This window comes from Centruroides sculpturatus, unplaced genomic scaffold (genome assembly GCF_000671375.1).
Source record: "Centruroides sculpturatus isolate CEXI.00-Female unplaced genomic scaffold, Cexi_2.0 scaffold53, whole genome shotgun sequence".
Classification (NCBI taxonomy): Eukaryota; Metazoa; Arthropoda; class Arachnida; order Scorpiones; family Buthidae; genus Centruroides; species Centruroides sculpturatus.
The window spans coordinates 715,261-787,349 of NW_019384350.1; the positions used below are offsets into that span (position 1 = coordinate 715,261).

Genomic DNA, 72,089 nt, shown 5'->3' on the forward strand with positions numbered 1-72,089 from the left:
TGTAGTTCATTCCTCGGATCTCTCTTCCTTTTTTTCTGGATAGAAACGAAGCTAAATTGTCACTAGAAGATCCAGAAAAAGCAAGGAGAGGGGGAGGAACTGTCCTAGTTCATCGTATATCGCTTAAGTTATCCGCATTGATTTAGTCAACTCGTGTTTAAAATAAATCCTTTTTGACACGTATGACTCAATTAAGGATAATGACTAAACAGGATTTATTTTAAGACCCACGCAAACATTCTAAAAATGTAAACGTGGTCCTGTAATTTGTCTTCATTTGATACGGATCGCTTTATATATTATAAATAATCCTGAATCACTTAAAAGAGATGATAGGGATGATAATTTGCGTGGATATTTTATCTCCCACCTCGAAAAAAATATATTAATGAATAAACAACACCCGAAATTGGCCGTATTTATATTTTATCTTACGATAATAAACGTAATTAACTTGTCCATCTTCGAAATTATTCAAATTCCTGATTTATGTTATCGATTCTGCCAATCATATATCGTTAATTAACTATGAATAATTCGATTTAAATGTTAATTATTATAATTTTATTGTGATTTTTAGGACTTTAAATGATATAACAAAGCTGGAATTATCACTTGAGACTTTTCTGTATGAGTGAAAAATAGGGCATTAATTAATACCATTTATCAATGTAGAAGATAAACTATTTTCAGCATTATATTAAATATCATCAGAAGGCTAATTACCTTTATAAATGTAATTATAAATGCATTTTAACTCCTTAAAAATGCATTAAAGTACCCGATGAAAATGATCGAGTGTGCAAAATCGAAAACTCAATTAGTATATTAAATATAATTCTTCATCATTTTATGGATAATTATATTTAAGATGGTAATTAAGTAAAATATAATATAAATTAATTAATAAAAAATTAAGTTTTGATTCGATATTGACGTCGAAGGAGCTTAATTCTGATTAATTTTAATTATTTAATTTTTTTAATTATAATTAAAAATTAATTATGAATATTTGACTACACTAGATTTTGATTTATTGAAGCCATAATTCATAACGTATGAGGCCCTTTCCCATCTTCTATGCACTGTACTGTGTTTTATTTGTTGAAAAAAATGGCGAAAGGGCCCCGGGCCCCATACAAACTCTCTATGACCCTGCCGAAGCCACAGTCTCTTAGCTTGAGCCGTTAAGCAGCAACTTACTTAGCTTATGTGTAATTAGACGTGAAGATCATAATTATAAAATATTATGATATAATTAATTTTCGAATATAGCTTTTGCTTAATCCGAAAAGCATATTATTGCACTTAAAGATTAACGAATTTAAAAGATTAAATACAAAATTAAAATATTAAGTAATTAATTGCATAAAGTAGATCGAAAATTAATTTTAATTAAGCAAATTTTAAATATAACAGGAACTGAAATTATTTATTTCGAAATCAAAACTTTTAATAAATTACATTTATTTGATAGTAAATTAATTTAAAACTTATTCCGTACGATAATTGCATTTCTAAATATAATTGAAAGTCTATTTTAACTCTTAAGAATTGTAAATTGAAGCTAATGAAATTGATACATGCGAAATCGAAAACTCAATTAGCGAGCTTAAATGCAATCAACGGTGAAATAAAATATTAGTAACTTAATTTAATCATAATCAGATATGTAACTGATACAAATTTTAATTGCAATTAACAGTTAAACGTAATTAACACTGTAAACGATGCATTAGAATAGTGAAATCGCGATTTATTGTAATACCTGAAATTAAATATTAATCGATTTAATCATAATCAAATGTATAGTTGATGTAAATTTTAATTGTAATTAACAGTTGAATCTAATTAATGCTCAAATCGATTGATTTTAGTAAATACAAATGAAGATGTACTACAATAAATGAAATTAAACTACATTAACTAATTTAATTACAATTAATTAAGAAATTGACACAAATTTTAATTGTAATTAATAGTTAAACATAATTAATACTGAAATTGAAGTGTTACAGTAATGAAACCGAGTTTTATTGCAATAAATGAAATAGAACAATGTTAATCCATTTAATTGCAGTTTTTTTGTAATTGAGGAAATTCTTAATTGTAATTAAGAGTTAAATAATAAAATCTGAAATCGACACATTACAGCGAGTGAAAGAGACACGTAAAAAAGAAAATAATAATAATAATTACCATTAAGAGCCGGCGGTAGTGAAAGATTTCTTTCAATTGAAAAAAATAGAAAAAATAAAAATAAAAATAAGAATAAAAAATTACGATAATAACTTTGACATTATGAAGACTTAGATCCACAACGTTCCTTTTATTAACGTGTGACGGAGATAATAGTGTAAGGATCATTTGTAGACGTATTTGGGTCAAAAGCATTGTACCCTAAGTGTCGATCTTTTGTCATTTCTCAACAAGAACGACGCAGATTTGGATTTTTAAGAGTTTTCCAACCCTTACATATCGACTGACTAGCATTTTTTTCTACTTTTTTTACTTTTTTTATTTTTTATTCTTTCATAGAAAGGTCTCGCAAGTTGTGACAAATTGTCATTTCTTTTATTCAATAATACTTTAATACCTCCGGCAGCGGCAATAAAAAAATGGTGGTGAAAAATTTTCCAAGATTTTAGGAATGTCGTCAATCAAAATGTCTAATAAAACTTATTTTTTTAATTTTTTTTTTTAATTTTGTTATGAGCGATATCTTTAAGATAACGAAGACGTGTTAATATTTAAATCTCTGTTGTGGCTTTTTGGTATGCTGGTAGAATTCTTAATAGAAGTTCAACTTTCTTCGATTTCTAGTGGTATATCAGATCATAATTGTGAAGTCCACTCAGAGTGCAACCATTACGATACTTATGTCCTTTTTTTTCTTTTTTGGGGGTAGAAAGTGGAGGGCACTTTCCTTTTCAGACGGTGCCAAGGATACCAAGACGTGGGGAGAGATCAGTGAGAAATGACCCTGGGTTCTTTCATGGGTGATTGATCGGGTAGTTAGGCTTGGTCTGTGGGCTGTAGAGGCGTTGGAGACAGAGCGGTTCTACACACTTGGAATTTTGTTCTAACAATGGTTTCGTCCCGAAAATACTCTGTCAGTTGGGCAAGTGTCCAAACCCCTTCGCATTACTGAATAGAAAAGTCGACAATATCGGGAAAAATGTGATTCGAAGACTAATTGAAGTTGGGAAAATTTATGAAGAATAAATAAATAAATTTTCCCAAAGGCTGACTTATAAATTAACCTCGATATATCAGCTAACGTTAAAGGGGGGGAAATTAATGTTCATATCAAAATTTGGCTGCATAGAAGAACCACAATACTGAAATGGGTATATTTATAAGCACTTGTTCTCTTTATTACAACAATAGTAAATTGCAAATTGCGCGTTATATAAAACTTGGGTGTGACTATTCACGTTAGAAAAGGGTGTCAGAAGAATAATTTTCAACGTGTTTCAGGATTGAGTCGACCCAACTTAAACTAAATATTTGTTAAAATTCGTAAATTACGTTTAAAGAAAGACAAATAAATCATGTAAAATGAGGTTATTCAAGCTATAAATAAGAATAAAATAAAATTTATGGTTGTTTATTCGTATTGTTTTCAATGAGAACATGTGCTCACATTTTTCATCTACATACATTGAATACTGGTTTAATTAATAAATTATAGTGAAAATTCTACAAGATTTTAACATATTTTATGTAACTAGTGCATATGTAATTATGAGTTTGCATGTTACATTCGCATGTTATATGCCGATATGTGTGTGAAAGTGTATCTAAAAGTCCTCTCATCGCTGAAAACTACCTAAAAAAACTGCATCAAATTTTAGGATGTCATTCATCATGACTTTAGACAGGTCTTAGGCATATGAAATCGGACCCCGTTACAGTGAAACCCCGACGTTCATAAAAACTTTTAATCGGGATTGACGTTAAACTTCTCTCGCTTCGAACATTAAACTGCTCAATCTTCGAGTCTCGAAAAGTTCGTATGAATTTTTAATTACATATTTTCCATCTTTATTAGCTTAATGTGACATTGATTCTCGTCAAATGATGAATTTTCTTCTTTTACAACACGTATATATTGTTCTTCTTCAACAAATTTTCAGTTGTTGAGTAGACTTTTTATATCAGAACGTGACTCAAATTTTGCTCAAAAAGGGACTAAATTGGAAAATTTAAGCTCAAAAATTGATTAAGTTAATCAATTTATGCTCAGAAATAAACCAAAATTAATCAATTTACATATTGATCACACGTTTATTATTAAAATAAGATGTGTAACAAGTAAAAAACATTTTAAAAATGCATAAAAAAGGCTTCCAAAATTTCAAATTTAATCAACAAAACTCGGAACTCTTCAATTTGAATTTCTTAATTAAAATCAATAACATAACTCGAATTTGTCAACAATAATTCAAATTTATTTCGTGGCGTAAGAGAAGCTAACACACAGAGAGAGAGACCAAAAACTATTTTACATTGCGATAGACGATATGAGTTTTCCATAAATAAATAAAACAAAGCTGACAAAAGAAATAACTTTTGTTTCCAATACATTATGAGTTCTGCGGATGGTAATCGAACTCGACGTCAACGTTGCAGTGATGGAAAGCACAACTACATTTACCTATTCTATAAATATTTATACAAGGTGATATGTGAGAAGATATAAGGAGAAAGCTTCAATATTTATAAAGCTTTTCAATTGCCAGTAAAGAAACAAGAAGAAGAAAAGCCTTCATACGAAAACAAACTATTTTCATTTTACTGTAACAATAACAAATTTTACGATTGTATTGGATAAAATAAGTAAGATACTCACTTTAGTAAGGTGCTAAAATATATTTAGGAGACTCTAAGATTGTCTTTTCTACTATAAATCACTAAAAAATTATCCTTTATACATATGTAGATGATAGGAAAGCCGGAAGACAGGCGCGCTCATGGAGAAAACTGCCAATACTAATATACTGTAGTAGTGATATACATATTCCTGGTATTACGAATATTTTAAATGTTTTTGGATTCTAAAACACATCTGGAGCACCAAAATGGAACATTTAAAAAATTATATTAAGCTAAAAAATTATCCTTTATACATATGTAGATGATAGGAAAGCCCGAAGACAGGCGCGCTCAAGGAGAAACTGCCAATAGTAATATATTGTACAGTACACTAACAGTAATATACCTATTCCTGGTGTTACGAATATTTTAAGCGTTTTTGGATTCTAAAAACACATCTGGAGCACCAAAATAGAGCATTTTTGTTAATGCTCTTTATTGGTATTCCAAATATGTTCGTAGAATTCAAACATTTTGAGGAAACATCTCTATCATTTTTATTCTTAGGATGAAGTAGCCGTATATATCTATGTTAAAAATTACAAAAATGCTTACTTTAATTATTATAAAAATAGAAATTAAGCTTTTCTGTCCATACTATTACATAAAATCCTTACTGAATTTCTTAATTTAATCTATTTTTACAGCAAGGTATTCTAAATATATTTATATTGAGGAATCCTATCCTTAAAATATTTTCTAATTTTAATTCTAATATAGAATTTTAAATTTTTAATTGAAATTCATGAAATATCCTNATAGAAAGTAATAGCCTAAATTAAATCGAATTTATACTTTTAAAATCGAACTTAATTACAAGAAGAAGAAATAAAGACGTTGAGCAGCATCACTCCTTCGAAGTTTCCTTTAAAATTTATCGCTTTTTATTCCAAGTTAAAGCAATTTTAGCTAGGGTAGTAGAGTGTATTATATCCATCCCAATCAATTCCACCCCAAGTGGAAATGAATGGGCTATTCTTCCAGCATTTTCAAGTTCACACATCAGACAACCAGTCTGTCGAAGTTTCTCTGACTGTATTGTGGTAATCGAAGACGAGGAGCGATTGCTGAAGCCAGGTGGCCTAGGGACAAGTGAGCCGTGACTTCGACTCCTTTTAAAATTGAAGTCATCCATCTTGGACACCCTACCTGTTATGTGCAGGGACAGTGATTTTGTCTGTGTTGAGCTTAGATATCAGTGAACCACTCTGTCTGCTTCCTATATACGGTGGTCGTTTCTGACTTGGATTGTCACATCGTGTAACTCGGTCGTTCGCTTCTTGCACACTCGATATTATATAAAGTACAAGATGTAGTATGGGCTACACGCGCCAAAATTTCCAGAAAGATAAAAAGAATAACCAATGAATAATGCGCTACTTTTCCTCTGCATATTTTTCATTCGGTTATCGTTTGAATATTCGAATAAAAAGTCGAGAAAATAAGAAAATAAATTATGTATTATCTTCTCTCTTTTTCCTTTCTTTCTCTCGTCGTTTCTTATTTATTCCTTAAACCATATCTATGTTAAAAATTACAAAAATGCTTACTTTAATTATTATAAAAATAGAAATTAAGCTTTTCTGTCCATACTATTACATAAAATCCTTACTGAATTTCTTAATTTAATCTATTTTTACAGCAAGGTATTCTAAATATATTTATATTGAGGAATCCTATCCTTAAAATATTTTCTAATTTTAATTCTAATATAGAATTTTAAATTTTTAATTGAAATTCATGAAATATCCTCTCGAACTCCTAGTTTCGGTTCCTAATTTTCTGTAGAAATATATTTATTTTGCCTGGAAATTTAGATCTTGTCTTCTCCTAATTTCTGTCTTACAATCATGCAAATTTAATTAATAACTAAAAATCATTAAGATGGAAATGGCTAATGAACAAGAAAACGACTTTAATCTTTTAAACAAAGTTACAATTCTTGTAAGGAAATAGCATCGAATTTATACCAAAAATTGGATTCTAACGAAACAGTAGAAACCCGACACTTGTCTACATTTTGGTGACATTTCAGACAGTTCCTGTGAAGATCAGATTTCTAACCGGAACATTCGGTTATCCTCTTTCTCTTCATTTCTGCATCCATCTTCGTCTCGGAATTTAAAATAATTATTTAAATAATCTTAATGTATTTTAAAATATTTAAAAATACATAATAAACGCTTGGACTTGCCACGTTTTTTAGAGATTGACGTATACGATGGAGTGGCTCCACCCAATCACTACAGTGTATTCATATGCATGGGTGATTAAATTCTACATTTGGTTACGTTTATCGAGTCATCATCCTCCCACCCTTAAAACACCATTAAAATGAACTATCATTGGATTTAGATAGGGCCTCAAAGTTTCAGACTTATTAGAGTGGATGAGATTTTGAGTTGATAGATACGAAACCAATAAAAAAATCCAGCAAAGAGTTGCTTAACTTTCCGGGCAACATTTAAAACTGCCCGTATGGTGCCATCTGTTATGATATTTTATTTAAAAGCTTTTTTATATTTTTAATTATTATAAAACAGCAAAAAGCTTAATGTTGGGGTAGGGATGGTTTTTATAAAAAATTGTAAATGTTAATGAGTAAAATCGTCATTAAGTTCTGCCCTACTCGAGATATGACATACGATCCCTTCTATCTCTCCACCCCTTCGATCTTTAACCACCAAAATTTAATAGCATCAATCCCCCTAATAAACAAACCTCCCTGCAAAATTTCAGAAATTTTCGACAAAATGCACCGAAGTTATTAAGCTTTAAAGAGAGTGAACAAAATCGTGTCCCCCGCACGCACACGCTGACATCCAGACATTTAGAAAAAAAAACTCGAATATTTTTTTGCATTTTTCGACATTTCAAGGTCCCCTGAGTCCAAAAATGTAAAAATTTTGGAGGTCATCAGTGATGCATTATCCTATGGGCAAAAAAAGGCAATTGCCTGGGGTCCCAAACAAATCTTTTATAACAAAATATTTCTCAAAAAATTCCTCCGAAGTTAACACCGTACTGTACATGGGGTTATCTAATTGAAATTTGTCTGGGTCCCACGAAGCTATAACGCACTATATATATATATATATATAAAACAAATAGAAAGTAATAGCCTAAATTAAATCGAATTTATACTTTTAAAATCGAACTTAATTACAAGAAGAAGAAATAAAGACGTTGAGCAGCATCACTCCTTCGAAGTTTCCTTTAAAATTTATCGCTTTTTATTCCAAGTTAAAGCAATTTTAGCTAGGGTAGTAGAGTGTATTATATCCATCCCAATCAATTCCACCCCAAGTGGAAATGAATGGGCTATTCTTCCAGCATTTTCAAGTTCACACATCAGACAACCAGTCTGTCGAAGTTTCTCTGACTGTATTGTGGTAATCGAAGACGAGGAGCGATTGCTGAAGCCAGGTGGCCTAGGGACAAGTGAGCCGTGACTTCGACTCCTTTTAAAATTGAAGTCATCCATCTTGGACACCCTACCTGTTATGTGCAGGGACAGTGATTTTGTCTGTGTTGAGCTTAGATATCAGTGAACCACTCTGTCTGCTTCCTATATACGGTGGTCGTTTCTGACTTGGATTGTCACATCGTGTAACTCGGTCGTTCGCTTCTTGCACACTCGATATTATATAAAGTACAAGATGTAGTATGGGCTACACGCGCCAAAATTTCCAGAAAGATAAAAAGAATAACCAATGAATAATGCGCTACTTTTCCTCTGCATATTTTTCATTCGGTTATCGTTTGAATATTCGAATAAAAAGTCGAGAAAATAAGAAAATAAATTATGTATTATCTTCTCTCTTTTTCCTTTCTTTCTCTCGTCGTTTCTCATTTATTCCTTAAACCGGTTTAAAGTATATAAGCGCACGACGCGTCGCGTTGCGTCGCGTCGTGCGCGAGTCGCATATAAATTTGCTTTATTTTCTCTATAAATTCATAAGAATTTTATTAAATAAAAATTCGTTATTTAAATGTCGAGGAAATTTAATTCTATGTTTTTATTTAATAAAATTCTTATGCATTTATTTTTAATTTGTAAAAGCATCTTTCAGAGCTTCCACGCGTTAATTTAAGAGATTTATTCAAATTTTGTTCAATAATTTAATTGTTTTTGGATATTAAAATAATTAGAAGCGATTTATTTTAATAAATTAATATTCAACACAATATGACCTGTAATTATTAAAACAATCGCCATCTTGAAACAAAATGGCGGATACGAGTAAAACTAGTTTTTCGTAGTGCCTTCACGTAAAGGACATAATTTTTGAATATTTAAAAATATAGAACTTAATATAACACTTTGTAACTTTGATCAAATTTCCTTGTAGAACTTCCTCGCTACAGGACAGCGTATGCCTGCGAAGGAAGCCAACTTCGAATATCATGTGAAGAAGGTTATTTAATTCGCTTAGTACGTGCAAATTACGGTCGTTTTAGCATCAGTATCTGCAACGAACATGGAAATTTAGATTGGAGCGTTGACTGCACGTCACACAGATCATTTTACGTCATACACGAAAGGTAAGTTTTTGAAACCTTTGCAAATTTAAGTATATGTAAATATAATCCACTCTAATTCAAAATCTAACTATAATTAACTTAAAATAACCCACCTGGCACATTGTATTTCACGCGCCGTTTACCTTTTATTAATTTTGAGATAATTATTTAACATAGACTCGGCTATACGACCAACTTAATTGTCAAAATTCATATAAAAATTTAGCAAACTACGCATTCATCTAGTCTACTCGTAATTCAATTATATTCTGTTGATTCTCTCTACGATGTGTCTGGAATTCGTCGTCAACTTAAAACCTAATTTATCACTGTTTTGTTTACAAATATAATATTCCAAACGAAATTTTATTATTAAATAAATAAAATTTTCATCAAAGATAAAAAAAAGGGATGTAATTCCCATTTTATTTATTTATTTTTTTAAAGAGAAATCGCATCAGTTGATGCTTAATTATTGAAATTTTTGAAACTCCTCCAATGGCTTTAGATGAAGATCGGTGTAAATGTAAAAGAGGAAAATCATTGATATATAAATCAATATGAAAGGCTGTAGGTTGACAGACATTTGGCACTTCTTACAAATAAAGCACAGGTCGATCAAAAGGTATCGAGGTGTAAGATCCCCGGAAGCTGGACGCAAGAGATACCACGGATTTATTGTGCTGGTTGCCAGTTCCCCTTTTCCCGTTTCACTTGCAGTTATATTGTGAAATATCTCCAACTCCACAGGGTATCTTTTGCAGGAATTGAAGCAAAAAAGGGGAATATTACAAAAGCAAAATGCATTATTTTCCAAATAGTTCACAACATCTAACGGAAGATTAAAGTGAAATATGATCTCTTTATGTTTCTTCACCACTAAAATTTTTGCTTGGAAATCTTAAAAACTTTCCTTCTTATGATGGCATTTTAATAACAGAATTCTTCTATTCACCCTTCTCTCTATATAAAATATATGTATAGAAGTAGGCTTATATTTTGCTTCATTTAGTTAATCACAAAGTCTTTCTGTTGTATAGTAGAAAAGCCGACTTTCCCCTTTAAAAAAAATATGATTTATGTCAGGGTAACACTCGTAAAAAATATTTTGTGGTCTCTTAAAAAATGGATTTTTCGAAACTCGAATCCTCTTCTGATAACTCTTATATAGATGTGAAGATATCGATATAAATTTCTTATATATATATATAGAGCCCGAGTTGATGGTACTGTAAATATTTTAGATAATTCACGACTAACCCCAGTTTGTAGCTTTCTAAACATGGATTTTATTGGTCTTCTGCATGTAAATTTGTGTAAAAGTTAAATAATTCTTAGAATTTTCATCAAAACAAACGTCGAATAATAATATGAATATACTCAGGTTCTTACAAATTGAAAATAATATTCAAAACACGAATTTTTTTTATCTTTGATTTAGTTGATTTATCAACGTAATTCGGTTGCTCGATTCAATTAGAATGTTAGAAAATAAAGATGCACACGTTTTGTTTAAACAATTTTTTTCGTTTTAATAAAAAAATATGATAAAAATTTTACATTAAGATGAAACAAGAAATATTAAATTATATTTTTTATTTTATTGTCATTTTTTTTAAATATTATCTTTGATTCTGATGATCTAAAACAGAACTACTCCCAATTCTTTCTTCTATCTAATACATTTTTTAACAAAATATATATATTTTTTATAAATAATAAATATCCTATAAGCTTTATTTTATTAATAAATTTAGAAAATATGCTAAACTTTTGTGTTTTCAAAGCTCTCTTGATCATTTAATCAAAGGCGTACATTATGTAAAATATATATAAAGATCCAGTCATGTTGGAGAATTAATGAATGTTTAAAACTTTTATTTTTAAAGTTAGCTGTACTATAATCTTATTAATTTAATTTAAGGTCAGATCAAAGAGCGAAAACAATCAAAGGAGAATAACTGGGTTCTCCGGAGATTCGTAACGTTTCTTTTTCATAAATATCAATCGATGTAAATGAAGCTAAAATTATTCTCGCTGTTTGATCCTAGTTGCAATATTTATCGATTCAAATTCTCTACGTTTATTTATTAAAGTTGCGGTATGAAGAAAAGCTGCAGTCTACCCGCTTCCAGTTCTGTTTTCGGGGATCCCTGCCCTGGTACCCTCAAGTACTTAGAAGCTCACTATCATTGCGTTACAGGTAACTCATTCTGAAACTAATTACGTTAATTATGGATGTATAGGACATAATTTTACCTTCGGAATTTTAGAATCTACTACGACTATCGATATACCGAGCACCACGACTACAACATCCACCACTACCACAACGCGACCACCCATCATCATCCCCCTAACAAGATTCACCAGACCAGTCACCGCAACCACAACATGGCCGCTTTCTACCTTATCTACCCTTACATCACGGACTGTTACGTCACGGGTAACGTCATTTATGAGTTCTACTACTAACCAGGGGAATGTTACCATCTGGAGCGAGACCTCTGAAGATACTACTTCAGTGACGGGTAAACAAAGTAATAAAATTTCAATTATTTTTACAAGTTTATACATTTAATCAATTGTTTTAACGTTACAGAACCTGCCACTACTCTTAAACCGAAAACCACGTCGATTACTTTATTTTGCCCCCCTTCTGTATATAGAAACATGGTGTGGAATTGGACCAAAGCTGGTGAGATTGCAACACAGAAATGCCCAGGAGGGGCTTCAGGTTTGTTAATTTGGTTAATAAAAACATCATGTTTGATAGTTGAGGTATGCTTATGCGTGTTTATATTTTATAGGGGTGGCAAAATGGCAGTGTAGTCCCACGTCGATCACGTGGTATCCCGCTCATCCCGATTTGAGCCAATGTAATTCTCTTTGGATCGAGAATCTCAAAGCTAGAGTAAGTGAATGGTGTTAGCAACTTTTGAATAGTTTAGTAATATATTCCATTTCATTCATATGCATATTTAATAAACGTTCAAGTAGCTGTTTTACTGTTTTAACGACGAGATTATGCGCTACATTTTGTGTCGCTTCGCTTTCTCTCCGTAATGATGTTAAGTTCGACTTTATCGAGAAAATTGCCTATTAAAAATAGTAGCCTGTTAAATTTATTTTCGTCTTAAGATCGTCGCATATGCATGAAGTAACTGTAACGATTTCACACATGAATGTACTTTTTTATAAATAACTAGCGCCTCTTCCTCTTTTCTTTAAAAGTATGTCGCGTGTGACGTCGCGATGCGGCGCGCATCTTCTAAATTATTAAAGATTTTTTTCCTCTTTTAAGTAGAGAAGAAAGCCAAAAATTATTAATAAAGCATTAAGTATAAAACTTCGCATCTAGATAAACGATCTTTTATAATATTCTGCATTAAATTATTTTTATTATAATTTTTTTTTATGTTTGCGCGTCGCGAGCGCCAGCCACGCCAGGACGCGTCGCGCTGGTTTACGTGTTTAAAACACACGCAAAACATACGCATAGTTAAATATTTGTAATTATATAAATAAATAAAAAGTTCGGAAGTTAAAATTTATTAATAAATAAAAAAGTACACACTAAAATTTTAAAAATTAATATAAATTTTTCTACACAAAAATTAATTTAATTTAAAGAAAAGACACTCTCACGATTATAACAAACGCAATTTTATCACAAAACGAGGATTTTTTTTCTCTTTTACACTTTGTTTTTGAAGCGAAAACGAGCAGACAAACAGACTAACACTTTTAAAATTATATAAATTAACTAAAATAAAAACTTCCTTATGTTATTTACCCATAAATTTCTTTTATAGGATCCGAAATAATACCATTTTATTTAGTTTTAAATGAAAAATGAACTGGAAACTTTTCTATTTAGATAATAATCTAGTGTTTAAAATATTTCTTATTCTGTATATTTCTGTATAAGAAGAAAAAAATGCAAGCAATTTTCTATTGTTCTCAAATTTTAACCTTAGATAACTTAGCGTTATCTGATGTAAAAGTATCCTGACATTTTGACTTGGGGATAACTCAGCAACAAATGAAGCAAACAGAGTGGAATAAATGGATAACTATAGCAGAAACTGGGAGTGCTATTTACGCTTTTCTAAAGTTTATTTTTGCCATTTTTTCCTTTTTTCTACTAAGAAATTTATCCTTTGAAAACTTGATATTTTTTGTCTCTTTCATAAATACCTGAAGGCAATCGTGCTTCCTGAACATGCAGCTGTCAAATTCAGATGCAGATAGGAATAAATCATAGAATAGCAACCGGTAAACTTCTTTCTCTACTGTTTAATATATATATATAGAAGGCACTTCTGTATATCTAGCCATTTGTTTATGCATTTGAGTCTCTCAATATTACATGTGACAGGTACAATCTCGTCTACAAATATCTGAATGGGGAATAAATCCTGACAACAAATGATTCATTGCAACAAAATGTCCTCTTTTTAATAAATCTTTTATTGTTGATCTACGTAATATTTCAATATTTCCTACTACCTTTGTAAGCAGTAAAAATATAATAAAGATAAAGAAATTTATCATATCTGTCAGAAGATTATTGATAATAATCGTCTTAAGCTTTACTTTTTCTTTTTTTAATTTTATTTTACAGATAAATAATGGAGATTCTGTTGCAAGCATTGCTGCTGAATTAGCCCTCATCACACGAACTAAACCGTTATACGGTGGTGACGTGTTACAAACTATGGAGTTGATTCACAAATTAATATCCAAGATGGCTGACAGGATTCACGATATAACTGACAACAAACAGCGCCAACAATTGTTAGAAGAATTCCTAGAAGTGAGTAATTTCGCTTTTAATTCTTATAAGGTACTAATGGAAACGAAGTACGCATTCTCTTTCAATTGTTGTTATGGCAACCAGTGAAAAAATCCCTTTCACTTTCTCTCTCTCTTCTCTCTTCTCTCCAGCTTCATCTCGATCAGGAGAAGAATTAAAGTTGGTTATCTCATTCTTCGTCATTCTAAGTGAAGCGACATACAACTCTAATGAAAATCCAATGGCAGAGAATCATTTCCTTATCCCATTTTTCCAATATATTCTTGTGGAAATCTGTTTTGGTTTCTTATGAAAAATCGCAAAGATAAACGGATAGATACAAAACCGATAAAATTTTAAGTTGATAATCTTTTAAAGCCACTCTTTTTTTCTTTCTCTTACGATTTTTTTTCCTTATATTCTATCTTTCTTATCGATTTTTCTTCAGTTTGGACAGATTGCTTTTTTGCCTAATTAGAAATCTTTACAATGTTCAGAATGGAATGAGAAATTGCTATTACTTAACGACAACGTAACACAAAAGTATTTAGACATTAAAAGCTTCTTCTATGGCTAAATCGTTGGAAGAAATGGCATTTAGAACAGAAAGTTGATCGTGTTTAACGATGAAAAACTCGTTCGAAGTAGTAAAATAACTTAACATTAAAGTTAAAAAAAATAAAATTTTTTATCGATTATCTTGTATAAAACATTTATTACTACATTAATAATAAATTATATATTAAAAATTTCAAGTAAAATTTATTATTTCTTGACTAGTTTCGTATGTTTTTCTTCATTTTCAACACTTCACAGTTAATAATGGAACGTCGCAACTCTTTTAAATCTCCTTTAAATGAGCATAGTTTTCGAATTTTTTTTAAATTTTAAGATAAAAAAAAATGTTCTGGAAATAATATAAATAATTAAAAAAAAATTAAATTCTTGTTACTTTTATATTAAATAATATCGGAAAAGTAGCTTTTGCACGGTCGATATTTTAATGATTCTCTTTTAAAAAAAAACTGTTTTTTTTCTAAAATATAGTTGTAAGATTATAAAAACTCTGTATATTTTTTAATGCACGTCATTATTAAGTTATAAAGATACAAATTTTTTAATAAAAACACAAATTTAATTCATTTAAATAGCTAAATTTGTCTAATTTCGTGAGATTTGCAACATTGTACAGGATTTAAAACTTCACGATTTGACTCCAATTTGTTAAAAACTTGCAAAATATCTCAAAAAATAATTGTATTTGTACGTATATTTTTACATTTGTGATATAGAAAGGAAATTTATCAAATATAATGATTATTTATTATGATTTAGAGTGTTACTGACAGACTGTACAGAGATGGAAAGACATTCAATTACATATATATCTACTTAAATATCGAAAGTAAAGTCGTATATTGCTTTAAAACATGATGCACTTTACATTAATCTAGAGTAAAGAATACTATATAATGTCGACATATAGCGCTTGTGCATCATTCGCCGAGGATTCATAGCATTACAAGGATTTATATATTGATAAGGAGAAGCAATAATTTAAGAAATGTTTCCTTTACCCTGTTATATATCTTTCCTTTGGAAATATTCCAATATCTTCCATCATTATAAATCTGGATTCGGCTATTCTTGATAGGAGCTTAAAGCTCAATTTTTTATTATTATTATATATATATTTTTATATTCCAGTCCATTCTCGATATCAGTAACAATTTATTAGAAGATAGCGAAAACAATTTTTGGAAAGATCTACCTCCGAGCGAACAAAAAAGAGCTGCTTCAGGACTCCTTCAGGGATTGGAAAGAAGTGGATGGCTTGTTGCAGACACTCACAATCGTCGTTATTATTTGAGCAAATCTCAGAGTAATGTGTGTAAGTAGGGAATTAATATGCTTTGCAACACGTATGATCGATTTATATCTTATTTATTCTGTTTACTATCCCTCAGTAATGACAGTTCGTGTAGTAGATGCGTGGTCAACTTCAGATATCAAATTCCCAGTTGCAGAAGATATAGACGGGAATCCATGGATGAGGATGGAAGATTCTTTACTTCTTCCAACGCAAGCCGTGACTGAAAGTATGTCAACAGGTAAAACTCCCCTAAAAATCAATAAAACTATTTACCGATCAAACATTAAATGTTTAACTTTACTCACGAAGCAATTTTCGATTTTTTTCCTCCTTCAACAATTTATAGGGATGGTAAAGTTAGTTTTGATGGCATACAACAAAGTAGACGAGTTACTGGGTGTAGATCTACTACCGTATACGTCTGCCATCCCTGTATCGAAAATAAAAGAGAGTGATCGATCCCAGAACAGGACTCGTATCATCAATAGCCGACTCTTATCCGCATCTGTAGACGGATATCACGTGATTAGACTAGCACATCCTGTGACGATATCCCTCAGGCATATACAGGTCGGTGCATTTAAAATATATAAAGTTGTAAAAGCTGCGCTGCTTTATTATATATATAAAGCAAATGGAACGACAACATTTATTTTTCCTTTCTTCGAAAATATGTTTGAAAGATAGCGTATCGACTGTAATGTTTTCACATGGACGAATTGAAAGGGATACATCAAAGATATTGCCATTCTCCACTTTTCCTTTCAGTTTGGAGTGCTGCAAATGTTTAATGTTGTTGTTGTAACTTGATCAAATTTTCTTCAATACCTCCCGGCTATATATACTGTATATATATATAACAATATTACTCGAGATATTATGTATCTACTTGTGTTTTGCTATTAAAATAATCATTATGGTATAAATGCAGTTTAAATGTTTACTTTTCTTTCCCCTTTTTTTTCGTTTTAGGAAGAGAATGTGACTAATCCCCGTTGCGTTTTTTGGGACTTTAACATCAGGTAAGCTTAATTGTATACAGTTTTACCTCTTAAAAACCATAAAAAATATATAAATTTATTATATTATTTAGGGCATGGTCTACTAATGGATGCTGGATAATTCGCACTAATTTGACTCATACTGTATGCCAGTGCGAGCATCTGACTAATTTCGCAGTCATTATGGATGTCAATGCTACAAAAGTAAGTTAGTAATAATGCTATTAAAAAATTAATAAATTGTAAAATTCTCTAAAGGCGCCATTTTGAAAGCTTGCGATACAAATAATGAAAATTTTGATAATTTATGGGCGATAATCAGTATAATAACCCTGTTAGAAGATGCGGGGTAGACGAATACTCTCATAAATCTTTCCATAAAACTATACATTATTCATGAATGTTGAATTAATTATCTTTAAAGTGCTGAAATTTTCCGAAATTAGAAATTTACTAAATTTGAGTCAAAGTCGAAAGGGTGATCATTAATCATCTTCTTTCTAGAATTTAATTTTTGGATGATGCTCAAGAATCGGGATTTAAAGAGTCGTACTCAATCTGGGATTTTACATATTAATTTAACTAATTAAGAATATTATAGATGAAAATTAAGCAAGGAAAATTGGCAAATATATCAAAAATAATTAAATTTTTTACCGATTTTCTTTTATTTTTATCACAAATCAATAGAAAGGAGCAAGCTATCTTGTATCATCCCAAATGGTTTCGATCGTTGATGAGAAGATCTAATTTGTACAAAATCGATAATTTGATCCTAACTAAGAATCGAAACGAGCATTTTTACACAAAAGGAAACCATTTTTCCCACCTTCTTCTTCTTAAAAAGTTGCTTTAAATCTTAAAATATTTAAAGGCGTAGAAGGATTTCTCTACTGAAAGAGAAGGATCTATAAACCTCATTATTTACACGAAGCTAGATTCTATCTAAGTTATTCTTGTTTGGAATAGAGTTGGCAGGAGGCCAGTAGAATTCTAACAATTTTATCGAGAGGACCATGCTGATGTGTTTTATATTTTATTTTTATATATATATACAGTATTTCTTTTTTGTTTCATTTTCCCATTTAGATGACTCTCCACAACTCCTTCATTCTACGTATCATCACATATATAGGATGCTCTGTCTGCATGTTATTTCTCTTGGTTACTCTACTATTGCTACAATTTTACAGGTAAGTTTTATATTGTTCAATTTTAAAAAGTTGGATTTTTGCAGATTGGAATTTTTTATTTTGTTTTATTTTCTTATATTATTTTTATTTTATTTTATTTTTTCTTTATTCTTCTGTTCTTTCTGCTTCTTCTCCTTTGAAGAGAAGTGTGATTGATGAAGAATCCCTGACCGGGTCACTCCGGTTACGGAGATTACTCCCAAATTAAGAAGGGTGAAGTCTTGCACCTGAAAGGGCTATATCTTCTTATGAGGTATTTTCTTCCGGAAGTAAAGAAGAAAGTGCCTAATCAATAGAAAGTGAAACTTTTCCGTCTTTTATTCCTCAGCTTCAATGGAAAAAAAATAAAAAAATAAAAAATAAGGAGTAAATTGAATACATTTTACTGGAAGAGAATGGAACTAATTCTAGCTTTCATCACCTCCTGTTTTTATAAATTACTTCTGTTTCTTCCCCCGTACTTATTGGCTGTTTTATTGGGAAAATTTGTTTTTACTTAAATAAAAATTCATTTAATTTTAAAATTTATTTCCTCTTCTTTCTTACTAAAAGTCTTATTGCAGAATACAATTTTATTTACACGCAAGTCTAAGGAAAGTTAGGAAAATTTTCTTTATATTTTATTTACCTAAATCTAACTTATGTTACTTGAGGAAGCGAAAATAATTGAATTTATTCTGTTTTTTAATTTAATTTAATAAATACGTGCGAATTTTAGTAAAGAAATCACGTGTTTTATATCCAGGAAAAAGTCAAGAATCTGATTAGAAAATAAATTTATTCTACTATATTTAAGATCAGAGTTATTTTACGTATCAGTGGAAGACGTGGGTTCGGTTCTCTTTCGAATTTAAAACCATATTCTTGAACTGTCAAGCATTGGTTTTTTAGATGAAATTACATTTGGATTTAGTAATTTTCTCTTTAAAAATCAGCTGTTTTAGTAAATTATTTTAATTTATAATGTATGGAGACAAAAAGCGCTTGTTTTAGTTGAAAAATAATTCGAGTAATTTGCATAATTGAAACTTAATTTTTGTTGCAAAAGTAGTCCCTTTCTAATTAAAACGTTCGGCTTTATTTGCCTTTACAGATGTGTGAAAACCGATCGGATAACCATCCACAAAAACCTGTGCTTATGTCTCCTTTTAGGGGAAGCAATCTTCGTTGGTGGAATCGACCAAACGGAATTTCCAATTGTGTGCTCCATACTTTCCGGATTTCTTCATTACATACTTTTATCGGCATTCGCCTGGATGTTTCTGGAATGTTTTCAGCTCTATGTCATGCTGGTTGAAATGTTCGAGTCCGAAAAATCCAGACTGAAGTGGTACTACACAGTTGCTTATGGAGTACCTTTGTTGGTGGTTGGTATTTCTGCAGTAATTGACCCTTACAGCTTTGGTACCGAGCGTTACTGCTGGTTAAGAGTAGAAAATTATTATATATTTAGCTTCGTTGGTCCAGCTATGGTCTGTACGATGGTAAGTTATACTTTATGAATACATCTGATAACGTAAATGACTCGATTTTGATGTAATATCTTAAATTTATAGGACTTACCAAGATCTTTATTAATTTGTTAAGCGATCCTAAACATTCAAATTCAATTATCCTTAGATTAGTTAGAGAAATACCATAATTTCAAACATTTTTGTTTATTTCTAAACGATATTTATGAAAAAAATACATCAAAGAGGCACAAAAAAATAATTTTAAATACAAAAAAATACTTGGAATATCTATCATTATGGATGTTTCAGGTGGCAAGCGACTAAATAAACCTATGACGTACGAGACAATATGTACTGCACTTAGTTATTTGCTAACTAGAAGCACCTTACATGTAGACTTTCTAAGCATCAAGCAAAGTTGTAGTATATACAAAATATATATACAAATAATTGAAGATTAAATTAAATTTGAAACTTGATTCATGTCTCTCAAACTGTGATTTTAAGCTTAAAGAATCTATATATAAAGTTCTTTAAGGATAGAAAATAAGACGGAAAATATACGATGCAAAATTGTATATGCATAAGGCCGGATTTTCACGTAAGCTAAAGCTTAGGGCCTCACATTTTTATCTATATTATTACCTATTACGTGATGAAAAGGCCTGTTATGTTTTTTAGCTTAGGACCACAAAAAGTCCAAATTCAGTGCTGCGTATGTATATGGATTTTATAACAAAATCATTACTTTTTGAAGAGTTGAGCCAACTAAATTTTATTTTTCTATCCTTATACAAATCGGTATCGTGAAGAGTATTTTAATTTAATAAATTACGCTTAATTCTGAGATATAAACTCGTGGAAATGACATTACGTAGCAAAATTTTTACATTAGTCTGTAAAAGAATAGATGGTTTGTAATAATCACTTTCTAAAAAATTCCAGGCCAGCATGTTATTTTTGGGCCTGATCCTGTGTAGGATATGCTGCCAGTCCAACGGAACCATAGCAGCTAAAAATAAGGAGCAAACGAAATTAACGAGTGCCAAGTAAGTTCAATTCGATTTAAACAATTAACGAGATGAGTGAATAAAGAGGTTTTATGGGACACCCTCGTTAGGATGTTAAAGTTTAAGTAACGTTTACTTTGCCAAGCTAACTGGGAGGTTCTCGCGTGTAATCAGTCGCTCACTGAGTCGAGACTAATCGGTTCCTCTTTTGCATGCCTGCTCTTCACTGAAGTGATGAAGATGCGTTATCACATATCAACCGTCGTCTCACGTAAGGATCTTTCTCAATAGTCTGCTTTTCTCCTTTTCCCCTATTTCCATCTTCCCCTTTTTTTACTGGGATTCTTTAAGGTTATTTTTATGTTAAAGTGAGGGAGGAAGTACATCGTAACCATATCCCACGTGATCGAGTTGACAAAATTGTTTTTATCTCTTTCGGCTACCGTGCCTTCCTTCTCACTTTATATATATATTTATATATAAAAAACATATATGTAACAGATTAATTATGACCATTTCTAAATATATCTTATCTTACAGGGTCTGGAGCAGCGAAGCGTTTTTAGTCCTTCTGGTTCTCGGTTCGACTTGGGCTCTCTCTCTTCTATATTTACATAAAGAATCGACCATTATAGCTTACATCTTCACGTCTTTAAATTCACTTTTGGGTCTTCTAATATTTTCCTTTTATTGTGTGAAGAACGAAAAGGTAAGTAAGGATTCGACTAGATTTCGTAGGAACCCATACGAGTTAATCATACAGGAAATGTGTTTTTCAGGTGAGGAAAGCTTTGCAGAAGTCTGTAAGAAAGACAAGATGGATGCCAGAATGTTTCCGCCCAAACCATAGTCGTGACAGCAGGTCCCATCTATACAGCCAGTCCAATGGGACCATCGCAGGATCTGCACAGCACAGTGTGGGTACTTCCTGCCTTCCCACCCCAACCTCTCTGTCTCCAGGTATTGCAACAGCTGTTGCGAATTATTTTCATTTCGTCCCACTTTTTTCTTTAGTTTCGAACCATCCACAAACTTCCCAAAATCCTATTCATCCCTTTAGTTATTATTATTATTATTATTATTATTATTAATTATTTTTTTTCCTCTCCTTAAATTTTAGCGAATTTTTACAAAAATTTTTTCTATATTTATTTCATTAAACGCTTGATATTATGTATTTTAATTTATGTTCAACGTCTTAATGGCTTTCTTAGCAATACCTGGGTATGTTCAATTTTTGGGATGAAAGTATATATCCGGGAAGATCGTTTTGTGTTACAAAATACGTTTAAAATATACAATAAAAACGAAGAAAAATTGAATAAAATTAAGTTTAAATGGTTGTTTTGTAGAAGAATGTCTTGTATAAATGTTAGGAAAGTTCTTACAAAGTAGAAAAGTCGTGGGTTCGGTTCTCACTTGGACTAGACTCAGTCTAGTTTAATTGACAATCGAACTCAAGATCTTAATACATTATTTATTCCTTTAACTATTCATTTAGTTTTTATAATTAAAGATATTTGTTTAAAGAGCATTAGTTAACATCCTGTATATTAATCAGCCACATTCCTGGATAGCATTGATGATTAACACTTCAGTACTTAACTATATACTAACTATCAGGATACGTTTCACTAGATTTCTAGCTAATATTAACTAGATATAGCCCATTATCAGATAGATTCATTATGGTACTTGAGCATGTTAATGGATATATTCTCTAGAAATTCACTACTGAATATGAATGCTGGGTTCAACATTCAACACAGATGCAATATACAAATTAGAAGCTTTCTCATTGAATTTTTCAGAAAATTTCCAGTTGCAGCTTGAACTTTGATGCAAATATTGAAGTTGAGTAGGTGAAAACTTAAAAATCTAAACAACAGCGTTAATCTAATTGAAAATTTAAACTCCAAACAAGCCAAGGGCTAAGAGTTTAAAAGCAGGGACCACAGACGTTGCTGACACATGATAATCGAGAGGTAATTTACCGCATCAGGTATTTTAATTAGACCTAAAGGGATAAGTAAAGAGAATCTTACTTGCCAATATTGTGCCGCTTAAATGTTAAATTTCCTGCTTAGGATAATATTTTGGCATTTTTATAATTATAATTCTAAACATCCAATTAATTATCTTCTAGTATATTATCACAGTGCAACAAGTTTCTTCGAAAACAAAGTAAAAAAACATGAAGTAAGGTTTCCGGCGAGTTTTCCTCATCGCTTTAAAATCATTTTGTTTATTTTGATGGCATTTTATCTCATCTGAATAATGGATAAACCATTAGAACTATAACAAATTCTAATCATCTTCATGCTTGTTAGTAAGACTTGGAAGACATTTTAAATGCTAAATTTTCGTCATTAACATCTCAATAGTTGTTTTTCTCTAGTTAATTTTTATATATAACTTAGCATTTCATCATCATTTATTAAGTTTTATAAGTTAATTTCCCAAGCAGCATCTTCCACTTAAGTTTAACTTCTAATATTTTACATTTAGGATAATCACCATTATTAACTTGTTATCCTCCTAAGAGACGATTATCAAGTTTAAAAAGGAATCCCTTAAAGAAAAATAAGATTCGTAAATCTTCTTCAATCAATCCTATTTTTCTTTTTCTTTCTTTGTCTGGCACATCGCCAGGGTTGAAACTAATTCTACAAATAAACTAATGTCCTTAGACGAGATTAGATCATACATTCTAAAGAAAATTATCTTAAAGAAGATAATTTCTGTATTAATTCCGAATGATATAATTTATAATTACTTAGAACATTAATATTTAAAGACGTTCTGGTCGGATAATTTTCCGTTTTCTCCAATCTCCTCTCGCTCTTTCTCTTTCCTCTTCCAATCAATTCGATAATGAAAATTGATGTGCGATCAGACGGACAAAAATTGTGCTGTAAATCCTAGCTGAAACGTCATTGATTATGAGAATCCTTCAGGAAAGATGGCAGATAAAATATTTCTTTTCTTGCTTATGATTTTTATGGTTATTATTCTTTTTCTTCCTTGCAGTTACACCATCAGAGTTGGAGCTCATGCATAGCACAACAGCATATGGCGCCAAATGCTACTCTTCTTCATTGCACCACACCAGGTAGAGTGGCATATGTTTAATTAACAATAAAATTAAAATCGGCACTGAATAATTGGGCTTTTTAATCGTTTTTATTTTCGTTTTATACAGACCATCTGTCTATAGTCACACTTAGTAACTTCGAAGCTGAAGAGCATCCATTGAGAAACCTCCGCCAAAGTGGGGTTGATAGACTTTCATCACCCGTACAGATCATCGGACCAACTTACACAACTGATTACGTTAGTAGATGGAGAAAGAACTCGACTCTTCCACGAGAACACGTTAGATGGAGAGAATGCCCTAGGAACTACAGAAAAAATCAAGAGAGACCACCCCCGTTGTCCGACCACATATACGAAACGATCGACGACGAAGTAGTGGAAAAGTACGACCCCAGTTCGGGTTGGGACCGCAAGAGCTCGACTCGTTCCAATCAAAACATTATTAGTTCCTTGACTGCAGTGCTGACAGGATCTCCCCGACCGCGCCATCTTCCTTTATTGAGGGATACCTATCTCAGACCACAGGTGGCATACAGCGGTATACACAGCCCGACCGATTCCGAAAGATCCTCTAGCAGCTTGATGGATGGAAGAAGAGTCAGTTCATCCACATCTCCGGAAATCACGAGCTCACCAGGATTCGAAGCCAACGATTCGCAATTCTTGCAGAGCCTTCCGAATCTCCGCAGCGCGGATAATGTAACTGGAGAATTCTCCCACGTTTCCAAGTACCCGAGTGATAATACAGTTCTAGCAGGTGCAGAAGAGAAAGACTGAAGTGGTTAGGAATGTCTCCACCCAAAATACACAAAATAAATTTGGAAAATATCGGTGCCTTTCCGGGAACCGTTGTGCAACCCTGTGATACGTTTGCAAATTAGAATTTAAAAAAACAAGTGTGTTATTTGTAAATATAAATGGTTCGTGTCGAAGAAAAGTTCGTTAGGATGTCTGATCCTTGCTCAAAAGTCGCCTTGCAACCCTTCAAAAAAACAAACAACCACACAACTGGGTAAATTCCAATATTAAAAGAAATTGTATCCCACGAAGAAGTTCCTCTGTCAAATGCTCTTTTACCTTTAAAAATATTGTTTTTTGGCTGTATAAATCGTTTATATTCTGTATAAAAATTTAACAATATTGAGTATCTCTATATATATAAATATAAATATATATATTTAAAAATTGTCTTCTGTTCACCTTACCCGCATTAAGAATTTTTTACTGGCTATTGAGTTTTCTGTGATATTTTTGTGAAATAAAGTGCATTATCAATACACGTTTCCTTAGTCAATAAATTACTAAGACATTGATATATTTAAGCGAAGATATCTAAGGAACAAGAAGGGAAAAAAATACACTGCTGTATTTAGACAACTTTTGACAGTTTGTAAAATGAAGAAGATGAAACTAAAAATATATATATATAAAATACTCTTTTTTCTGTCAAGTAATGTTTCATTCTTTGATTTCGTAAAGCTATTGAGGGGAGTGAAGTCTTAATGGTTTTCCTGTAGGTTGAATTTTATATATCCAACTTCGGTTCTTCCAACTGTCATTGTTTGACAGATTGGACAAGAGTAATCTAACTATTTCTGCTCCAATGACAGATGGTTCTTTGCTCCGTACTCCCAGCCACTTATGCAACAAAATCGCTACCATTTTCGGACGCAGGTACATTAAAATATATCTTTTCTACACTTTTCTGCACCCTTTTCTACACCTTTCTTCCTCCCTTTTTTACACTTTTCTTCATCCCTTTTCTAACGCCTTTATTCCTCCCTTTCCTACACCTTTCTTCATCCCTTTTCTACACGTTTCTGCATTCATTTTCTACACTTCTCTTCATCTTTCTATACTTTTATGCATCCTGGATACCAGAATTCTTGTATCCCGAATGTGAATGCATTGAATGCAAAAAAGTGTAGTAAAGATACATACATTCTAGAATTCTTAGAAGATACATACATTCTAGAATTTTGAAGGATACAAGCATCTCTTTCTACACTTTTATGCATTTTGGAGACAATAAATCTTTAAGAATTCTAGTATCCGGGTTGCTTAAAAATGTAGAAAAGATAATTCTGAGAAATCTACATCAAGGATTCTGGTATCCTTGTTGAAGAATTCTGACTTGGAATGGTTTTCATGTTATTGAAAAGACCTTCGTTCTTCATTCCACAAGTGCGAGACGACGACTTTCGAGTGGCCAATTATCGGATATTTTGTTTAAATAGCACTCGAAAAATCGGTAAGAATGCTAAATACGTGTCGTCAGATGTAGATTTATTGTTAAAAGTTTCAATCATCTAATTAGAACTTGCCGGTTTTGTAATATTTAAGATAGAAGTCTCGTGAAAATCCTTTAAGAAAAAACGTGAAGTGTATTTCGAGATGAATTAAAATATTCTTCTACTCTGCTACAAATCATGAAAATGTTATTAATATAGCAATAACAAATAGTCAATTGCTCTTTTCGATTCATTTTTGATTAAGTTTTATGTCTTTATGACGTGATGAAGTGGTGATAACTCTGCATTCATTCTTTGAAAATGAATGCGAAAAATACAGTTTTTTTTCTTAAATCAAAACTTTAATTCGCGTAATGATCGATATCGTTAATAAACAGATAAAACTCGATTCTTACTACATTCATTCAAACGTAGAAAGTAAGATCCAAACAGAAAAAAAATGCATCTTGATCCAAGAGAAGATGCAATGTCAAGCTCTTCAGTAGACGAAGAATCGCAGAAGAATTGCATATTTGAAAGCTTAGCTGGTTAGGATATTCGATAATTACTTAGAAAGTGGGTTCGGATCTCATTAGCAGGTTTAAAGATCCTGCTAGTTAGGTCCGAACCCACTACTACAACACGAGAACTTCTTCTTCTTCTTGCAGGTATTTATCCCTTTATAGAAACTTAGTTTATAGTTGTTGATTAACTGGAAATTTAAATAAATTATATCCTATTTAAAATCAGGATTTCCTTTTGATTTTCTGCTAAACTTGAACGTGTCCATTGAAACTAACGATACAGAAATTTATAACATAGATCCAATAGAACCAGTAAAAAAATAAGGAAAGAATTCCGAAGACACCAGCGATTTTTTCCCTAACACTTAACACGTGACAATGACTTGAAGAAGCAATATTTTTCTCCAAATTTTTCTTTTGTTCTTGCTTGTTTGTAACATTCGATTTAATCATTTTAATCGATTCGGATTAAAGTTTTTCGCTGTAAAAGTAGAAAACAAAGAAAAAGTTCTTTCGCTTGATGGCGGACAGAGAGGATGACATAGTTTGTCGTTATCTTGTCTGACTTAACGACAACAGCTGTCTCGTTGATCAGAGAAAGTTTTCCTGTCTTGTAGCAACACTCCTTGTCGTGTTGTTAGCTTCGTTTGCTTTGACACCGTCCCTCGAGAAAGTTAAATAGAATCTAACAAAAAAAATTTTATATCTATATATAAGAAAAAAATCTTATTTTCTACGAAAAAATTAAACTTTTAAGTGTTTTCTTAATGATTTTATTCGTATGTAAACACCACTTAACGCTGAGGTTTTCAGGAGACCGCATCAATTTTTTTTTTGTTGTTTTCAATGGAAATTTTGTATATGTAAATAAAGAAATCAAGTATTTTATTTCATTAAAATTTATTTTAATTTAGTTTAAGTAAAAATATATTTTTAATGCTATAAAATTGTGGATTTTGTAGTTAGAATTTTCAAAAATGCAACGTCTTCTTATTCGAATTTAATGTTATTTTACGTAATATAATCACGTTTTAAATATAAATATTTGTTTAATAACTAAAAATATTACTAATATATTCAATTATATTTAAATAAATTTTAATTAATATTTTTAAAAAATTTAAAAGAAATCAAAAATTAAAGAGGAAACGTCTTTAAAGTTGGCTTCACTGCAAAGTTCTTATTTGATTTAACAAGTTTTACTAATAAAAAATTCTAGACACATAAATTTATTCACATTTTAAAAGTATTTTACATAAAAATTAACGATTTTAGATAAATTTATTAGAATTTTTCACGCATTCTCTTCAAGTTAGAGAAGAAATAAAAAGAAAAAAAAATCCACAAAAAATAAAAGAATAAATAAGATAAAGACAAAAAGTATAAAGACGAATGATGCTAGCCCTTTTCTTAAAACGTCGAATGCGTACAGAAACGTCAAATATACGTATAAGTATAAGAAATTCTGAACACGTCTACAGAGTAGGACGTTTATTGACGTTTGCATGGAGCTATGCTTTAAAGTAGGATTTTCAAAGTTTTCACACAAAATAGATGTATGACTGTCGATAACATCTATAGTTCCAAATGGGAATTTTTTGGAAAGAATGTAAAGGCCATTCGCTTAGAAATACGGGTATTCGTTATACATCTGATGAGTTGGAGCGTAACTTTTTACCTCTACAGTACAGCAATAACTATCGAAGGTAGTAAAGCTGATAAAATTACTAATGTAGTAGTTGTTCTTTAAATAACACAATTTTCTTACTGATATAAAATATTCCCGTTTATTAACTTACAAAAATTAAAATCCATTTTTTAATTTTTTTCTTTCCTACACCTTTCTTCATCCCTTTTCTACACGTTTCTGCATTCATTTTCTACACTTCTCTTCATCTTTCTACACTTTTATGCATTTTGGATACAATAAATCTTTAAGAATTCTAGTATCCGGGTTGCTTAAAAATGTAGAAAAGATAATTCTGAGAAATCTACATCAAGGATTCTGGTATCCTTGTTGAAGAATTCTGACTTGGAATGGTTTTCATGTTATTGAAAAGACCTTCGTTCTTCATTCCACAAGTGCGAGACGACGACTTTCGAGTGGCCAATTATCGGATATTTTGTTTAAATAGCACTCGAAAAATCGGTAAGAATGCTAAATACGTGTCGTCAGATGTAGATTTATTGTTAAAAGTTTCAATCATCTAATTAGAACTTGCCGGTTTTGTAATATTTAAGATAGAAGTATCGTGAAAATNGGATAAAGAAAAAAATACTAGCAAATTTACAATCTCATTATTACTTAAACATATTGTATAATGCGAAAAATTTTATTTTGTGACGATAAAAAAAAGGTTGGTAACATCAAAAACCTCTCTAAAGGGTGCTCATTGTGTGTTTGTTTAGATTCGTAGGTCGTTATTGCTGACGAATTTCATGTTATGGTCCCCGGGTGAGGTTATTTACGTCATAAAATTGCCACCGACGAAAACTATTACCCAACTTGGCGGAAAGTGGACGTGTCTTGCTTTTTTCTGCACAGAATTTAGAAAGTTGGGGACTAGAAACGAAAAGAAAAAGTATTACAGAAGAAGTTTCTATCGTATTGTTAGATTAAAAATATGAAACGGGTAATAGATTTTTAAAAAATATCCTTCAGTTCTCATCACCACCCCTTAATAAAATAGAAAAAAAAACAAAGGCTTCACTGCAAATTTTTGATTGAAATCTACAAAAAATAAACCTGAACTTCTTCGAATCAATCTACAAACAATTCAATCAAACGTTAATAAAGAATAATACAATTTTATTAAATTTTTTTACACTTAATTTATACAAAATTTTACGTGTAATTGGTTAAAAACTTTCAAAATATGATCGGAAACTTTCAAATCCCATAAGAATTGGTTATACGAAGACTTGATAAGCATAATAACTTATAAAATATTTATTACTTAAGAGGATGTAGTTCCTTTAATACCCTAATAGCATAATTAATACATAAATTTCTATTTAATCCTCCTTTCTATACAAGTCGAACGTTGTTACAAGATGAGAAAGTTTTATTAGTAAGTTAGTTTCTTATTCTTTAGCATTATACTAGAGATCATGTATACATTAGTTTATATTTCTTCAGTTTCTCTATTAAATCCTCTCCTAAATCCTTTGATACAGTCCGAAAAAGAATGCAAATTATTAATAATAATTCTTAATTAAACAAAACATAATTAATTACTTAATTACACGTTTAAAAAAATACTAAATAATGTAACTCAACGCGTCAAGATAATCATCATTATCCGTAGAGAAGCATAAATAATTAGACTTACTAAAGAGGGACATTTAGATAATAATCTAAATTAGAATTTTGAATAATTAGATAATTTTGATACAGTACAATTATCATGTAAAATAGCTTTAATAATTTGAAGCGTCGGGCAGACAGATAAACGAAATTTTCTAAAAATTATAACCATTAAATAATTTATATGAAAATTTAATTTGGGAGTGAATTTTGATTGGAATTTTAATTTAAATTATCAGAGACATTGGATACATTTCTAGTTAAGTTATATCTAAGCTAAAGTATCATTTGTTTATCTTTAGTTATCCATAACTCATGATATAACTCCGATAATAAGAGCCTTAATAGTAGATAAAGATGGTAGATTGGTAGAAGAATTGGGTCATTACCTACCATTCATTTACTGCTAAGAACCAATTATAGATTCAGTAAATTCACTCAAGAAAACGTAAAAAAAAGTGCTTTTAACAACCATTAAAGTTGATCTCGAAGTAGATAAAGATGTTAAATAATTGAGATTATTAAGAAAAACCTTTAGTTATAAGCTTCTTGACTGGAGAAAATGCCACTAATATCCATTATCCTCTGTGTTGCACAGCTTAATACTCATGATTCCCAGAGTTGATAAAGATACAAGATAATTTAGGGTGTTATAAGAATGATAACCATTACTTACCATTCATTAAGTACTAAGAATCTAATATTATAGGCGTTTAATAAAGCGAGAAGATATTACACATATCCATTATCCTCGAAGATACCTTAGATAAATATTACCGATCACACAGCTGAGATAATTATGAGGCTATAAAGTATAAGAAAAAACCTCTAATTATTCAAGAAAAGCATACAAATTAGAATTAATTCTAAACTCCTTTTTCAGGATTAAAGATTGGTGAAGATTCTAACGTCTTTCAATTGATGCGGAGGATCAAAAGGATAAGAAGAGTTTTGCTTGGAGCAAACTGTTCCTATGCCTTCAGCAGCTGTAGAGGTATTCAGAGGAGTTTTTCGAACACGACAAAGATTTCGAAGGCTTTTCTGAACCAGGAGCCGATCAATAGAAGGTCTTAAAGCTCATATGTATTCGTGGAACGATGGCCAACGATTAGTTGGTCGTTTCGGATGCCTCATAATCTGGATCGATGGAAGTTGTCACTCGTTGAGAATACCAATGGCTACTTTCTGAACAGATGTATAATAAACAAATTCTTTTATATAAAAATTAATCGTATATTTTTATATCACCTCGTTCTATTTGGGAATATAATACATTAAAGATTTAAGGCATCCATAAAGGGAAATTTAGTGTTTAAGATGAATTTGGAGGAGGGAAGATTAATGCGTTTTTTTTCTTTTTTTTAAAGTTCTTCTGAAAATTAATTTTCGGAGAGGAGTCTAGTTATTTTTAGCGTCAAATTTTAGTATAGAAAATTATATATTTATCAGAAATTTTCGTTAAATTGAAGCGTAGAAGTCAGGAAACGAACGAGCTGTCAAATTAGGGAATGTTGAGTAGCTATTTTCTCTGATGTCCTGTCACCGAATACGACAAGAAAGATCCTAATCGTCGAATAATTAAGGGATAGAGAAGACTTTTCTATTGACATTTATTATAGGAAAGACGTCTTTCATTTCTCTTGATATTTTTATTTAAGAATCTACTTCACGTAGATCGATGGAATTGTTTCTGAGATGTAACCCTTCGAGCCTACGAGGCATTGAAATGATACGAGTCTCAGGAAAAAATATACGTCAAAATCTATCAAAAATGTAGATTCCATAAGGTGTGGAATGCCAAAAAATACATATATATAAGAAAAACTGCACTTTTGCATATTCCAGAGAGTCAAGATGCTTTAGGTTCTTGCTTTCAAAGCGACTTTGAATGTAAAAATATATTTATATATAGATATATAAAAAATTCACTAAGTTAAGTACAATTCTGATAAATAAATACGTAGAATAATTTAGAAAAACATTCTTTTAAGCTCAATCTTTGCGGAAGAAGAAGCAGCTTTATGTTTTTTTTATAGATATAGAAAAGACCTTTTATAAAGGAAGCAAAGACAATATTTAGGTCACAGCATGTTGCACATTTATCGTGTCATCACTTCTTCCATCCTTTTATCTCCTGTTTTTATATATATAATTTTTTTCCCTCCCCTCTTCTAAGTCAAAGAGGAAGACATTTCTTCAGCATTTTTCGGGAACATCCTGTTCTCTGTTGCTGAATAACAAAGTTTCTTTATTCCAGTTTGCACTAACCGTTGACAATCAAGCGATAAAGTGTAGCAATCGAATGGTGGCAGCTTGTTCCAAGTGGATTCTTTCTTCTTCTAATAGCCTTGGCACATGTGGTTTAGGTGACGGTGTGTTAACACAAGCTGGCCCATTAGTTCTGCAATGGTCCTCTCTGATCTACACTATCCAACTACATTGCTATTACTTGTGCTCTTTGTTATTCTTTGCCGTATTTTTACCCCATTCTTTCCTATAAGAATGCATTTCTATAGCTTTTTCATTTTTATTATATGATTAACTCTTTCAGATTTCGCTAATCTACCCTAAAATCCCTATAAATTTAGCCATTAAACGTTCATTTATATATTAATAAATTATATATTTATATAAAAGAAACGTTAATTTAGGAAGTAAATGTAANAATTTTTTCTATATTTATTTCATTAAACGCTTGATATTATGTATTTTAATTTATGTTCAACGTCTTAATGGCTTTCTTAGCAATACCTGGGTATGTTCAATTTTTGGGATGAAAGTATATATCCGGGAAGATCGTTTTGTGTTACAAAATACGTTTAAAATATACAATAAAAACGAAGAAAAATTGAATAAAATTAAGTTTAAATGGTTGTTTTGTAGAAGAATGTCTTGTATAAATGTTAGGAAAGTTCTTACAAAGTAGAAAAGTCGTGGGTTCGGTTCTCACTTGGACTAGACTCAGTCTAGTTTAATTGACAATCGAACTCAAGATCTTAATACATTATTTATTCCTTTAACTATTCATTTAGTTTTTATAATTAAAGATATTTGTTTAAAGAGCATTAGTTAACATCCTGTATATTAATCAGCCACATTCCTGGATAGCATTGATGATTAACACTTCAGTACTTAACTATATACTAACTATCAGGATACGTTTCACTAGATTTCTAGCTAATATTAACTAGATATAGCCCATTATCAGATAGATTCATTATGGTACTTGAGCATGTTAATGGATATATTCTCTAGAAATTCACTACTGAATATGAATGCTGGGTTCAACATTCAACACAGATGCAATATACAAATTAGAAGCTTTCTCATTGAATTTTTCAGAAAATTTCCAGTTGCAGCTTGAACTTTGATGCAAATATTGAAGTTGAGTAGGTGAAAACTTAAAAATCTAAACAACAGCGTTAATCTAATTGAAAATTTAAACTCCAAACAAGCCAAGGGCTAAGAGTTTAAAAGCAGGGACCACAGACGTTGCTGACACATGATAATCGAGAGGTAATTTACCGCATCAGGTATTTTAATTAGACCTAAAGGGATAAGTAAAGAGAATCTTACTTGCCAATATTGTGCCGCTTAAATGTTAAATTTCCTGCTTAGGATAATATTTTGGCATTTTTATAATTATAATTCTAAACATCCAATTAATTATCTTCTAGTATACTATCACAGTGCAACAAGTTTCTTCGAAAACAAAGTAAAAAAACATGAAGTAAGGTTTCCGGCGAGTTTTCCTCATCGCTTTAAAATCATTTTGTTTATTTTGATGGCATTTTATCTCATCTGAATAATGGATAAACCATTAGAACTATAACAAATTCTAATCATCTTCATGCTTGTTAGTAAGACTTGGAAGACATTTTAAATGCTAAATTTTCGTCATTAACATCTCAATAGTTGTTTTTCTCTAGTTAATTTTTATATATAACTTAGCATTTCATCATCATTTATTAAGTTTTATAAGTTAATTTCCCAAGCAGCATCTTCCACTTAAGTTTAACTTCTAATATTTTACATTTAGGATAATCACCATTATTAACTTGTTATCCTCCTAAGAGACGATTATCAAGTTTAAAAAGGAATCCCTTAAAGAAAAATAAGATTCGTAAATCTTCTTCAATCAATCCTATTTTTCTTTTTCTTTCTTTGTCTGGCACATCGCCAGGGTTGAAACTAATTCTACAAATAAACTAATGTCCTTAGACGAGATTAGATCATACATTCTAAAGAAAATTATCTTAAAGAAGATAATTTCTGTATTAATTCCGAATGATATAATTTATAATTACTTAGAACATTAATATTTAAAGACGTTCTGGTCGGATAATTTTCCGTTTTCTCCAATCTCCTCTCGCTCTTTCTCTTTCCTCTTCCAATCAATTCGATAATGAAAATTGATGTGCGATCAGACGGACAAAAATTGTGCTGTAAATCCTAGCTGAAACGTCATTGATTATGAGAATCCTTCAGGAAAGATGGCAGATAAAATATTTCTTTTCTTGCTTATGATTTTTATGGTTATTATTCTTTTTCTTCCTTGCAGTTACACCATCAGAGTTGGAGCTCATGCATAGCACAACAGCATATGGCGCCAAATGCTACTCTTCTTCATTGCACCACACCAGGTAGAGTGGCATATGTTTAATTAACAATAAAATTAAAATCGGCACTGAATAATTGGGCTTTTTAATCGTTTTTATTTTCGTTTTATACAGACCATCTGTCTATAGTCACACTTAGTAACTTCGAAGCTGAAGAGCATCCATTGAGAAACCTCCGCCAAAGTGGGGTTGATAGACTTTCATCACCCGTACAGATCATCGGACCAACTTACACAACTGATTACGTTAGTAGATGGAGAAAGAACTCGACTCTTCCACGAGAACACGTTAGATGGAGAGAATGCCCTAGGAACTACAGAAAAAATCAAGAGAGACCACCCCCGTTGTCCGACCACATATACGAAACGATCGACGACGAAGTAGTGGAAAAGTACGACCCCAGTTCGGGTTGGGACCGCAAGAGCTCGACTCGTTCCAATCAAAACATTATTAGTTCCTTGACTGCAGTGCTGACAGGATCTCCCCGACCGCGCCATCTTCCTTTATTGAGGGATACCTATCTCAGACCACAGGTGGCATACAGCGGTATACACAGCCCGACCGATTCCGAAAGATCCTCTAGCAGCTTGATGGATGGAAGAAGAGTCAGTTCATCCACATCTCCGGAAATCACGAGCTCACCAGGATTCGAAGCCAACGATTCGCAATTCTTGCAGAGCCTTCCGAATCTCCGCAGCGCGGATAATGTAACTGGAGAATTCTCCCACGTTTCCAAGTACCCGAGTGATAATACAGTTCTAGCAGGTGCAGAAGAGAAAGACTGAAGTGGTTAGGAATGTCTCCACCCAAAATACACAAAATAAATTTGGAAAATATCGGTGCCTTTCCGGGAACCGTTGTGCAACCCTGTGATACGTTTGCAAATTAGAATTTAAAAAAACAAGTGTGTTATTTGTAAATATAAATGGTTCGTGTCGAAGAAAAGTTCGTTAGGATGTCTGATCCTTGCTCAAAAGTCGCCTTGCAACCCTTCAAAAAAACAAACAACCACACAACTGGGTAAATTCCAATATTAAAAGAAATTGTATCCCACGAAGAAGTTCCTCTGTCAAATGCTCTTTTACCTTTAAAAATATTGTTTTTTGGCTGTATAAATCGTTTATATTCTGTATAAAAATTTAACAATATTGAGTATCTCTATATATATAAATATAAATATATATATTTAAAAATTGTCTTCTGTTCACCTTACCCGCATTAAGAATTTTTTACTGGCTATTGAGTTTTCTGTGATATTTTTGTGAAATAAAGTGCATTATCAATACACGTTTCCTTAGTCAATAAATTACTAAGACATTGATATATTTAAGCGAAGATATCTAAGGAACAAGAAGGGAAAAAAATACACTGCTGTATTTAGACAACTTTTGACAGTTTGTAAAATGAAGAAGATGAAACTAAAAATATATATATATAAAATACTCTTTTTTCTGTCAAGTAATGTTTCATTCTTTGATTTCGTAAAGCTATTGAGGGGAGTGAAGTCTTAATGGTTTTCCTGTAGGTTGAATTTTATATATCCAACTTCGGTTCTTCCAACTGTCATTGTTTGACAGATTGGACAAGAGTAATCTAACTATTTCTGCTCCAATGACAGATGGTTCTTTGCTCCGTACTCCCAGCCACTTATGCAACAAAATCGCTACCATTTTCGGACGCAGGTACATTAAAATATATCTTTTCTACACTTTTCTGCACCCTTTTCTACACCTTTCTTCCTCCCTTTTTTACACTTTTCTTCATCCCTTTTCTAACGCCTTTATTCCTCCCTTTCCTACACCTTTCTTCATCCCTTTTCTACACGTTTCTGCATTCATTTTCTACACTTCTCTTCATCTTTCTATACTTTTATGCATCCTGGATACCAGAATTCTTGTATCCTGAATGTGAATGCATTGAATGCAAAAAAGTGTAGTAAAGATACATACATTCTAGAATTCTTAGAAGATACATACATTCTAGAATTTTGAAGGATACAAGCATCTCTTTCTACACTTTTATGCATTTTGGAGACAATAAATCTTTAAGAATTCTAGTATCCGGGTTGCTTAAAAATGTAGAAAAGATAATTCTGAGAAATCTACATCAAGGATTCTGGTATCCTTGTTGAAGAATTCTGACTTGGAATGGTTTTCATGTTATTGAAAAGACCTTCGTTCTTCATTCCACAAGTGCGAGACGACGACTTTCGAGTGGCCAATTATCGGATATTTTGTTTAAATAGCACTCGAAAAATCGGTAAGAATGCTAAATACGTGTCGTCAGATGTAGATTTATTGTTAAAAGTTTCAATCATCTAATTAGAACTTGCCGGTTTTGTAATATTTAAGATAGAAGTCTCGTGAAAATCCTTTAAGAAAAAACGTGAAGTGTATTTCGAGATGAATTAAAATATTCTTCTACTCTGCTACAAATCATGAAAATGTTATTAATATAGCAATAACAAATAGTCAATTGCTCTTTTCGATTCATTTTTGATTAAGTTTTATGTCTTTATGACGTGATGAAGTGGTGATAACTCTGCATTCATTCTTTGAAAATGAATGCGAAAAATACAGTTTTTTTTCTTAAATCAAAACTTTAATTCGCGTAATGATCGATATCGTTAATAAACAGATAAAACTCGATTCTTACTACATTCATTCAAACGTAGAAAGTAAGATCCAAACAGAAAAAAAATGCATCTTGATCCAAGAGAAGATGCAATGTCAAGCTCTTCAGTAGACGAAGAATCGCAGAAGAATTGCATATTTGAAAGCTTAGCTGGTTAGGATATTCGATAATTACTTAGAAAGTGGGTTCGGATCTCATTAGCAGGTTTAAAGATCCTGCTAGTTAGGTCCGAACCCACTACTACAACACGAGAACTTCTTCTTCTTCTTGCAGGTATTTATCCCTTTATAGAAACTTAGTTTATAGTTGTTGATTAACTGGAAATTTAAATAAATTATATCCTATTTAAAATCAGGATTTCCTTTTGATTTTCTGCTAAACTTGAACGTGTCCATTGAAACTAACGATACAGAAATTTATAACATAGATCCAATAGAACCAGTAAAAAAATAAGGAAAGAATTCCGAAGACACCAGCGATTTTTTCCCTAACACTTAACACGTGACAATGACTTGAAGAAGCAATATTTTTCTCCAAATTTTTCTTTTGTTCTTGCTTGTTTGTAACATTCGATTTAATCATTTTAATCGATTCGGATTAAAGTTTTTCGCTGTAAAAGTAGAAAACAAAGAAAAAGTTCTTTCGCTTGATGGCGGACAGAGAGGATGACATAGTTTGTCGTTATCTTGTCTGACTTAACGACAACAGCTGTCTCGTTGATCAGAGAAAGTTTTCCTGTCTTGTAGCAACACTCCTTGTCGTGTTGTTAGCTTCGTTTGCTTTGACACCGTCCCTCGAGAAAGTTAAATAGAATCTAACAAAAAAAATTTTATATCTATATAAATTTGCAAAATAATAATAATAATAATAATAATAAAACTATTACTTCACTTCAACGAATTTTCACATTTGAAAGAGAGCATAAAATTTCAGTTGTTAAATTAAATTGCAAAGTATTGGAATGGAAGAAATAAAATTAAATCCTTCGTGCCACCTTTAAAGAAGTGAAAAGGAAAAGAAGGAGGAGAAGGAGGGGGGAAAAATATATATATATACATTTATTTATTACAATTCTTCTATTTTCGATATAAAGTAAAGAACGATAAAACTGTTAAAGTTTAGAAAGGAAAAAAAGAATTCTTTAAGTAAACTATATGCATCAGTAACCAACCGGTTCTTTGATATAAAAAAAAAATCTAGAGAATCATTTTTGATGGAATTGAACCATCTAATAGACGTTAAATGTGTGGTAAACCTTAATCTTAAACGTCTTCATTTTTATAGTTTCCTTGGAAAAAAAACACCTCATTTCTCGCCTGACTGTTAATGTCTACATTTTAAGATGCCAAAAAACGATAAGAGCCATCTTAAAATTGGGATTTTAAAGTAAAAGGATAAACTCCAGTTTTCAACTTTACCTACTCCATCATTTTAAGCCAGCTTAACTTTTTTTTCCAATATATAAAAAAAAAAAAAAAAAAAACTGGTGGATATATTAAACGTTGCTATACTCAATCTCGAATTTACCTGTCGTAAAATTTCAATCAGTAAGAATTCTTTAGAATTTCAATAATCTTCATCCTCCTCTTCTTCCTCCTCCTCTTCTCCTCCTCCTACTCCTGCTCCTCTCTCTCTTTCTTCAACAGTTTGATTGCTTCAGTAAATCAAGAGATTTCAAACATTCAGTTTAAATTTTAGTTTAAAAAAAAATGATTTATTTTTGTAAATGGTTTAAAAAATTTTATATGTATACACATATATCTTTAATACGGAAAAGATATTTTTGGGAAAACTACTTCAGTTTTCTTTGATGAAGAGCGCATTTCTGATATTGCAATAATATGTTTCAATAAGTTTTATCGATCAGAAACATAGAAAATTTAAAGAAGAAAACGTTTGTTAAGCTAAATGGGTGAGTATTTATATATATTTTATGGTTATTCTGTCTTTGGAAATATTGTTTGCTGACAATTCTTGGGTTTAGATTGATGTTAAAGGGAGTCTTCTAGCTGGAAAAATAAATTTGAGGTTAAGAGCGAGTTTATCCTTTAAATGAAAATCAAAGCAGAAAAGTAAATTATCCACCCACTAAGTTAAAAAAAAAGAGAGGAAAAGAAGAGATTTATAGGTCTACTCTAAAATCGAAGATGCTCAGGAAGAGGAGAAGGAGAGAAGCGAGAGGAAGAGAAAGAGAGAAAGTTTATGAAAATTAAAGATCAGCAATCTGCTTACTCGACAAGATTTTTAAAGAAAAATATTCCTGTATAAAAATTTGAAATCGGATTAATATGATATTTCTGGTTTAGGAAAGAGAAATTCGATCCAAATGAAGAAATCCATGCATTACTGTTCTGCTGGAGTACACGACGATTAATAACATGTGGAGCCACTTCAGGAAATATAAATGATCTACTCTTGGAGAAGAAGTCGTTTATCTAATGTTTCTACTAAGGAAAAAAAAATCGCCTTACTTTGTTTGATGTAAGGCTAAATGGTGAAATCTTACTCCCAATGTCTCTCAGATAATTGCATGGATCATAAATTCTCGAACAATTTAACGAACGTGATCGATTGGAAAAATCATTTTAATTATGGGATTTAATGGGTTATTAACAGTTAAATTTTGGAGAAACAAATTTTAGAAGATGAGCTTTGAATCTTTAGCTGTTTAGTCCCTTCTCATTTATTGGGATTTGTCTTTGAATGGGACGTTTGTAAAAATTAAATCCTTCACCAGAAGAATCATAAAGAAAGAATGATGCTAATGGATTGTTGTGATGCATCTCCTTTTTTATTTTATTCTTTCGATTTTATCTATGCTCACTCTCCTTCGATTTAATGCATTATTAACTGTTAAATTTTGGAGAAACAGCCACAAAGACGAGATGAATCTTTGTTTATTTAATTCTTTCACGTTTATGGAGCTTTGTCTTAACTTAGAAGAAAGGTTTTGAATCATAAAGAAGGATGCGGATGTATTATTACGTTATTATTTTCTATTTCTTCTATGCGGCAAGGAGGGATCCAGAGTCCATGGCATCTTTACTTTCGTAAATAAATAAATAAAGAAAAATTAAATAAGCACGGGAAGAAGCCTCTTCTTATATCTTTGGTCTTTAATTTAATTACCTCTTAAATACAGTATTAAGTTTATAAAAAACAATAATAAGTCTTGATTTCAATGATAACGTTTAAAAGAATTAAATGTTTGTAAAGAAGAATCATAAAGAAAAGAAGGATGCTGATGGAGTATTTGCACTATTTACTTCTTAGTTTATCTCCTGTTTTATTTTTCTACCTCGTTATACTCTATTTAATTCGTTAATAACAGTTAAATTTCGGAGAAGCAAAACTCATAAGACGAATCGAACTTTCATCTTTTCAATCTTCTCTCATTTAACGTTTGTACGTTCGAATGCCTTTGTATATATAAACGTTTTGCAGGAATTAAACTCTCCGAAAGAGAATCATAAAGAAAGAATGATGCAGATAGACTATTTCTTTGCTATTTCCTCGTCTTCTAAGCGCCTAGGAAAATCCAAACTGGTTATCGATATGCGGAATGTCGCACGTAAATTCGTTGCAGATTTATAAAGATCTCTAGCAGCTGCTCCGAATTGCTGTAAAATATATCAAAATGCTTTTACAGGATCAAATCAGTCGAGATGTACGCCCCGAGATTTATTTTGAATTTTTATAAATCATTTCCTCTTGCTTGTTTCTGAATAATCGAACAGGAAGTGAACAGAAAAGACGAAAGTGAAGGGATTTAAATACGTCATTTCTATTTTTTTTTTAAATATTTTTTAAACTTTTCAATTACATACTTAACTGTGAATTGGCAGGACTACTCGAAATTTTTCTACACTTTTTTTTTTTTTTATAATATTACTAAAGTTTTTATTCACTACGATGGTCGACCAGTTACATTTTTCGCATCGTTGGCCAACTACATCTAGATAACTTGTGTTTCGTAGCTGACGGTTGAAAGATTTTTGGAGAAATCGGTTTAGACAAAGAAAAAGGGGTTGAATAATATTTTAGAAGATCGTAAAACGTATAAAAATGCCTATAGAACATCTATAACCGCTACAATTGAGCCTGAAGAACTAAAACAACTGGAGCTTAAGAAAAACTGAACTTGAAACGATAGGACATAGCTTAAAAATGTTCTGGAATTAGAAGTGAATGGGTGTATCCAATGGAATTATCGACAGATATAGTATAACTTATACAACTGGAGGTAACAGAATGACTAGTGGATTAATGGATTCTGAAAAAGTAGAACAATATAACGAATGATATATCCGAGGTACTAAAACAGAATTAGAACTGATACAACTGCAGCTTAAACTAAAATTGGAAGTGATACTGATGTTTAAACTGCATTCGAATTTTCAATTGTATTGTACTTTGATATAACTGATTCTTAAGCTAGAATTACAACTGATTACAGCTGCAATTAGAACAATTTGCCTATTCTCTAAGCTTTAATTAGATTGACACAATTAGAACCTAAATTAGAGTTATAATTGGTGTATCTAGTATCTAAATTATAATTATAAACATATATTTAGCATCTCTCGCCAGTGTCCGAGTGGATAAAACTACTAAACACTGGCCACATGGAGTTTTCCGGATTTTCTTCACGTGCCAAACACCTAAGTAGGGGCCAATTTTCTATAGAAAGTTCTCTCAAAAAGGCATTCCCCATTGGCAAATCGCCCGTATGTTTAAACTATATTTAAAGCAGAATTAGAACTGATAAAATTGGTACTTAAATTAGAATTAGAATGATGTATCTAAATAACAATTAGAAAAATTTACCTATTATATAAATTTTTCCTAAAATGGCACAATTAGAACCTAAACTGTAATTAGAATTGGTGTCATTAGTAGCTAATTTATATTTTAGACGTCCGATATATCAATTTTAATTTAGTATCTAACTTAAAATTAGAACTGGTACAAATAGTAATATATAAAATGAGAATTAAAGCAATTTTAGAATGCAAAAATAGAAGTTTACAAAAGTAAAACAGAGATTAATTCAAAAAAATGTTAAACAATTAGAATTCAGAAATTTAATTCGATACGAGCAAAAAAGTGAGACTAAACTCGAAGAATTTTACAAGCGATACAATTAGAATCTACAGAAATGGAGCCGATAATCAAGAAGAGCGCAACAATAAACTTATAAAAAAAAGGAGAACATTTTCATAGCTTAATTACGGAATTTTCTCGATGGAATTCTATTTGTTTATCCAATTAAAACAGAACAAAATTTGGAGAAAACGAAGAATCCGTTTTTATTACAACGCATAAAACACGAAACAACCCCAAAGGCATTACATTCGAACAATCAATAAATTGCTTTTAAATGGATTATTAAATTGCTTAATTAATTGTAAAAACCATCTGGTAAGAAGGGAAAGAAAGCATTAAGAAGGGAAACGACTACAATATAAATTTTCTAGACAATAGACGATCACAGTAGAGGAGTTAAAAGGAAAGGATCAGACGATCCAATAAATGCATTGAATGACGGACATCCGATGATCATTAAACTGAGACTAACAACAGGATGTCCACTCTACGGAGATGACGTCTTCACAGAAATTCCCTGGGGTACATCGTTCTAATGGCTGATGATGATAATTTGATGCGTTGCACTCCATTCGAGAGATAAGACACAATGAGTGCACCCCCGTATAAACCCGTTTCATTTGCTTACAACTCGACAAAATAAAACTCCTTTAATGTCGGCTCCGGTTAAAAAGAATTCGGTTGATAATTAAAAGAACTCGATGGAAAATGAACTTCAAGAAAGAAAAAGATCACAAAGATGCGACCTCCTTTCAAACGACATCCATTTTGTGTATATTCTTCCTTCTCTTCTCTTGCTTTTCCAGCATCCAGGAGGAGACTATAATTTGTATCGAGTGGTAGCTGCACACAAACTAATCAGCTCTCATCTACCAATATCCGGAGAAGGGTTTAATATCTTTGTCTGCGAGTCATTCGAGCGCATAATCGCGCATCTAGCATAAATTCCCTTCATAATCCTTTACTGTAGACTGAATAATAATTTCGTAAAAGTGTTGTTCGAGTCCGGCCAGCCTTCAAAATGAATTAGAAGCCATTTTTAGTAGGAGAGTAAACAGGAAACCGTCCGTAATGTCGTATGATCTTTACAGATGTATACGTCTTTCAATAGAGGTGACAGTTTAGAAGACAATTCAATGATAATTTAAGCTTAATATACATTTTAATTAATGCGTAATCTAGAATTTCTAGAGATAAACTGGAGATTTGCAAATCTAAAATGCATCTGGAAGGTTTCAGCATCTATAAAGATGCGGATCTTTCCGGATAAAAATAAAGGATGAGACAGGATAAAGATACAAAGTTGTGATACGTTAATTATATCAAATTTTGTTAATTACTAATTCTACGTACCCCCATTACACCAGTTTAATGCCTATAAACATCTTCAATTTCTATAGATATAGCTTCAATTCCATAGATTGTAATTCCGATAGCATGTTACTATCATTGTAAAGGCTTTAATAGGATTAATTTCTATTATAACCCTTTACTGCGCTCCGGATATTAATTCTTAAAGTGCTATTCGATTGCTGTAATCCTTTAATTGATTTAAAGGCTATTTTTAGTAGGAAAATAAACTAGAAACAGCTTCTGCTGTCATCCGATCTGTACAGATGTATGTCTCCTCTGAGGGAGGTGACAATTGAGGAGCCATATAAGCTAATGGCTCCACTGCAGATGTGACAGCTCCTACGTTCTAATGAGGACGTAATAGACGCAGGTGTGGGTTCAGACTGCAGAAACGCATGACCGCACACCGTCAATGCTACTGCTGACTCAAACATTTGCTAGGCTAATATCATCTACGGGTGCAATTTTATCGTTGCTTCTACTCTTTATTCTTCTTAAAATCTTAAAGCATCGACATTTAAATCGATTAAAACTAAATGCAGACACACGGACGTTCTTCACACTAACGATGTAGTTAGTGGAGATAGTGTTGTAATCCAATTAACTGGAGTGAAATAATGACTTATATAAAACTGTCGTTGGAGTGTGAACATAATTACGTTGCCCGAAATTTCTGCCTTGCTATTTTTAGCCCGCTCTGACGAATTTCCTATCGAAATTTCTTTAATTAATTAAAGAAACATCGAGCGACGATTGAAAATTTCATAAATAAATAACGTTCGTCGTGTCTGAAAGTTGGCCAACACTTTCATTTCTTAATGGTGGGAGATGAAGAGATGAAAGGAAAGGTGGCAAGTAGCCATCTTGTACTAGGCCCTTTATCATTATTCGGCGCCTGTAAGACGTTTTTGAAGAAAAAGTTAAGTACGAGGCCACAATAGATTCTTCTGTAGATGTTTTCACAATCCAAAATAGCTTTCTGACATATGAGAGGCGTTTTGAATGTGTCCTTTTTGTAGATTTAGGAGCCGTAGTCGGACCTTTGCCACTTCCTTCTTTATGTCTCCGCTAAACTAATTTGTAAATGTCGGAAATGATATTGAAAATCGAATTTTTATCTTTTTTTTATCTGCGTTAAGGAGGTTATATTGGTTAAAATTCCACACTCGTCTTACATCTGGCAGTAGAAAAGAATGACAAGAAAAGGGAAGAAATTTGTGTTGGAGTCATCTCAAACTTCATTTTTATTACAAAAAAGTTCAAGATGAAGTTTTACAAACTCATAAATATGATAAATTTTAACATACTCACACACATTTGTATAAGAACTGGTAAAGTGTATTTTGTGTACATTCTAACTTAGATGTTTCTCGTGTTTAAAACATTTCTCCCTTTAAAAAATGCTGTCAAATATGTTTCATAGTCACCCTCCGAATTAATATAACACGTCAAAGATGAGGAAGAAATCGTTAACTTCCATTAATCACGATATTTATTACGATGGCAGATAGAGTTTTATCATTACCAAAAGTGGAAAAACGTGGAGAAATTATGAAGAACTAAGTGTAAAAACAACTACTTTGAAAGCAAACAAGTCGATGTACCAAGAAAAATTTGTGCAGAAGTGGAAAAAAAGAAACGACAGCTCGACAATTTACTGTCAGCTTCAGAACTTTACGAAGAGGAGGAGGAGGAGGGAGGAAGGAGGGTGAAGTCGAAGACGAAAGGGGGGGTAAGAAACATCCAATAACAGGAGCAACCAATATTGTCACGTGCGTTTATTGGTTCCAGTCATTGCTCAACCCATTTATTACTTCCAGCCTTTAATAGGACACGTGCCATTTTGATGACCTCTCTATTCCAATCTAACTCTACTTCTACCTGTTACAGGTGCGACGATCCATTTCTGCTTCTACCTATTTAACGTAGGATGTAATTTTTTTTTTATTTTTCTGATAGTTTTTATAGTCGAATGACTTTGCTTTTTTGTTGCTTTGTCAGCTGTTTGTAAAGTCATTTAAGAGTTAACGTCTGCGATTGCAATTTTCTTGAGTGTTGGCACTGATTTGGGAGAAGAAGAAAATAGGAAAAAAATTCAGTCAACTCTCGACTAAATTTTTTTTTTTGAATATTTAACATTTATTCTGTTATATTTTCGTATTTTTTAGAGCTTTGAATTATTTAATGGCATCGTTAGAAAATTTCCCCCCTTTTTTTTTTCTTTCTGAAGAAACTCTACTGTTAAATGGTATTATAATATGGACGAATGCGAATTTTATTTTCTGTTTGAATGATTTTAAATTCATAAACGTAACTCGGATCGTTTTCATGTAATTTTTTAGAATTTGAGTTTATAATACAGATATGAACTTTTGTTTCTTTGTTTCGGATTTAAAATAAAAACTAAAATAAATATTTTTATTTTATAAACTTGTTCCGAAAATTTCAATTGTCTTCTTTAAATTTTCGATGAAATTTTCTCTTAAAATTTAAAAATTTAATTGAAATTTATATTAAATTGTAAAATATTTCGAAATTTCTATTGAATTTTTTCACTTTAAAAATTGAAGTTTTTCTCGCATTTTCTTAAATGAAATTGGAATTTTTTTTCGAAAATTTTTGATAAAATTGAAATTTCTGTTAAAATGTTTGACTAAAATCGAAATTTGTCAGTAAATTAAAAAAAAAAAAACGTAAAAATGTTCCTAAAATTCTGTCGAAATTTTAAAACAAAACAGCAAAAATCTTCAATTAAGAATTACACATAAAAAGAGCGACAGAAATAATTTCTTTTTTAATATTACAATTATCGTTTATCATAAATTAACAAATAATTTATATTAAAAAACTTATAATTCAAAAAAAAATTAACAAGCTAAAAGGAAAGTATCAAAAATGACCACGAAAAGTAACAAAATCCAAATTAGAAAGAGAAGAAGAAGGGAAGAAAAAAATTCTGTCACTTATAACCTACATAAAAAGTACTAATCACTGTCAATCGCATACGTTTTTGTAAAGAAGAAAGTGCTTCTATAAAGATGCGGAGAACTGAACGATAACAAAATACAATCAGAGGCTGTCCCTAACAGAATGTTCGTACAAAAGAGTCGAAGCTCTACAGGCGATCCAAAAGCATTTCTGCTTTCCGGACTTCTAAACACCTTCTCATATAAACCTGTAAAATTCTTCTCTTTCCAATACATCTGTCATGTGGAGATGACAGTTCAGGCTGCCTGACAAGTGGAAATATTCCTACCAATTCGCCATTGATCGCACCCCAACTTATGGCTCTCCAAACTATAATAATAAATTGAATCCGTTTTAACTTTTAAACATAATTAACTTATTGTAATTAAAGGATTATTCGATTTAAATTTCTTAATAGACAATTATCAGAAGTAACAATTTACGTAAAGAAGAAACTTCTTAAAAGTGGGTGGAACGACAAGTAATCGTGCTTTTGCAAGACCCATTCAATTAGTTGGTGCCCGCAGCTGCGCTGGACAACTTAATTTATTCTAGCATCCGAAGAATCGCTAAGATGGAGACTAATGCTTTACTTCTTTTTTTTTCCTTCTCCCTCTCTCTCTCTCTCTCTCTTTTCCTCTATTGGAGGCGCCGAACACCCACAGATCTGCTCTTGATGGCTCCTAGCAGATTGAGATGCAAAAATTGAAACTCGCTTTGACCCTTTGACCCGAACGCATTTGTATGCCATCAACATCTCTATTACATTCACAAAAATCTTGTTTGATTAAAAGACTTTCTAGAATTTTATTATATATATATTCCTTTTTTTAATAGTTGTTGTGTGTGCAACGTTTGGATTCAGCTAAATTGAGCAGTCAGAGGATCGCTCTGGGGGTGCTTTTCTTCGTTTCTGTATAAAGTATCACTTGAAAGTAACTACTGAAGATAAAGATGTAGCATTGGCTCGATGATAAGCGTGAGATGTGGGCCTCATATCTTATAGGGTTTTAGTATTTTGTGAATCGTCATACAGAGTTGCGTGCGCGACGTAACAATAAGAGTTAGAAATATGAGCATTTTAGATAGTAATTGTACTAATTTCGGCTCTTTAATAATAATAATAACAATAACAATAAAGGAATTTGATCTTTCTAGATTTTAGGATTTCATATCGGTAAGCTGATATTGTTTAAGTAATTTGTTGGACTCGTCTAATGGTTTTAAATGTATGAGACAAACTGGAGATGGTTGACCTTTTAACCTGAACTCGTTTGTATTCCACCGACTCTTCGATTAAATTTTACACGAATCTTATTAAATTTAACTTTAATTTTTAGGTTTCTTCAAGTCACAGTTAAATAATTAGCCTCTTCCCAGGGAATTTTTAACGTATTTTTATGACTTCTAGACGTGGTATATGCATCGAAAACAAGGTTTTAAGAACGAAATTCGTCACTAATTTAAAAATAATTAATTATAAAAACAATTTAGAAGAGTTTTTAAATATTTAAACCGAATTAAATCGATGAGAGAAGAAAGGCATTTGTATGAAGTCGACTTTTTTATTTTCAAACTTCTTTAAATTCACTTAAACTTAAGAGTCATTAATAACCTAGAGGATCATTTTAATATATATTTTTTCACCGTTTTAATACAGAGAGTATCCATTGGAAAAAAAATAGCATTTGAAAGATGAAAGTGTCCCATTCACTTCCAAAATGATTCATGGTATAAGTAATTTGGTGAATCTTCTTAACGGGTTTTTTACATGTTTTTGACATGCAAAAGAAGAAGAAAGAACTCGAATGTTTCGAATCGTATAGGAAACGTGGAAAAGTTCACTTGGCACAGGTTCGATTTATATGCTAATCTTAGGTCAGAAAAGCTCAACAAAGTTTGTTTCGTTTGTTTATCTGATGACGTACGTTACTTGGAAGGATTTCCAATCTGCTCTCACTACACGTCGGAGCTTCTCCCCGATCGTTTTAATGGAAACACTACCTTCTCTAAACATTATACAAGATGCTGTGATCTTTTTTAATCCAGAAAGTTTTCTCTCCGGCTTCTTTTGTGTTTTAAAATGAATCTTTAAACTTGCACCGCTTAAAAAGGTTCGTACCGATGCTTTAAATATGATTAGTATTCGTTCCAAGAGGTTCTTTTGAAGCTATTAATTAAATTAAACTTAAGTTTCATAAATTAAATTTTAATTTAAGAAAAAATTACATTTAAGTTATATAAATAACTCAAGCTTATTTAGTAATTTTATTTCGTGTTATACACATACTTTAGCAGTTATACTTGCGCTTACGATTGTATTCATTTCGAATTTAATGAAATTTCTAATTTATTAATGTTTAATTAAAATTAAATTTCATTTTTAAGTAAATTAGGTATTTTTAATTTAGTTTAATTAAGAAAATACATTAAGTTTTAGTCATTTGTATTGGATAATCGAATTGATACGCGGCTCGATGCGTGACTACCTAATGATTTTTTCATTATATTTTTTGTGTATTTTAAACTTTTGATTAGCTTTAAAGATTAAAATATTATCTTAAAAGATTTTATAATTCTCTTTTCGGGTTATATATTTGTTTTAAAGTTTAAAAATGAGAAAATTGGAGGTAAATGTAAATCGCCACGCGACTTGACGCGCGCTGAACATTACATAATTTTTCGTCTTTTTAAATAAAAATTTAATCCATGGATGTCGTAAACAACTATAAAATTATCTCAGAAAGATATTTAGAGCTTATTACTTTAAAAATAGCGCATATTTAAATAGAAAAAAAATTGATCTAGTTTAAGTCTACTCATTAACAATTTATACACCTCATCCGACAGCTTCCAATTGTCATCTTCAGAATAGCTTCATGTAAATCACATAAAGCTATATTATTCCCAAATGACATTTTTAACTCTCAAATTTGAACTATAACTCACTAACAGCTCTTTATCTACAGCAATGAGTTTAATCAAATGCGCGCCTTGGGGCCAACAACCAATGTTACAATTACATCTTAACCCCCATCGTACACATCGTAAACTGTTTGATTATCAGATTGATCCATTCAACTTAAGATGATGATGATGTTTGTTACTTAAAAATTTTCTTTTTTAGATAAAAGTTTTCATTAAGTAATCCAAACTGTTGTATCTCAAAGCCGTGAACGAATCCCAACCTCATCTTTCACCCACTTCAATCGCCATTTTCACCCCATCGACATCGTATGTCAAGACTGATAGGGAGTGACTGATGGCATCGATAGGGTCTACTTCTCTCTGTTAGTAGTTTCTAGTGTGAAGAAGAATGAAAGAATGGGGTAAAAAAATAATGAAAAAACAGGAAATACTGTTAACGACCACAGTTATCCTTTAGAGATTGCTAAATTATGATATATATATATATATATATATATATAGGTAGAGAGGGGGAGAGAGTGTGAGAGAGTTTAACTTTACCGATCAACATCTTGATGATGTAGTGTGAATGAAAGGATTTTATCGAAAAAATTTAAAGATTTATTAAATTTTTGACCTTTTTCCAACGTAGGAAATCATTTTTTACTTTATTTTAGTACTTTTTAAAGAAAAAATGCGATTCTTCTTTATGTCAGACAAGCAACATTCATTGCATAGTATGTCGCTCGGATCGGATTTAAAGGATTTTAACAAGCATAATAAAGGCATTTTTCACGTTACTTGTATAGAAAAAATAGAAAAAAGTCCTTTTCTCATCATTTATCGTGATGTAAAAATAAAAATAAAAAAATGAAGTTAAGAATAAAAGAATTGTTTCGATTGAAGATAGCGTTTAATATATTTATGAAATATTCCATCATAAAAATTGATCAATCGAATTATTTATATTATCTACTTAACTTTAATCGAATTAATGATTATATATAACTAGATGAAGCTAATCTTCTTTTATTCGGCACGTAAAATGCCGTACATTCAGGTAAATCCATTAAAGGCGGCGAAGTTCTCAAAAAAGCTCCACCTTATCTTTCCATTAAGAAGATTACGGAATAATCTGTGTAAACGATGACATGCTCTACAGAAAATATGTTTTGAAACAGTAAAAAAAATAATACAGAAATACATCTAAAATTCTTGACAAAACAAAAATTCTAGTAATTTAATTACTTAAATTTCTATAATTTTTTTTAAAAACTTTTATTAGAAGTTTCGAGTGGTGTAAACCCCCTTCTCATATCGACTGGTGGAACAGAAAAAGTAATGGTAAAGTAAGAGTATCTGCAGTAAATGTACCCTGTTCACTTCCTGTAGAGAAGACATTGACGAATTATCCTGTTGATCCAGTTTCATGCTCCGATAGAAATGAGCTAATCAGCAGTTGGTGTCTCTCCCTTCGTCAATTCGTAACTATCCATGCACGTGTTATCTCCTCTTACCCAATTTCAGAGCTTGAAATTTAAATTACTAGATTCGTCCCTCGAGGCCACGACAGAAATTTGGTTATTAACCTTTCTAGAGTGATGAAGACACTACTGTATATACTGATTTCGCTAATCTTGCCCTTTCACATGTTGTTAGTCGGTATTTTCATCTTCCTTTAATGCTTCTAGATAGGGAATAAAATCGAGTAACGGCCTGCTTTTATATATTACTAAGTTTAGTTTATGATTATTCATTGATCTCTATCTTGATATTGCTTCTTTGTACTCGTTTTGTATACAATTAATTGAGTAAATATATATTTTGTAATCAGCATTATCTTATTGTAATGCTGATACGATGGATTATAAGCGCCTAAACTTCCGATTCTGTCAGTTTACTTGTCAGTTTCGAGGTTTGCAGATTCGAAATTCTATTTTTTTAAACTTAATTATCGAGCTTTTAGTAAAAATTTCCAGCATATAATATTGAAATAAGCTGTCAAAAATAGTAAATTTGACAGAAATTGTAAATAAATTTTGGCTTTATATCATCAATATGAAATACGAAATGTCTTGATGTAGATCCTCATATAAATGCTTCACTTAGTCACTTAGATTTTACAAATACGTGAGCCGTACAGCCCGGCATACGTATTTGTAAAATCTAAGTGACTCGTACAACATGGAATTCATATAAAACGAAATAATCAACAGTGTTATAGGGGGTCGACTGTACTACACTTTTTTCCATAACAAAACAAAATAAATACTGCTTTAGTCTTCCATTTTACTTTAAAATTCAAATTTGAATAAAGTTCAAGCAAATTTTCAGCACTTTGATCACTTCATTAGCATATACAATCGAACCTCCAATAACGGTCACCTCTAAACGGCGGCCATTTATTCAGGAACGTTTCTTTTTTAAATGCATACAAAACACCTGCAAACAACGGCCACCTCCGAACAACGACCACATTTTATGTTTCTGTCAATAGTCAAGAGATTTCACTGTATTTCATTAAATGCACCATTTCACTATAATAAAAATGAACAATATTTAAATTTTGAAATTAATATTTGATTTATATTAATTTAATATACGTTTCAAAAACACGTTGAACCTATATATGTAGAACACAGAGAGAGAAAAAATCCGTGTAAAAAACGCTTTAAAATGTGTTTTAATATGATTTAGAATTTAGCCATTGTTACGCAGAAAAATTCCGTATACTCAGGTTATGTACGCAGTTGGTGCCCAAAGAGTTTTCCGTTTCCTTCTTAGACAGGTTTCCGTCTTGTATAAATATTTCATACAGAAAATCTCCCGTTCTGAGATTTATTTTTTTCATTTAAAATTAAGCAGGTTTCCGTTTTCTGTAGTGTCCATTTTAGACAGATTTTACTGTATTTATGTAATTTTCATTATAAAAAAATTCGTAAGTTTGTTAATAATACAGAAAAGAAAAAAATTGTAAACACATCTCAGTTCTTTACCTACTTCTTAGATTTATATATAGTGGTATTATAGGCTTACTACCAGACCTTTAAACTTCATTTTATTTACTTGTTTTATGGGGTTGTAATAAAATTGAATAGTCTTTATTCACTTTATAATAAATAACACACACATATATACAGTAGCTTATTTTGTGTTTATAAATTTCTAACTAAACCCTTCCTTTTTTTTACGAGTCACCACCTCTTTATTCTTATTNATTTTATATTAAAAAACTTATAATTCAAAAAAAAATTAACAAGCTAAAAGGAAAGTATCAAAAATGACCACGAAAAGTAACAAAATCCAAATTAGAAAGAGAAGAAGAAGGGAAGAAAAAAATTCTGTCACTTATAACCTACATAAAAAGTACTAATCACTGTCAATCGCATACGTTTTTGTAAAGAAGAAAGTGCTTCTATAAAGATGCGGAGAACTGAACGATAACAAAATACAATCAGAGGCTGTCCCTAACAGAATGTTCGTACAAAAGAGTCGAAGCTCTACAGGCGATCCAAAAGCATTTCTGCTTTCCGGACTTCTAAACACCTTCTCATATAAACCTGTAAAATTCTTCTCTTTCCAATACATCTGTCATGTGGAGATGACAGTTCAGGCTGCCTGACAAGTGGAAATATTCCTACCAATTCGCCATTGATCGCACCCCAACTTATGGCTCTCCAAACTATAATAATAAATTGAATCCGTTTTAACTTTTAAACAAATTAACTTATTGTAATTAAAGGATTATTCGATTTAAATTTCTTAATAGACAATTATCAGAAGTAACAATTTACGTAAAGAAGAAACTTCTTAAAAGTGGGTGGAACGACAAGTAATCGTGCTTTTGCAAGACCCATTCAATTAGTTGGTGCCCGCAGCTGCGCTGGACAACTTAATTTATTCTAGCATCCGAAGAATCGCTAAGATGGAGACTAATGCTTTACTTCTTTTTTTTTCCTTCTCCCTCTCTCTCTCTCTCTCTCTCTTTTCCTCTATTGGAGGCGCCGAACACCCACAGATCTGCTCTTGATGGCTCCTAGCAGATTGAGATGCAAAAATTGAAACTCGCTTTGACCCTTTGACCCGAACGCATTTGTATGCCATCAACATCTCTATTACATTCACAAAAATCTTGTTTGATTAAAAGACTTTCTAGAATTTTATTATATATATATTCCTTTTTTTAATAGTTGTTGTGTGTGCAACGTTTGGATTCAGCTAAATTGAGCAGTCAGAGGATCGCTCTGGGGGTGCTTTTCTTCGTTTCTGTATAAAGTATCACTTGAAAGTAACTACTGAAGATAAAGATGTAGCATTGGCTCGATGATAAGCGTGAGATGTGGGCCTCATATCTTATAGGGTTTTAGTATTTTGTGAATCGTCATACAGAGTTGCGTGCGCGACGTAACAATAAGAGTTAGAAATATGAGCATTTTAGATAGTAATTGTACTAATTTCGGCTCTTTAATAATAATAATAACAATAACAATAAAGGAATTTGATCTTTCTAGATTTTAGGATTTCATATCGGTAAGCTGATATTGTTTAAGTAATTTGTTGGACTCGTCTAATGGTTTTAAATGTATGAGACAAACTGGAGATGGTTGACCTTTTAACCTGAACTCGTTTGTATTCCACCGACTCTTCGATTAAATTTTACACGAATCTTATTAAATTTAACTTTAATTTTTAGGTTTCTTCAAGTCACAGTTAAATAATTAGCCTCTTCCCAGGGAATTTTTAACGTATTTTTATGACTTCTAGACGTGGTATATGCATCGAAAACAAGGTTTTAAGAACGAAATTCGTCACTAATTTAAAAATAATTAATTGTTAATTGTATTGTTAATAATTAATTTATTTTAGTAAAATTAATTTGCAAAATAATAATAATAATAATAATAATAATAATAATAATTTATTTTAAAAAAATNTTAAATTTGTATTATATGAGTAATTACTTTTTACTATAAAAAATTTTTTTTCCATAGAATTACACCAACACCTTTAGGAGAAGGTAAAAGTACAACTACTATTGGTTTGTGTCAAGCACTTGGTGCTCACCTAAATAAAAATGTCTTTGCTTGTGTTCGTCAGCCATCTCAAGGACCTACTTTTGGAATTAAAGGTATATCAATATTTATTTATCTTTTTGGAAAGTTAATTTTTGTATTATTGTTGTTACAATGTAAATGTGGAAAACCGAACAAGCTAACTTTAAATCATATTAGAAGAATTTCAATTAAAAAATTTGAACACTTGAGTTGCCACTATTGAAAGAAGACAAAACTTGCACCAAATATGCATTCATTTTTTCACATTAAAATATGTCGGTTTTACACAGATTAAAAATAAATTATTTATTTTCAATTTGAGCAATCTTTATGGAATTTAATGTGATGATGAAAAATTGAGTCATCGGCACCTACTTAAAGACATAAATAATTAAAAATATAATTAAGTATATCCTGGGAAAGTAAGAAAGTAAGCAATAAAATATAATTTTCAAAATGCTTTTTACACTTCTGCATAAATAAAAATAACATCTGAAAAATACTGCACACACAATTTACACAAGATCATGTCAGCTGACAGAAAGACCTTATGAAACATAATTTAATAAATAAATTGAATATATATTATTTATGTCATTCCTCTAATAATAATAATTTGAAAAATAATTTTAGGTGGAGCTGCTGGAGGAGGTTACTCACAAGTAATTCCAATGGAAGAGTTCAATCTTCATCTTACTGGTGATATACATGCAATCACTGCTGCCAATAATCTCTTAGCTGCTCAGATTGATGCACGTATGTTCCACGAAGCAACACAATCTGATGAAGTATGTTTGTTTTATGTTTATATTTTAAATAAAAATGTTTAAATTAAAAACGTTTAGCTTGAATTAGATGATTAAAATCCATTTTCTGTGGATTTTAAGTTGTAAAATGATAAAATTTATTGCAGCCCTTAGCTTCAACAACATATTATTATTAGATATTTTTAAAATATAATAGAAATTATATATATACATATACACAGTGGAACCCCGGTTAACGAACTTTTATTTTGCAAAAATTTTGTCTCGGATAACGAACTTAACGGCTTTTTGTGTCAAATTTGTAAGCTTGCTGACTTTTAGGGGAAATCAGTTAATTGTGTGTCAGTGATGATCTATGGTCCATTCGTACGTTGGTGGTGGCGGAGGAGACAAAGATGACAAGTATTTTACAGTGAAAATCGTTTATTAGAACAGGAAGATGCTTACACATTTGAGATGGTTGGAAATGGCTTATCTACAGTATTTTCTCCCGGCACTGAGGAGTGGTATATCGCTGGTCTTACGATAGTGCAAGCTGATCAGTCGTAGCCCCAATGCGGATGAGATGGGTTCACTTGGTCACAGAAGCGATGGTAGGTGACAGAGCTGCAACGACTGGTGCAGTCCGTGAGGCACAACACAAATTTTGGCGGGCATGACTTCAGGTTTAATTCAGATGAAGATGACACAGATTAATCGCCATAGAATTTTTAGGAAAACTGCATTTTGACCTTGGGATTCGGGGTTTTTATAGTATTTCTTCCTTGAATCTCACCTTACGATTAGTCCTGTGTCCCATTCCTCACTTCCCGATTGTTTTCTTCTTTGTCTCCAGGTGAAAACTGAAACCAGATCAGGTCACGAGAAAGGTTTGTTGTGAGGCATTTATTTGACATCCGTTCATCGACTCTGATCAGAGATTGTTGATAAACCTATAAACCTTTCGCTCATAATTTAGCCTATTGTTTCTGCTATCTGTCATTTTAGAACTTTAATGATTGTACGCGATGTTTTTATACATGTCAAATTGTTCCCCTTTTCCAAAAATTTAACCTAGATTGACTGTTTATGACCGCTTCTGTCAGAGTTTCATCTTCCCCACAGACATTCCACCTGATCCACCTGATCCATTACGTCATATGTTTTCGTGTCACATTTGTTTTGACAACTACAGTAAAGTTTTTTCCTTACTTTTCCCTGAACTTTGGTCTGACTTAATAATAGTGTTTTCGCTTTTAACATGTGGATATTAAATTATATTTGGTTGATGCAAAAGTTTGTCCCATTGTTTTTGAAAAGAATCAAAGAAAACCCATTTTACGAATAAAATTACAAAAATACTAACGGCTAGAACGGATTAATTGTATTTGCATTAATTTCTATGGGAAAAATTGCTTCGGTTAATGAACGGATTTGTGGAACGGATTACGTTCATTAACCAGGGTTCCACTGTATATATATTAATATATCTGTAAATTTAGATATGAAACAATAAACATTTGAATATTAGATTTAAAAAATCATTGTTTTTAGATATATGAATAAGCCATAGGAATGTTATATATATTAAAAAATATGATGTATCATAAGGAAACATATCTTTCATAATAATATTTCCAATACTATAATTTTAAATGTTTTTTCTTAGGCTTTATTTAGAAGATTGGTTTCTACAAAGAAAGGAAAACAAGAATTTACAGAAATACAAAAAGGACGATTACAGGTATTTTAAGTCAATATGATTTGATTTTTTTTATATTTAAGAATTATAATTGTAATTAAATTAACACAGATAATGCTTTTGCTATTCATATTTTGCTTTCATTAAACATAAATAAAATTGATATATTTAATGATTAAAAAAGAATTATTTAACTTTAAATAAATGACCATTAGTTTGTGATATTTGATATTAGGATTAATTTTGGAAAAAGAGGTAATAAAGTAACTTATGATAGCAAATGCTGAAAATTTTCTGCTAGTTTCATTATCTTGTACTTATTCAGGAAATTACAACTGTCGTTAAAACTAAAATCATACAGAATGCTAAGAATAGTCAACTAGATTATTGAAGGTTTAAAAAATAAAATTGCATTCATAAATATTTTTCAGACTTTGATATACTTGGAATAATTGAAACTTGGTATTAGTATTAAAATAACACTAATACCAATTTTCAATTTTAATATTAAAGGACCAATTTTATATTATTTCAGTTCCTATATGAAAATTTATTGGAATTAACTTTATTGTATCATTTGATTCTTGTACTATTTGTTTAATGTATCTCAGTTCTATATTATAACATAAGTATCAACCCATGGATAACCAGTCTTTAAGTTATTATTTACATTTTAACAAGATTTTTATTTTTATAAATGTTTTTATTTCAGAAATGAATTTTGTTGTTTGATTGAAAATTTATAATTAATGTTATTTATTTTTATATATACTTTATTATGTGATATTTTTGCATTTTGTATATAACTTTATTATTATCCATGTAAAAGTGTTTAAAAGTAAATTAAAATTAAAGAATGAACAATATTTAACAAATTCCTCTTGTTCTATTAAGAAAATAACTGATGAAAAGCAAATCTTACTGTATGAGATCAGTAATTTTAGCTTATTCTTATATATTATACAATGTAAGTCATTAATTAAGAATATATAATAAATAAATTTTTTCTATTGTATTTTATTTTTTTACAAAGAAATTAGGCATAAAAGCTACAAATCCAAAAGATTTGACAAAAGATGAAATAAAGCGATTTGCAAGATTAGACATTGATCCATCTACTATCACTTGGCAAAGAGGTAATAAATAGGAAATGTACCATAGAACAATTACAAAATCTTAAGTTGTCTTTTTGAGAAATATTTGAAGAATAATGTTTTATGTAATGAGTAATAAATAATGTAATTAGCATGATATTTAGCCTTATTATACTCTGTAACATTTTTGTACATGTACAAATATAATGATGATAATATTTTTATATGTATGTACAGTACATGGGCATCCATAGAGGCAGTGAGGGGGCAAAGCTTGGAGACAAGTAATTACATCAATTAATTTTTATTTAATTTTTTGGGGTATTTTTTCACAAGTACATTACAGTATTGCTTCAAAATGTCCATGGCTGAGGGTGTAAGATTATATATCTCAAGATTATAGTTTGTGAAATTTTTTACTTGATCTCAGATAGGGGCAAATGTTCCTTTTGCCTCCTCTGTGGACACCCATATGTATGTATGTATGTATGTATTAATAATAATAATAATAATAATAAACTTTTTAAATGTAAAGTTATAGATACGAATGACAGGTTTCTCCGTAAAATAACAATTGGACAATCACCTACAGAAAAAGGAAAGATAAGAGAGGTAATTGTAATTTACAATAAATTATAAATTGTTAAATAATTATATGGTATTTATTATTTTTTTAGAGTTTAACATATTACATAATTTTGAAATACAAAATATTTTTGAATTTTTGTTACTTATTTAATATTTAAATTATGATTGTTTTAAAGACTCAGTTTGACATTACTGTTGCAAGTGAAATTATGGCAATTCTTGCTTTAACAACTGATTTAAGTGATATGAGAGAGAGATTTAAACGTATTGTTGTAGCTAGTAATAAAGAAGGTTATCCAATAACAGCTGAAGATTTGGTAAGCATTAGTTTTTATCTATTATATGTTACATTCAGTATTGTACAGTTTATAAAATTTTTAGGGTGTATTTGGAGCTTTAACAGTATTTATGAAAGATGCAATTAAACCAAATTTGATGCAAACGCTTGAGGTAAGAAACAGTAGAATTTTAAAATTATATTTCATTAATAAAGAATTAATGTATCAGGTGTGAAGAACACATGCCAAAAAAAGGTGCTAGACATTATCCAACCAGAAAAGTCTATTTAGTACTGAGCTTAAATCTTAACAAAGGAAAAGAAGAAGAGGGAAAAAAGCATACTGTTTGTCCCTTGAGGATTTTACTTAATAAATAACTTTCAATGTAATTCCAGGACGTAACAGTAGAGAGAACTGTGTTCTGCAGCAATAAACATAGCTTAATGGCGAGGAAAGACAAAGAAGGGAGAAGGAGTTAGAGTTCCTTTTCACTTTTCTCTCTTTAACTACTCCATACATTCATTACTAACAATTAAAAAAATATATACCGGATTTAAGATATTCTGTAGTAAATTCACAGGTGGAAGAACTTCTGAAGAGAATTTCATTCGCAAATGATTTCGATAATTAAAATTATTCCACCTTGAAAATTTTCAAAAATTTAATTAAATAAAATTGAATTCTTGATATTTTATAATTATTATTTTTTTTTAAATTTTTTTAGATCTTAAACTTTTCTTCTTTTCTTTTTTCTTTACTTTTCTTCTTCTTTTTTTTTTCTTACGTACAAAATACGATCGAAAAAGTCGAGAATATCGGATGATAAATCGAGAGTGGTTGGAAGTAATGCGACGTAGAAGACATAAGATGTTACTCTGAGGCATTTAATGGAATAAAATTTAAACAAAACAGCATTTTCTAAAAATTCGACATACTTCTGCACATGTGACAAATAGTCAATAGGAAAGCATTGATCTCAGCTGACATCAATAAACGTCCGAAATAAAATAAGATATGATTTGTCACTTAAGAAACTCGGCACATCATTGATTATTTGTATAGCCATCCATTTTGCAGACAATCCCTAAAAGGTCTTCAACTGATTTTTTTCTGCTTTCGTTCAATAATGTCAGCCCATTAATTGACAGGCCAATTGTCTTCCAAACACCATCTGCAAGAAGCCAAAATATGTGATGTTTAGCTGTTAACTCCTCTTTATTAGATCCGGTTCGAGTTTCCGAGTAATCAATCTTTTTTTAAAAAAAATATAAAAAAACCAATCTCAGCTCCGCCACCGGCAGATTTTTACATTAGAAAATGACGAATCAGGTTAAAGGACGCTTCAAGGTCGTATCAATGACCTTGATTCGTCCTCTGCGCGTCGCTTCCGGCGCGCGCCGTAGAAGAGAGAGAGAGAGAATCTATTTCGAAATTTATTGCGGTTTATATTATAGAAATGTCGGAAATAAATCTTTCTAATAATTCGATGTTATGACTCGAGTCAGCGAATATTTTATTGCAGCTTTTCTAAATGTGCATTAGTTTGGAAATCAGCCATTTGTTAGAGTGATAAAAAAAATTCCCAGATGGTGGTTGATGCTAAATTTGAGTTCAACAATCGATATATCTGCTTCAAAAAAAGAAAAAAAAATTGATTGAAGAAAGAAAGGTGACAAATTCTTATAAAGATGAAGATTAAAGTCTTATAACACGAAAGAATCGATCGGTAGGAAATCCGCCATTATCTTCTTCGTTGTTGATATAACGAAAAGGGACATAAATATTGTTCGGTGCTGTATCGATTCTTCCAAAAATTTATTCTGTGAATGAATGTGTCACTCATAAAATGCGTCCTTTGTTTATAGGCGATCGAGCGATGATCGATCAAAATTCTAAATCGATCGTTTCTGTCTAGGAAAGTAAACGACTTTACCATTATTCAGCAAACTGTGTAACGATGTTTTTACGTGTTAAAGGACGAAAATTGTATCTTTAAACATGACATTGATTAGAAAAGTTTAAATATTTCATACATTAAAACCAAATTTAACTTTAGGTATTCTTATAACTTGTTTAATACGTAATTAAAGCACCCCTATTTAACGCTGTTTAGCAGTTCAAATACAGCCATTTGGTACGGTTACACTTTCGAGACATGCGAAAGATATTTCTGTGAAAAACTCGTCAATATGGCACTTTTAGCGCTGCAAGCAATAAAAAATAATTTCATTTGTAGGAGCGCTTAAAAAATGCGGTATATTGGAACAGGTAAATTTGATAGTTTTGAAAGACATTGCATTTGATAAGCATCATAGAGTGTTAATTATGATCAGTCGTTGAATACGCTGTTCAATTGCCTACATATTTTACATCTTCAAAATAGGAATCACATAGAACATCACTAAGATCTCTGCATAACATCTTGTACAAATAAATGTTTGTTGCGTGCAGCGCCAAAAAGGCCACAATGGCATGTTTTGGAACTAATTTTTTCAGCAGAAATATCATCATATCAAATTTGGTTGCATTTATATAGCTAAATTTCTCTCTAAACAGCATTAAATATGAGTACTTAGATTACGATCATCCGGTATATAAGTTACCTTCTCACAGAGAAGGAAGCTAATTCTCATAAAATTATAGTATAAGCATCAATAAATTAACATAACTAGAAAACAAATTAACATAGCGTGATAATTCTGATATCAAACTTTCTGTAAAAATTAAAAATGAATTTATTAACACCATAATCTTTTATCATAGAAACGAAGGAGTAGTACTTATCCTACCTAAGGCCAGTTTGTATATGACAACCCATGTGGGCGATCTGCTCAGGCGCTTCCCAGAACTTTCCATGGAAAATTGGCCCCTACTTAGGTATTTACAAACGTGAAGAAGACCCGGAAAACTCTACGTGGCCACCTCGTTGTTGAGGCATGAACTCATGACCAACCAGTATTCGGTGGTGTTATCCAATCTCGGTAATCTAGAGCCAGATTTAGACTAGAATTTTTAAAGGATAGAACGAGTCCTTTTCGTAGAGTGAGACCTTAACTTAAAAATAAAATCTGTAACTGTTCGTAGCTTAACCTTTGCTAGTAAACTACTGTAAATCCAAGGATACGCGATATGTGTTATTTTTTAATTAATTAAATATTAAATAATTTAAACGCACATTTATAAAGTTTGGCAATTAAAAAATTATTCTTAAAGACTGAAACCGAATTTTTAAATTAACAAAGACAACATTTATAAGCCGGAATACATTAAGTTAAAGAAAGTAAGAATAGAAATAATTTAAAAATAAAATTGTAGATAGAAAAAAAAAGTTGCCAAGAGTACTAATAAAAATGTTAAAGCTATCTTTTACCAATATAACGCTTCATATATGTTCAAAATTGAAGAAACGAGATTTATTTTTCCTGTGGTTGTAAACAGAAAAAGTTATTTGAATTTTAAAAGCGCAGGCGGCAGAGAATAGACTGACAAATCTCCCTGGATCTGTGACAAACAACATATTCCTCCTCTTGAATATTTCATTTGACTCTTACAGAGATATAGACACCTCCTTCGATTTAAATATCACAAGAAAATCGTTTTAAAATTAAAATGTTCAAAGAAAAACTCGGCCTTGTTTGAAAGGAACCTGTTGTCTATCTGAACATAACATCTCGGGACAAACACCCAAATCGGAATTTACTTGCTATGCCTTTTCTATACACGCTTTGCAGTATATATTTTCCTTTTTTTTTCTTTCTTCTTTTTCCTTTTCTTCTCTTTTTTCTAACCAGGTGTATCTCGAATTTATAAAGTTTCCAACTTACGTTTTAACATATAAAGTAGTATTGGGTGAAAAAAATGGATTCTTTTCTATTATTTATGCTTTCTACTAAAAATATGGTAAAAAATGACATTTTAGATAAGTTTTTGAATTTATTTATTACAAAATAAATTAATTTAATGCTTATTATTTTAATTAGCTGATAGAATTAAAAAAGGACGTCGTCGCGTTACGCGTCGCTCGTCTCTGGAAATTTTCGTGTTCTCTCGTGTATATTCGGTAATATATGTGCGCCATATTTGTTTTATATACACTTTATTTGTTTTAAAATATATAATTTATTTAAGAAAATTGATAAGTTATAGAACGAAAAATGTAACGTGCAAAAGGTATACGTTAAACGTTACCGATATAAATGACGTATACGATGAGAGTATACGTCATTTGCAATAAATAACAATTTTAGTTTTGTTATTTATAATTTTAAAAATAAAATTTGCGTTGAATTTGCGATAGAGAATTCGCGTCGCTGTATTAGACGCGCGATGCGACGAAGCGACGTCGCGTCGCTTCTCTTCGAAAATACATCGCTACTTTAAAGAATGAACTGTACAGTACATCCGATAATATTACTTTATAATTAATACAAACCTTTATAATAGTATTTATAGATTTAATAATTCACATTTAAGCTTATAAATGCATAAAAAACAAACTTAAATTTTATTAATCTTCCACGATTGGAGACATTTACTCGTTAAATGAGGGAAGTTTTTCTAATTAATTATCGTCTTAAGCGAGTAAAGCGAGTGCAAACTGTTTATCTAACAAAGAAATCTTTAAAAAAGCGAGACATATTTAATTTTTTAATAAATTTTTTGTACATTATTTGCCTTTCTCATTTCACAAAATTCTGATGAAAAGATAAACTCATTAAATTCTGTCTCCATTTTTTTTTTCTTCTTCTTCTTCTGTTTCCTCTCCGTAATCAAATATGTTAAAACTAATCGTTTTATCATCGAGTTTTCTTAAATTACTGCTATATTAAATGACAAGTGTAGAAAGACCTTAATTCATAACGTTGCAAGGCATTAACAATGCGAATATGGCGATAATGCATAACATAAAATCCTCAATCTCGAGTCATTAAGAAAGATTGGAATTCCTATAGTGGTATGCCAAAAATCTGTAAAATTTCAGCTTTAATATGTGCCAAGAAACATTAACTAACATTCCTTAAATTTTCGGATATTTTATTTCATTCAACATCTGTTTTGTAACCAATATCGTTTACAATTATTACATTTTTTTCCACTTTAAAATATGTAAAATCTCATATACTACGCGCTATTCTACTTTAAAAAATGCATTAAAAGTTTATCCTTTAAGTGACGAGAGAAATTGATAAATTTAAAAGGAAAAAAAAGACGGAAATATTTCTAAATTTAAACTTTAAAATTTTCTTCCTTTTTTTTAAAAAAGAAAAACTTGTTTTGGAGTAATTTAGAAGAGTCGTTAGGATGAGGAGAAGTCAAAAGGGGAAGAAATCATTCAGGGAAAATGCATTCTTACAAGGCAATCGTGAGGATTTCTGAGTTTCTTAGAGAACACTTTCTATCATTAAATGTCTGAACAAGAAGAGATATCTCGTGAGGTGATTTATTAACTCCTTTTTTTCTATTTTATTTTATTTTTTTATTTTTTAACTTAAACGCGAAAAGGGCGGAAGACTTTCATCAGCAGTTTATACTAAAATGAAGTCTAGAAAATTTTTATTGCTTTCTCGACGCTTTCCTTCTTGAATATTTTACTTCTCGGAACATGGATTTTTGTATCTAGAATCCGAATATCCGTGCTGATGTTACGACAGATTAGAATTTTGTATAACATAGTTTCTTACGTAACTCATGAATTTTCAAACTTGTCCGCAGATTTACAACAATGATTAAGATTATTCCAATTTATTTGAAAGTTTTTAAAGATTTCCTTCTCTACAGAAAGCATTTTTCTTGATAAAAATCTTTAAATTTAACTCAACTAATTAGTGTAAAGTTAAAAATATTTCCTATTCTCTAGCTTTGACAGTTCCATTCTTTAACAATTTACGTTCTATTTTTTAATATATACTTGAATTGTTCGGCTGAAATAATATATTTATAAAGCTTATAAAATACTTTTTCTCTTATTTTAAAACAATTTATTTTATTAATAAAGCTTTTAAGTTTGTATACAGTTTAATAAAATTAGGCTATATACACTTAAAAGTTATATAATTTACGTATATTTAATTATAAACTTCTTATAACATTTTTCAAACGTTTCGTAGCTTTAATGAAGCGATTCTTCTATTTTATATAAATTTTCCAGTAAATTTTCTGTCTTAAAGTGATGTTGTTTCTCGTTTTTTTTTAAATTTCTTTTAATTTGCACGATTTTCTTCAGTTCTCTGGCCTTTAATTACTTAACATTAAATCGTCTCATCGTATTACCAGTAGCATAACCAGGGACGTATGGCCAGGTAAGGAATACCCAAAGATAAGGGATGAAGAGGTCTCTGCCTTTATAAATAAATAAATAAATAAAACATAAAACACACATCTACTGTATACACAATAAAGAATTTACTCTTTATCCACAGTGGTACAGGGGGTGAATGTAAGTTGCAAGTTCTAATTCAACCTCCTGTTATTCTGTTGCTTATTACCCACTTATACATAAATTATGGAATATATTTCATTATTATCACTGTTTCACTTTATAAATAAATATATTAAAACTAGAAAAGAATTTTAAACGTGTTAAAAACTTTCATTAATAATTAAAATTACTTAGTTTCAAAATTTTTTTCTAATATTCTCACAACTTTTTAGAGAATCCCAACGACTTGAACTGGAATAATAATGAGGTCCATTATTATTCCAGTTCTAACATGGATAATTAATATTGTTTAAACGTTAAAAAAAATTCTGAAACATGTTCACAGCTTTAAGATATGATTAAGATTTGTTTTACTTTCATCCAACATAAAAAAATTATCATCTCATCCACATTACTCACGAAAATGAGATACAATCAGGCAATTTTATAAAAATATAAAATTTGTCATTGCTTCATGAATATTCGTAGAATAATAATTAAAAATCTAAATGATAATTTAATCGAAAATTTTTATTTGAGCTGAAAGGAAGAAGGAGAAGAAGGAGAAGAAATAATATATATATATATATAAAAAATCGAAATTAAATCCATCCTCCTCCTTCTTTTTCAGGTAAATTCTAAATTTAAAACCAACAGTTGAATATATATCGCTACTTTTTATTCAAGAAACGAAGGAATGGAAAAAATTACAGATTACAAAAACCTTTCATTTCAACCTAATTAAGAGAAACACTAATTAATTTTATCGATTTTTCCAGAAAAGATGAGTTTAAAACAAAAAAAAGAAGAAGAAGAGAGAGAAAGTGTTAGTGGATCTCTCCTATTGAACTTCCTTGTTACAGTTTTACAGTTTAGAAAAGATAGTTTTGGAGACGTTGCTGAATTATTACTGATGATGAAAAGACGTATTTTCGTATTTTTAATCGATGCCATTACACGTTGAAAGTTTTATATAAAAAATTAATGGACGAACGTCTTTTCAATCGACAACTCCGATAGAAAACTCTTCTTTAGCTTAAATAAAAGAATCTTATACAATGGAATATCCTTTCAAATCCCCTTTAAATCACCAATATCCGGTATTAAATAATTAATTATGCTCTAACGAATAATGATTTGATTAAATAACAAGAGATATTTTGATTTGTTTTCTTATAAATGTCATTAATTCATATCGTTTATCGGCTTAACTCTTGTTTGAATCGAATTGCTTCGTGCCGTTTTGAATTACGTTCGTGTAACAAGAATTTAGCTGAATTATTAACATTTAAAATGTAAGTAAGATGGTATCAAATCATAGAAAAAAGCAAAGATGTGGATAGGAATGCTTTTAGTCACGGTAAATAGAAGCAAATTTTTCGGATTCGTAACGCTTTGTTAAGCTATTTCGTAGCTTGATTGCTTATGTTTAATGCGTTAATGCTTCATGACAACGCTAACATAGCTAGATAATGAATGAATCTTAGGAATGTGGGTTCGGTTCTCAATCGTCAACACTCCTTTCTTGTATTCTTCCATAAAGTTATTGTGTTTATCTGTTAGTAATATCGAAAGGGTACCGAGTTGATGAAATCACTGAACATTAGTACTTTGTCGCGGGTTCGGATCTGACTAACGAGTTAGTGAGTGAAGTTATCCGTGCTTATATCCGTCTAACACTTAAGTAGGAGCCAGTTTCTCATAGAAAATCCCCACGGGAGGCAAATTGCTTTCGTATTGCATTGCTTTATTTTATCAAGTCAAATCAAACATCGAAAATGTAAAGATTAATTTAGAAATTACTCATCTATTCGAATTTATAACAGAAGTATTTAATTAATTAGAACCGAACCCACGATCAAAAGAAATAGAAAAAGTTTCTCAAGTAGCAGCTGAACTCATCTTTTTTATATTGTATTAATGTATCTTTATATAGACTATAATTTAGTTTTTTAATTTTGTTTATTTATTAAAGTAAAACTTTTTAATTTAAGTTTTTCTCTTATAAAACTTTATAAAGTAATAAAATTTAATGCATTTTATCCATATATTGCTTTTACTATATGAAATCTCTACGCATATAGACAAGCTGTAGTTTAAAGCCTTGTCTTATGAGTCTATAGCTTAAGGCCTTACAATTTACAAGTATCATAATTTTGGTAGGGGAAAAGGCCCGTTATATGTTATAGCTTAGGGCCACAACAAGTCTAAGTCCAGCGCTGTCTTCATTACTATCGATTTTTAGTTTATCCGATAAATATATATTTTATAATATTCTATAATATTTGTATAAAAATAATTAAATATCGTAGAATTTATTACTCGAAATTTATAAATATTCTTTAAAATCCTTGAAGTTCGCATCTCGAGTTTAAAACTCTTCGCTTACGTAGAGTCTGTAGTAAGAAAGAACATTTTATTAATATTTTATATCATATAATTATTGAATTTTATAAAATACTGACTTCCACTTAAACCGACTGACGGAATATCAATATTTGTAACAAGTTTCATCTGTCACAATCGGTAAAAATCTTCCTCCTCATCCGATATCAGATCATATTTCTATCATAAGTAAGTTAGATTCAAATTGAAAAAAATATAGAAATGGGTAGAAAAAATTCATTTTAGAAAAGAAATAAGAATAAAAAAAGAAGAAAGAAGGAAAGAGGAAAAGGCAGAGAGCAGAAAACTAAATTAAATTATCCTCAATTCAAATCAAAAATTCAACAGATTTGAATGGGGGAGGAAGAAAGAAAAACCAGAAATAAATTTACTTTGTCAATCTTAATTTATTTTAGTGATTTTTATAAAAACAAATGGAAATTATGTTGTTGGAATCGATTGCATAATGTTATAACTTTTGTCTTTTTATCGATTTTAGATGAAGTAAGTTGCTAACATCTCGTGTTGCTTTCAACTTTTCTCTACACGTTGTAAGATTCATTAATTATATATGGTCAACGTTTTCCTCCATTAATCTCTCTTCTCTTTGAGTTTTCTTTAATATTTGTTATACTTAAAAATCACTCCCGAGAGCATAAAATTATTCTAGTTTTCGAAGAAATAACCTCTTATACCTCTTATAATTATAGCGAGAGAAAAGAGAAATCTGCTGAGTTTTTATGTAAAGAAAATATTAATAAAATGTGGAAAAAATGGTATAAAAAATTTCCAGATTTTTAAAATTAATATGTAAATAAAGAGATAGATAAATTTTCTTATTCTTCAGTAAGAAAATTCATAAATTATAAATTATTGTTGCAACTTTTACGTTGTAAAATTAATATGTAACGGTAAAGACGGCGATAAATTAGTTATTCAACATGGCATAAAGCATGAAATTGAGAATTAAATATTTTAAAAGTCCTTTCTGGATGTTGAATTTTTTTAATTTTTAATTTAAAAACATGACTTATTTTTTTATAATTAAAGAAAATTATTTAAAAATATATTTCTCTTAATAAATAAATCTACTCTTTGAGTCGAACGTTATGTTATAAATCTACTATGCTTCTGCACACTTAATATATCATATACTTTGTGGTAGATTTACTTGATGTATTATGATCTAATTATAGTGGAAAGATATTAACATATTCATAACGTAATTAATCAATACATTACATAATATTATGCTATACTATAGACCCACAATTTAATAGATTTACTAAATTATAGACTTATGCTAATGATTTACTGAACTGTGGCTTAAATTATGGATCCGTTTTTGTGGAATCACTAAAGTATGAATCTACTCTTCTATAGATTTACTAAATAATGGTTTACAATGATACTGTAAGCTTTATTCTTTTATGCACACGCTAAAATAGACATCTACAATGCTTACATACATTGCAATAACGATAGCAATTACAATGCATAGTTTACTAAATTATAGGCTTATTTTTCTGTGTAATTGCTAAATTATTGGTTTACTCTACAGTGGAATGAGTATATTATAGAACAATTATGCTATCTACTCACTAAATTACAAGTCTACTACGCTTTAAACTGATTATAACATTGATTTTCTATGTTATGGACTTAATATGGGTATAAGTTATACAAATATATTGGAATTCTGATTTCTTTTATCAATCTCACTTTCGTATAATGTTATAGGATTTATTTTTTCAATGGCCAATACAGAAACTGATCCATACGAAGAGAAAACAATAATTTTATTGAAGAGTTTTATCTTAAGATATATAATATACTTTTGGTAAACAAAAATTTAAGTGAATTTATGTGATTTATAAAATATATACGTTGTATACACGATTGAAAACAATACTAATATATAATAGAAAAGTTATAATAGCTTTGAAAAGAAAATTGATGGCTGTTTCAATTTTACTTTAATGTAGTTCTAGCTGAAAGGTAAGAAAGTCTATCGAAGACAAAAGTTAGAAGCAATCTAGATCTATCAAAAAATAAAGAAAAAGATAGAACAGGAAGATAAGAAATCGAGAAGAGAAAGAAAACTGATGGATATAATTTCTAAAAGTAAAAGTATTGAGTGAGAATGGACAGGATACTTGTTGAGAATGAAGAATAATAGATGAGGAGGTTTGCAGCAGAATGGTCATAGTTACAGAGGTTGACGCAAAACAAGATGGAGAGGTAAGATAAGTGAATATGCTCTGCTGGAGAAGTAAGATTTTTCGTGTTAGAAGGCGTGTAAAAGTTCTAACAGCTAAAATAATAACAATATAAATATATTTTTAATAATAATATTCATTTTTTCTGATGCTGTCAAGAATTCAGATTGCCAAAACCATTCTGAGATTCAATTAAAAGATTTACAAGCATAGAATCATTACAAATGGAAATGAAAGTTTCGAGGAGTTTAAAGACTCCTCGAAACATAAATTGCTTGTCATATTTAATTCTTAGTTTTATATAAGCTGTGGTTTGTTCGCTTGGTTCCTACGATTTTCTATATTGTAAACTTGTGAAGCGCTAAAATTTCATAATTTAACGAAGATTCTTTTGTAACAAAATTTCCAAATTTTTTCTTGTTATCTGTGCTTTTTTTCTGGTATATTTAAAGTTTTCTCGAGATTGCATTATGCAAAAAGCAAACTTTGTAGACTAAACAAGATAAGTTTTTGCAGAAATATCATAATCACGGAGGGAATCTTTTTCCGGCTATTCTAAACGGATAGCCGCTATTAAACATAAAAACCTCTGATATTTTTGTGAAAATCTACAATAAAATTTATTCAGAAAAAGAAAAAGAATAAAAACGAACTTATTTTTTTATAATATTTTACAAAAGATACGAATCTTATAATTCAAATATACACAATTACAGAAAGTAGAAGTCACGAACCAGTTCTTATTCTCTTCCATTAACCTAGTTATCATGGTTAATAATAGTTATTCTTTGCCTGTTACAATTTTAAATTTTCATTATGCGAATAGGATTTATGCTCTTTGTTAAAAAGTCGAGTTTTTCTAACTTTAGATCATCATCTAGAACTTAAAAAAGTTGAAATGGTATCTTACTTTCCCCCTTTTTTTTCTTCCTCTCTTCTAATCTCTAACTTTAGATCTTAGATGTGTTTTTTTCTTTATTAAAGACGATTAAGATAATAAAATATTTTAAAACTGTCACTAATACAGAAAACTTCAAGTCGTTTTTAAACCGAAGCAATTTCATGGATCAGTTGCTAGAACGAGATGATTTTCTTCCATTTTTTTTTTTTTTACTTTTATTCTCTAAGAAGACAAGATGCTTTCTTAAAAGTTATTGAAGGCTTCTTTTTATTAAAAAATAATTGAGATTTTTATATATAAAAATAATATTATACGAAGCTATTAATGTTTAAACAATATATTCTAGTCTATTGAAGTGTTATTTACAGTTGTTTCTCTGTAAATATAATAAAAATTAATAAAGAAAAACGATAATCTGTTAAAGTAAGAAATGATTTCTGTATTATGTTTTACATTTTACATTAAGAGATTTTTTTTAAGGAAGTCATCAAGTGATTTCTGCTTCAGTAAATTTAATATATTTTGATTCATCTTAAATCATTTATAACTAGTTAGTGAAGGAATGCAGTTTCAATAAACGATTACTTTCTTTTTTTTTTTTCTATAATTATTTTTAAAGAGGACTTATAAGTAAAATTTACTGTATATAAAGTATTAAGACAATCTTTATTTAAGGCTATTTTTAGGCCATTTATCATTGGAAGGCGTGTTTGATCGGCCGCCATTTTGTTTCGTTACAATTGAATTCAAATCTATTTAAAAATTTTTTTTGAATTTAAATTGCTCTAATATTATTTTTCGTAGTATAAAAAAGACATTTCATTGCTTCTTTCTACATAACATAATGTCTTTTTTTTATACTCCTTTCATTATGAAAGAGAACATTTCACCAGTCCACGTTTCAACTGAATGATTTGTCATTATATATACTTAAAAAATACCCAAAATATAAGTTATACTATACAAATTAGACCTCTACTAGTTAGATATGCAGTTTATTAAGAATATTATCCGTTCGATAGACGGGCATATGAAAAAATTAAAGATTTTCATGGTTGCTTCTTGATTAGTTTAGGCCCTATATACTAGGACCTTTTAATAATAATAAATTTAAAATACGAGACCCTAAACTGATAGCCTACTTATTTAGGTTTTGAGTAAATGTAATTCTGCTTAGATTCAATATGCTCTTATTTACGACTTTTTCTAAGTTTATACATTAATGTTAC

At 30.5% G+C, this 72,089-nt stretch overlaps 3 protein-coding genes across 4 annotated transcripts in view; all 3 read left to right on the plus strand.

Moving 5' to 3' along the window:
• The first annotated feature begins 9,295 nt into the window (after positions 1-9,295).
• Positions 9,296-25,088, plus strand: LOC111637523 (latrophilin Cirl-like). Of its 2 annotated transcripts, none has more exons than XM_023383033.1 (19): positions 9,296-9,423; positions 11,499-11,605; positions 11,676-11,933; positions 12,005-12,139; positions 12,213-12,316; positions 14,030-14,221; positions 15,908-16,091; positions 16,168-16,299; positions 16,420-16,643; positions 17,046-17,095; positions 17,167-17,278; positions 18,164-18,267; positions 19,361-19,751; positions 20,667-20,770; positions 20,964-21,002; positions 21,272-21,440; positions 21,511-21,648; positions 23,762-23,843; positions 23,934-25,088. In XM_023383033.1, exons 2-19 carry the CDS (start codon positions 11,506-11,508, stop codon positions 24,602-24,604), a joined length of 3,189 nt encoding a protein of 1,062 aa, XP_023238801.1. In that variant the 5' UTR covers positions 9,296-9,423; positions 11,499-11,505; the 3' UTR covers positions 24,605-25,088. The 2 variants fall into 2 exon arrangements, with proteins under 2 accessions (XP_023238801.1, XP_023238808.1); XM_023383040.1 differs by having other exon boundaries at positions 16,168-16,311; positions 21,511-21,691; positions 23,934-24,104.
• Positions 25,089-32,622: 7,534 nt separating this feature from the next.
• LOC111637632 lies at positions 32,623-35,777 on the plus strand. The gene is made up of 2 exons (XM_023383169.1): positions 32,623-34,532; positions 34,623-35,777. The coding sequence occupies exons 1-2, from the start codon at positions 34,493-34,495 to the stop codon at positions 35,291-35,293; spliced, it is 711 nt and encodes a 236-aa protein (XP_023238937.1). The 5' UTR covers positions 32,623-34,492; the 3' UTR covers positions 35,294-35,777.
• Positions 35,778-50,816: 15,039 nt separating this feature from the next.
• The window catches only part of LOC111637412 (C-1-tetrahydrofolate synthase, cytoplasmic-like), a 24,648-nt gene continuing 3,375 nt past the window's right edge, over positions 50,817-72,089 (plus strand). The window contains exons 1-8 of the mRNA XM_023382898.1: positions 50,817-50,824; positions 54,467-54,603; positions 55,163-55,317; positions 56,945-57,019; positions 58,011-58,113; positions 58,607-58,683; positions 58,836-58,976; positions 59,041-59,166. Coding sequence (XP_023238666.1) covers positions 50,817-50,824; positions 54,467-54,603; positions 55,163-55,317; positions 56,945-57,019; positions 58,011-58,113; positions 58,607-58,683; positions 58,836-58,976; positions 59,041-59,166 — 822 coding nt within the window. The remainder of the gene's footprint in view (positions 50,825-54,466; positions 54,604-55,162; positions 55,318-56,944; positions 57,020-58,010; positions 58,114-58,606; positions 58,684-58,835; positions 58,977-59,040; positions 59,167-72,089) is intronic.

What these genes read in the sequence shown, in the direction of transcription:
- LOC111637632 (XM_023383169.1), top strand. Translation starts at nt 34,493, where the DNA reads ATGGCGCCAAATGCTACTCTTCTTCATTGCACCACACCAG. An exon ending in TCTTCATTGCACCACACCAG is followed by an intron (nt 34,533 to 34,622) that starts GTAGAGTGGCAT and finishes CGTTTTATACAG; the next exon opens with ACCATCTGTCTATAGTCACA.
- LOC111637523 (XM_023383033.1), top strand. Translation starts at nt 11,506, where the DNA reads ATGAAGAAAAGCTGCAGTCTACCCGCTTCCAGTTCTGTTTTCGGGGAT. An exon ending in TCGAGAATCTCAAAGCTAGA is followed by an intron (nt 12,317 to 14,029) that starts GTAAGTGAATGG and finishes TTTATTTTACAG; the next exon opens with ATAAATAATGGAGATTCTGT. An exon ending in TCTTCATTGCACCACACCAG is followed by an intron (nt 23,844 to 23,933) that starts GTAGAGTGGCAT and finishes CGTTTTATACAG; the next exon opens with ACCATCTGTCTATAGTCACA.